The sequence below is a fragment of the Phaseolus vulgaris genome, chromosome 4, assembly GCF_000499845.2.
Source record: "Phaseolus vulgaris cultivar G19833 chromosome 4, P. vulgaris v2.0, whole genome shotgun sequence".
NCBI lineage: Eukaryota > Viridiplantae > Streptophyta > Magnoliopsida > Fabales > Fabaceae > Phaseolus > Phaseolus vulgaris.
In genome coordinates, this window is record NC_023756.2 from 15,970,318 (window position 1) to 16,042,190 (window position 71,873).

The 71,873-nt window shown below is 36.7% G+C and overlaps 5 protein-coding genes across 5 annotated transcripts; 2 read left to right on the top strand and 3 right to left on the bottom strand.

Annotated features, from left to right (window-relative positions):
* Positions 1-29,272: 29,272 nt before the first annotated feature.
* On the bottom strand, positions 29,273-35,489 carry LOC137838358 (replication protein A 70 kDa DNA-binding subunit C-like). Its single transcript, XM_068647602.1, has 10 exons — positions 35,239-35,489; positions 31,765-31,860; positions 31,587-31,692; positions 31,484-31,488; positions 31,195-31,327; positions 30,963-31,117; positions 30,591-30,711; positions 30,439-30,504; positions 29,715-29,732; positions 29,273-29,359 (listed from the first exon to the last, which is right to left on the bottom strand). The coding sequence occupies exons 1-10, from the start codon at positions 35,487-35,489 to the stop codon at positions 29,273-29,275; spliced, it is 1,038 nt and encodes a 345-aa protein (XP_068503703.1).
* Positions 35,490-41,420: 5,931 nt separating this feature from the next.
* Positions 41,421-42,959, bottom strand: LOC137838359 (uncharacterized). Its single transcript, XM_068647603.1, has one exon. It carries the CDS (start codon positions 42,957-42,959, stop codon positions 41,421-41,423), a length of 1,539 nt encoding a protein of 512 aa, XP_068503704.1.
* A 5,262-nt stretch (positions 42,960-48,221) lies between these two features.
* LOC137838360 (uncharacterized) lies at positions 48,222-53,648 on the top strand. Its single transcript, XM_068647604.1, has 5 exons — positions 48,222-48,512; positions 48,650-49,043; positions 49,260-49,358; positions 49,488-52,015; positions 53,211-53,648. Exons 1-5 carry the CDS (start codon positions 48,222-48,224, stop codon positions 53,646-53,648), a joined length of 3,750 nt encoding a protein of 1,249 aa, XP_068503705.1.
* Positions 53,649-58,722: 5,074 nt separating this feature from the next.
* Positions 58,723-62,824, top strand: LOC137837362 (transcription factor VIP1-like). Its single transcript, XM_068646342.1, has 4 exons — positions 58,723-59,574; positions 60,245-60,377; positions 61,758-61,842; positions 62,108-62,824. Exons 1-4 carry the CDS (start codon positions 59,042-59,044, stop codon positions 62,353-62,355), a joined length of 999 nt encoding a protein of 332 aa, XP_068502443.1. The 5' UTR covers positions 58,723-59,041; the 3' UTR covers positions 62,356-62,824.
* A 4,675-nt stretch (positions 62,825-67,499) lies between these two features.
* Positions 67,500-70,297, bottom strand: LOC137836443 (polygalacturonase-like). Its single transcript, XM_068645158.1, has 4 exons — positions 70,160-70,297; positions 69,544-69,855; positions 68,292-68,810; positions 67,500-68,152 (listed from the first exon to the last, which is right to left on the bottom strand). Exons 1-4 carry the CDS (start codon positions 70,286-70,288, stop codon positions 67,916-67,918), a joined length of 1,197 nt encoding a protein of 398 aa, XP_068501259.1. The 5' UTR covers positions 70,289-70,297; the 3' UTR covers positions 67,500-67,915.
* Between the last annotated feature and the right edge of the window lie 1,576 nt (positions 70,298-71,873).

Genomic DNA, 71,873 nt, shown 5'->3' on the forward strand with positions numbered 1-71,873 from the left:
AAAAAGGTGATTGTTGTTACTCAAATACTGACTTTCATTACTTGATTTCTAGGCAGAGTTAACTCCAAGCGATTTCTATTCCAACAAGCGTTTTCTCACGGAAAGACTCTCAGTGAAAGGGTATAAAATGACAAATGTAATTGGTTTGTGACTATTTTTGTGACATTTTTGCATGGTACCTTTCTTTAACCAGAGATATTCTCTTCGCGTAACATTATCACGATCCAAGATTGAGCACCATTGCCATGAGAATGACAATGAGGATTCTATTTCTAAAATTGAGGTTGAAAATATTGTTGGTGTTGGATCAAGCGCAGTGTTAGAGGTGCTATGTTATGAGAAATGCATTGTTTACTTATACCTATAATTGGTGTTGTAATCTTTAACCAATTAGTGATGTTCACAAAATGGGACCCCCCCAATGCGATCTACTACCTTATCAAAAGAAGGCACTTTATTGGATGATCTAGATGGAGAAGGAACAATGCATGATGAGACAGCAACTACCCTCCATCCATGTTGGGAGGCATATCGCCTGATTGACAAGTATGCATGCGGTTATTTAATATCATGGTTTTAAATTGTTTGCATTGTGGGTACCAAATTATGGCAAATGCATTAGATGTGGCCAAAGTTGTGGTTGCAATTGAGGTTCTCAGGCCTCTCGATAATGGATAATGAACGTTGTATTCGGTCTATCATTCTTTTCCTTGATGATATTGGTACAAATTGATTTACTTCTTCTAAGTTCAATTTTATTCATTTCTAATTCTTCTATTTTACTAAATATTTTGGCTTAAGAGAATGTAAGACTTACGACCATTCCTAACATATCTCAGTCTAGATTGAGAATTTTAATATTAAACATGAATATATATAAATGAACCTAATATTTCGATCCAAATAACTGTTTCTTATATATATTTATACCTCCATAACTGTTTTTTGATATATATAACTGTTTTATATATATATAAAAAAAAGTTAATTTTAATTTTAGTTATTTTGTAATTTTGTAAATATTTAAACAATGATCATAATGAAGTTTTTGAACGTAAAACAATTTTGAATATAGTTTTTTGAAATATATCTTTATTTCTTCATTTTTAACTCTCAGTTTCTTTTCAATTTGAATTTATATTTGGAATTTATATTAGATAAAAAAATTCATTCTTCAAGATAAGAGTAAGAAGAAGAGCACACATCCCACGTTAGTATCTGGTTTTTTTTTCTTGGTGGTTTAATTGTTAATGTTACTCATTTTTATTTTTTGTACGCTGCTTTTCATTTTCGTACACCGAAGGCGAAATACTGTACAGGTACAAAGTTATCTTGACACCATTGTTGATGTGGGCATCGACAGGGAGAATGAATGCGTTATGAATATGACATTCTTGTGGAGAGATGAAAGGGGTTAGAAAATAAATATTTTCTTAAGGTTTGTTATGAAGTTTCTCATCTTATTCTTCTTCTTTTTTCCTTTTCATTATTATATTTCTCTTTTTTAGTTTTATGTTAGTAACAACAAATCAAAATTAATGATTCACAAGAATGATGACGTAATTTCTTTAAGATACAAAGTTAACTTGACATCATTGTTGTTGTGGGTATGATGAAGATAAATACGTTCTGAACATTTTTGCGGAGAAGAGGAAAGGGATTGAAAAATAAATATTTTTTTTAAGGTTTGTTACATAGTTTCTTATCTTATTATTCTTTTTTTTTCTTTTCATTATTATATTTCTCTTTTTTAGTTTTATGTTAGTAACAACAAATCAAAATTAGTGATTCACCATAATGATGACTTAATTGCTTTAAGGTACAGAGTTATCTTGACATCATTGTTGATGTGGGCATCTACGGAAAGGATGAATCCGTTTTGAATACAACATTCTTGAGGAAAGGAATTAGAAAATAAATATTTTCTTAAGGTTTGTTACGGAGTTTCTCATCTTATTCTTCTTCTTTTTTTCTTTTCATTATTATATTTCTCTTTTTTAGTTTTATGTTAGTAACAACAAATCAAAATTCGTTATATATTTTTTACTGCAACTTAATTATTAAAATAGTAGGTTGAAACTCATAAATGATGTGAGAAAATGTTTCTATCTTATTTTTACTTAGTGATATTTGATATTTAAAAGATATGAATACACATAATAATATACAATATAATAATAATAAAAAAATGCGGATGCGTCTGTGTTTGCGCTAGTAATAATAATAATAACAATAATAATAATAATAATAACAATAATACTAATAATAATAATAAGAAGAAGAAGAATAAGAATAAGAATAATAACTTTCAATTTCACCTCTCTCTGCCACATAAACACTTTCTCTGCCACATAAACACTTTCTCTGCCACATAAACACTTTCTCTGCCACATAAACACTTTCTCTGCCACGTCACTCTCTCTGTCACGTAAGCAACACCTGACGCTGTTAGGTGGGACTTAACGAAAATGACAAATTTGGATACTGATCCGGTCGGCCATCGGTAGTCGATGACGTCAACAGAAGACAACCACGTGGACCACTCGCAGGGTGACACGTGGACCAGGTGACAGATAGATCAGGGTGAACGTGATCGGTTGTCAGTAACCAAGTGACCACCGACAGATCAGGCGGCAGAGAGGTCAGGGGACAGATCACCCAGAACGGTGATCGGTGGTCAGTAACCAAGTGGCCACCAACAGACCAGTTCCCAGATGAACGCCTGGGGGCAGAACGCGAGAAGCAATAGAGCACTGATCAGTCATCGGGTGTATGGTCATCGGGGTCTCGTGTTATACGCAGTTAAACTGGGACTGAGGTTCCCAGCGAGAGCGTTACGCACGGACCTCGCATGAGCACATCTCAGGGAATCGCGCACGAGAGTGGCCTGAGGGAGCTAGCAAACCGGTCAGTGATTGGTTATTCCCTCAACCCATTACGTGCGTGACACTGTGAAAGGTAAGCCGTTTACGCAGAGAGCAACGCTTGGTGAGTGTGCCTAGACCAGCCATACCAGGCGTTCTCCTAAGAGTATGCGTTTTACCCAGATGGAAGAAATATGCTAAGTTACTCCGCAAGGGAATAACTTAGCACACAAAGAGAAGCGCTAGAGCCCTTCAAGTAGTGACACGTGTATGGTTAGATGTGAGTCGCATGCCTCCACGTGTCATCATCTGAGAAGGGCACGGTCAGATAAAGGTGCACTCCGTACCGCCAAAGGTACAGACAAGCGCAGAGACGCGCAGACATGCACAGACACTCACACTCTACTGATTCTGGAGGTACGTTGTCTCAGAAAAGCATAACAGGGTTCTGACACATGCCAGAGGGGCATAACAGAATTCTGTTAGGCCCAGATACAGAGAGAGACATAAAAGAGAATCAGGGTGAGATTCAGAGGAGAGAGAAAAAGAACAGAGAGCAAGAGTTTTCACACACACTACTAGTTTTTCTCATTTGGTGGTTCTGTGATCTAACTTGATCGTCGGAGTGCAAACGACCGCTAGAGGCGCCGTCTGTGTGTTTTGCAGGTCGCGTTTGGAGATCCTAGAGAAGGTTCTGAGGGTGATTTTGCAGATAACACAGTCGCGTAGATGGGGCAGAGAGAGCTGCGAAGCGATTCCTCCACGCTCGAGTTGTCGGCAGGATCATTTGGCGCCCACCGTGGGGTACGAGTGAATCGTGGTCCCATATACACCACAGTTTTTAAAGCTTACAAAAGTTTTGCCAAGTTCTTTGCTGGGAAAGATGCCAAGAAACAGACAACCATCACCTGCGCCATCTGCTGATGAAGGAGCTGTGACAATGGCGCAGGTCCTGGAGATGGTGCGCACGCTGCAGGATAATGTCGCAGCGTCGAGAGCTGAACAAGAAAAGATGCAGACGGAGTTGGCTGCGTCGCAGAGCAGAAACGATGAGCTGAATCGTGTCAATGAAGAGCTGAGAAGGACGTTGCAGGCACAGAGGGAGCACGTGGTTGAAGAAAGGGTGTCGAGGCCACCATCGCCTCAGAGATCGTTCCCCATGCCATTCTCCCCTGAAGTCATGGGAACCATGGTGCCTCCCAACCTGGTGGGAGTGAAGGCGTCGTTCACAGGGGTAGAAGATCCGGAGGCGCATCTGACGGTGTTCCACACTCAGATGATGTTGTCTGGGGGCTCAGACGCTGTGTACTGCAAAATGTTCATGAGCACGCTAAGCGGAATCGCCATGGAATGGTTCGTGAGCCTACCAGAAGGACATATCACGTCCTTCCCTCAGTTTTCAAAGCTTTTCACTGAGCAGTACATCGTCAACAAAGCACCCGCAGTGGTGTCATACGATTTGTTCGATGTACGACAGTACCAAGGCGAGTCGCTGAAGGAGTGGTTGAGATGTTGGAGAACGGAGCTTATCGGCTAGAAACTCTGGAGGGAGGAGCAATCCCCAGAACGTGGAATGCCACCCACTTAAAATTTTACTTCAGTTAAGTTGTAAAGTAGTTGCGTTCTCGCGCTAAAGATACATGATCTGTATATAGTGGAAACAGTTGAACAGACAAGGGAGCACTCTTTTCCCTAAGGAGGGTTTTTGACGAGGCCACCCAATGAAAAGATTTCCAGCATATCAAATGCGCGCAAGTATTAAAGTTAAAATCCTCCTTGCCCCAAGCGCAAGTGCAGGTGATCGGTTAGGCCTTACTCGCCCTAGGCGCGAGTACTGGCACTGATCTAAGCCTTCCTCACCCCAGGTGTGAGTGCAGGTGACCAGGGTTTTGAAAAGCCAGGGGTGCTAGTAAGACCAAGAGAGGGAAAGGAAAGATTTTGACAAATGTCCTTACCCACTTGGCATACACCAATATTGGCCCAGTAAGGCTCTTAGTTTGAAACCCTTCTCACCCCAGGAGTGAGGCAGGGAATGAATGACCCGTTCCGCCAAAGGGTGATGACCTTGGGGAAGGTAAGAGGGGTTAGCGAGAAACACTTTTCTTTCCCCAAAACAAGGCATCACCTCGAGCGATCGATGTCAAAGTCCTCTATGCACTCGGCGCTAGAGCGACAGAGAAGCTAAGTGAAGACCGAAGAACGATGACTAATGAGTCGTCAGTGATTGGCTAGTGGTACAAAGCAGCGCACAAGAGCTGTTAAAGACAAAGCTTAGGAAGTTGTTAGTCGCGATCAAAGTAGAGGCCAAGATCAAAGAGTACAAGATCACGCTAAACCTAAGCTAGCTAACAGTTAGTCGTGTGCATAAAGAAAGGTGAAGCTCAAGAAAGTACAAGAGAAGAAGCTTAAGCTGAAACGAGTATGTATTCACACCAAGTTTTATACAAATTCCAAGTACAAAAAGTTGTGCAGAAGTATAAATTTACAAAAAAGAGAAGAGCTCAAGGAGGAGGGGTGAGCTTTCCATCTACCACTTCGTGATAAATGCTGAATTGCGAGAGGTCCAAATCTGGGAGAACGCATCGGATCTGCTCGAGCGCCAGCTCGAATCCGTCAGTAAGGGCGTCAACACCCACATTCATAAGATCGGCTTTCTCAGCCTCTAGTTTTTGCTTTGAGGCCTCCGCAGCATTTTTCTCGGTGGTAAGGGCAGCAAGGGAAGAGGCAGCTTCTTCCAATTGGCCCTTGGCTTCAGACAGTTTGCCCACCACCTCCTCAAGTTTCTTCTCCCCAGTAGCGGCCGCTTCCTTGGTGGACTCGAGCTCCCCCACTAGTTGTGAGTTCAGTTGGCGTAGGGAGGAGGTCTCGGCCCTTAGTTGCGCCACCTCGCAGTCCAGGGAGTTGACAGCTTGCCCCATCAAGATCTCAGTCTTGATGGTCTCTTGGACTTGCGCGAAGTGCTCACCCCTGGATTTTTCCACCATACCCCTCAGCAGGGCTACGGACTCTTGGGCAGCTTCGAAGTCACTCTGCAGTGACCACTTGTCGTGCTCAAGCTCCTTTACCCTCTTCTCCAGGGCTATTTGCTTGCGGTGCTGGGTGGAAAACTCCAAGGAAAGCACAATCTGCTTCGCCAGGTGCATGTCCACCTCGTCCCCATTCCACTCAACAAGCTCCCGGCTGTGAAGGAGCTGTCGGACCAAGGCTATGACTCGGCTGAAGTTTTCGTTGCTGGCTCCAGAGCCGCTTGGTCGTGAGCTGCCCCCACCTTCGGCGGTGGCAGCGGAGGTTGGCGGTGGCGGTGGTGATGCAAGGGGCCCTGGGAGACCCCCCGAGGGAGCAGAATCACCCCCAACAGGTGAGGTAGTTTGGCCAAGAGCTTGGCCTGCTGGGGGAGGTGATGGAAGTGGAGTTGGAGAGGGTAGTCGTGGGGTTGGAGAGGGCAATTGTTGAGCAGAGGGAGGCGAGGCTGAACCTTCCTCTATCTCCACCACCTCGACTTCTCCAGGTTGAAGAGATGAAGCCCCCCCAACCGCTGGAAGCTTCCTCTTGCGGTGTATGAGAGGAGAGCCAGAGCTCTCCTCTTCGGTTGAGGGAGCAGGGGCAGCAGCAGCAGCAACATATGAAGGAAAGGCCTTCACCAGCTTCCTTCTTTTCCTCCCTGGCTCGGGGCCTTCAGCTGGCGCGACCGAGAGAGGAGGGGCTGCAATAGGATCAGTGGTGGAAGAGTAGGAGCCAGTCCCTTTGGCCCCCCGGAGTTTGGCGAGCTCCAGCAAAGCTTTTCTCCTATCCTTCCCTGACATCGTATCTACATCGAAGGGAAAAAGAAGAGTTAGATGACCCAGTTATGCAAGTAAGTTAAAATGTTATGCAAGTATGCATGAGAGTGTGCAAACATTCTAAGGGGTGCAAGAAGAAGAGCTACCTATATATTTTTTCAGAGCCACCACATCAAAGTCATGTTTGATGAGGAGTGCAGAGCTGTACTTGGCCCCCAGGAACAACCCACATAGCTCGCGCTCGTAGGGGGCCATGGTTTCGAGATCCCGGGGTTTCTTGAACTCGACCACGGGAACCCAGTAGAGGGGGTACCCCTCGAGCAATGTTGGACTTTGTGGGGTGGCAGATATCATGTAGAACCTGCCTTTCCAATCTTTGAAGGATTGCTGATACAGGCCCAAGAGCACCCGTCCAGCAACCCCATTCAGACTCACCCAGGACCTGTCCCCAAGGTTCTTCGCCTCGAAAAAGTAAAGGAACACGTCCACGGAGGCGTTATGCCCGAAGTAATTGCAGAGGATTTCAAATGCCCGGATGAAAGCCCAGGCATTTGGATGGAGTTGGCAGGGTGCGACGTTCAACTCCATCATCAACTCCTTCTCGAAAAAGGTGAAGGGCAGGCGTAGCTTCAACCTTTTGAAGATGGCAGAGTAGATGAAGACGAAGGGCACCCCATTGGTGGCCCTATCGTCCGCGCAGATGGGCATCCCTCGAGGAGGAATGCAGACGTGGATGTTGAAGTCGTTCTCCCGATCGATGGCGCAAGAGGGCTCATCCGGGTCGCTGCTCAGGAGGGACTTTAGGTGCTCTTGCGGCAGCAAGGTAGAGGTTTCAGCGAGCAACGCCAGGGGAGCCCAGTTATAGACCCTGGCGTTGTCGTGGTAGGAGGTTGCAACGGGTGGTGGTGGAGCTGGCGCACTTGCGGAAGGCTGTGCACCAGAAGACGAGGCAATAATGTGAGCGGTTTGTTTCAAGCGAGCCATCGCGAGATAGCTGCAATGGAGAAAAAACGAAAAGTCAGAATGAATGGAAGAAGGGGGAATGATGAATGGTTCGGTGAAAACAGAGAAGGGGAAGGAGAAAGAAATGCCAGGTGAAAAGAGGAAGGAGGAGAAGCAGAAATCAGAGCAAGAACGCGAACAACCCTAGCGCGGGTCGAGAGAGGGAAAACAGAGAAGATGGATGCATGATGAAGAGAAAGATGAATGCAATCGGTAAAAATAACCTAAGTGGACTGAGGAAGAAGAAAAACCATACCTTTGAATGATCGCAAGAGTCTTGAAGGTAAAAGGCTGGAAGAAGGATGGAAGCGCGAAGAGAGAGTTCGCAGAAAGTCTAAGAGTTGATTGAAGAAGATGAAGAAACAGTGAAGGCGCGCGCCTATTTCAAAAAGGGAAGCGCTAACGACACTCCACGCTGACCGTTGATGCGTCCACACGTCGCAAGATTAAGAGAGGAAGTTGTAACGTTAAAGGGGCCGCACGTGAGGTGGCACGAGATGTGGCCCACATGCCACGTGGACCGAGGGCACGACCACTCAGTCTCTTCGCTGAGAACGAGTTCACAGCTCGAGACTAGGGGGCTTGTGATCCGGTCAGTCATCGGTAGTCGATGACGTCAACAGAAGACAACCACGTGGACCACTTGCAGGGTGACACGTGGACCAGGTGACAGATAGATCAGGGTGAACGTGATCGGTTGTCAGTAACCAAGTGACCACCGACAGATCAGGCGGCAGAGAGGTCAGGGGACAGATCACCCAGAACGGTGATCGGTGGTCAGTAACCAAGTGGCCACCAACAGACCAGTTCCCAGATGAACGCCTGGGGGCAGAACACGAGAAGCAATAGAGCACTGATCAGTCATCGGGTGTATGGTCATCGGGGTCTCGTGTTATACGCAGTTAAACTGGGACTGAGGTTCCCAGCGAGAGCGTTACGCACGGACCTCGCATGAGCACATCTCAGGGAATCGCGCACGAGAGTGGCCTGAGGGAGCTAGCAAACCGGTCAGTGATTGGTTATTCCCTCAACCCATTACGTGCGTGACACTGTGAAAGGTAAGCCGTTTACGCAGAGAGCAACGCTTGGTGAGTGTGCCTAGACCAGCCATACCAGGCGTTCTCCTGAGAGTATGCGTTTTACCCAGATGGAAGAAATATGCTAAGTTACTCCGCAAGGGAATAACTTAGCACACAAAGAGAAGCGCTAGAGCCCTTCAAGTAGTGACACGTGTATGGTTAGATGTGAGTCGCATGCCTCCACGTGTCATCATCTGAGAAGGGCGCGGTCAGATAAAGGTGCACTCCGTACCGCCAAAGGTACAGACAAGCGCAGCCAAGCGCAAAGACGCGCAGACATTCACAGACACTCACACTCTACTGATTCTGGAGGTACGTTGTCTCAGAAAAGCATAACAGGGTTCTGACACATGCCAGAGGGGCATAACAGAATTCTGTTAGGCCCAGATACAGAGAGAGGCATAAAAGAGAATCAGGGTGAGATTCAGAGGAGAGAGAAAAAGAACAGAGAGCAAGAGTTTTCACACACACTACTAGTTTTTCTCATTTGGTGGTTCTGTGATCTAACTTGATCGTCGGAGTGCAAACGTCTGTGTGTTTTGCAGGTCGCGTTTGGAGATCCTAGAGAAGGTTCTGAGGGTGATTTTTGCAGATAACACAGTCGCGTAGACGGGGCAGAGAGAGCTGCGAAGCGATTCCTCCACGCTCGAGTTGTTGGCAGGATCAGATACATTTTGATAAACATAGGGACCAAATTGATTATTTTAAAAACCACGGTACAAAACTGAATATTGATCCCAAATGTAGGGATGAATAAGGTAATTAAATCAAGAAAAATTAAGTATTATCCATGAACTTCATGTCGTAAGTTCATCTGCAAAAATATTTCACAATAATTACTGCAATTAAAAGTACAATTCATTATATTATACCAAGTACACTTATAGTAAAAGTAATAAAAAAATGTGTGTTTTTCCAAAAACATATTGTAGGCAAAAATCATATTGAATTTTGAAGTCACCTTTTGTCATATAACTTTTGTCATATAAATTAAAGTCTAATATAATACAACAAAAATATGATAAAATATCGATACAATGAAATAGTATTCATAGAAATAACTACAATTTTTAAAAACGATACAACAAAATTAAACATACATGCATCAACACGTTTCTAGAAAAAAACAGCAAAATTGTGACATGAGTTATGAGTAGTTTCACCTACGACAAAAAGTTCAAAATGAATGATAAGGTAAGCTACACCAATGACCAATGACCAATTACCATATAAGAACTTATAAAATATTTTACATCAAAGTTAAACTTTGGAAAATGTATTCAATAACTTTAAGTTTTCAATGTATTCAAAAGGTATCTATATCTTCAATATTACTACGTAATTGTTTTACACGTGATATTAATTCAACAATAATGTTAATTATATTTGTCATATAAAGATATATAAAAAAAAGGTAATTAGGTTCGAGTACCTGTTGTTTTAATATTTTTGGTGCGCAATTTATACAATATATTTTTTCTTTTTCTTCTCGCATATTTTCCATTATCAGCATTGAGAACTAAAACAAAAGTAATTACAAAGAAAAACACCAATAAAATATAGTTAAAGTTATGTTTACTATTGTTGGACTCAAAATGTTGTGTTTGGATTTTGATTTTCTGGAAAATAAAATCCATGAAAAACAATAAGTCATTTTATACACCGACATTAGAGTTGTTAAAAAAGTATAACATACCATCTGTTTTCTTACATATTATTACCCAAAATTGTATTGACAATTCATTCATAATTGACTATTAACTAGTTTTATGAACTTAATTTATATATATATATATATAATTAGATATCATTAAAATTAAGTTGATATAATTATCTCGGTTAAGTGTATTCCATTTGCATTAACATGTTTTTGAAATAACAATACATGAATAAATTGTTACATGTGAACTTAAATATGTACTATAATTAAAAATAAAGAGCATTAATTCAATGGAAAAACAAAAGAAGAATATAACAATGATTCAACTAATTGGTAGTATAAAACGTTTTTCATTGTTTTGTTTAACAAATAATATTTAGGAATAGACCTAAACTGATTTGTATCTTAAAAAAAAAATTACAATATATATGACTCTTAAAAATCTAAATATAAATTGTAGTTGTTGTACTTGATACATTAGAATTTGTTTGAAAACGGGTAACAATTTTATTTCTTCTATTAATATTTGGCTTGAGTTCCTCCATAACTTTTGCAAGCTCAATGAGTGAACTTCACAAAGTATTGTAGTCAGAACAAATATTTTCAATCACACAAATTTTTTTGATACATGGTGAGGAACATTACTTCCTTATATGTTATTACTTTGATATAATGCAGTTAATAAAAATTAAAATATTAAAAGAAAACAAAGAGTTGTACTTCTTCTTGAGATTACTAATTGTGCACACTATATATGTTTGAAAAAAATGCTACTTCTTTAATATTTGGCTGCCTGTTTTTTATATTGATAATGATTACCATTTTATTCCTTATACAATTTTGTTTTTGAAAAAAAAAAATAACTTTGAAGCTATTTGAAGTTAAAAAAAAATTCAATAAAATATTTAATCACTAAAATTAATACAAAAATCTAAGTATGATATTTTTTAATGGAAATTTATAAAACAAAACTACACTTTCAAGTTCTTTTCATTTACAAATATGCAGGACAATTTAAAGAGGTGTAATATTTTTATGTAATGATATTTAATACTTCAAAGTGTTAAACCAAATAATTTACCTTTTAACAGGATACCACTTGTACTCTTATACCTGATATTGCCTACTAATCAAACAAACTTAGTAACCTAATTAAAAAAAAACTTAAATAATAACAACCATAAAAACAATTAGCAAATTAGGTAGTATCAATGTTCAATCATGAAAGCTCATGCAATGAATGTATAGGAGTTGTTGTGAGAAAAGGGGAACTTAACTTTTAAATTGTGCAAACAAAGTTCCTTTTCCAATCCAAAAGAACAATGTTCTACTTTAAGCATTGTCATTAATGAATTGTTGGTTGACTTTTGAAAGAGCAAACATGCAGGAAAATATACTTGTCAGATTGTATATAGTCATACATTTGAACCAACATGTATCTATAAACAACACCTTAAACCACTGAAGAACGAAGCACTCTGCAAAAAGATGAAACATAAAGTACGACAATTTAAAAAAAGATAACGTGATTTGAGAACCCTAATAAGAAAAAAATGGAAACTTTGTGTAAGTTTCTTTTGCGCAATTGCAAAACAGTTGTTTAACAAAAAAACAAGGAATCCTTGCATTGGAAATATCTGAAATAATAGACAGATCGCAAGAACATGTAATATTTGTATACCACCAAAAAAAGTTAACATTTTGCTTACATTGTCCATTTTCAGAAATGTTAATTCTGTAGTTCCTAATTTTACGAAAATAGAAATGAAACAAAGAAAAACATAAATGAATACAATGGCAAATAAAATGAGCATAACTATATTTTTTTTCATGAAATGCTTAAAACTTAAATTTGTGAACTGAAAACATTAAAAAATGCAAACTTCAATTAATATTTGTGGTCAAAATGAACAAAGATTCAAACTTTACTTACTTTTCTGATTTCATGGATACCTCTGCAGTGCGTATGATTACCAAGATCCGTATTGACAAGTCAAAGTAGAAGAGAAAGAGTTTTTATATGGTAGAGCATAAGAATAAAGAAATAAGTAAAAATGAAAAAAAAAACCACTTGTGATGAACACAAAAGCCAAAACAGAGTAAAGAATCTAGTAGAATGGAGAAAAAGAAGTTGGCCGAAACAAAGAATAGAAGCATAGGCATTTGCAAGAAAGAATATGAGTTGGCTTAAATATGAATGTCGAAGAAGATGATAAATGAACAATGAATTAACCACTAAGATTAGGACTCCTAACTTTATTTGCTTTTTCATAAACTTCCTCACTCATAACAAAGTTACCATGTTAATGATTTACTATGATAATGATCTTATTAAGTTATTATGCTTATTTTACGTTCAATAAATTTGAAATTTTTAACTTCGTAATTTATACTCAGTGTGAAGGTAATGATGACACGTTGAAAGTACTGGAAGTATTATAATATTATTATATCCAAGTTTGTTTTCTGGAAAAAATAAAAACAAATGTCTTTTCTTGAGCTACTTTAAAACTTCTTATAATCTTTTTTTATGTTAGTCCACATTTTAAATTTAGCTTTATTTTTTTTATTGCAGTTTAAAAATTATAATTGTGGATAAATATAAAAATTCTAAAATTGAGGAATTGAAATTAAATATAGTAGATAAAGAATTCAACATAAAATTACACAATTTTACAATGTTAGTGGCCCACAAATTATAAGTAAATATGAATGAATAATTTTTCGATAACATGTACATTACAATAGATTACAATAATTTGAACTAATTTAAATTAAATAAACAATTATCTAATACTATGTTTCCATAAGATATATACATGAGAAATGAATTATTATACACAAACTTTCTGCTTTAAGTTCATATGCAAAAATATGTAACAATAATTCATTATGTTCTTACAGCAAGGACCAAGAACACTTGAAATGGGTTAATCAAGACTAATCCTTCAATCTTGGGCTGAATACTATCTTGGGCCGGGTACTTCTCTCCTTGATGAAAACTCTTGGCTTCTCCTCTTGGCTGGTGCTCTCGGCTGGTGCTCTCGGCTGGTGCTCTCGGCTTCTCCTCACAACAGGTGGGGGGTACCTGCAAGTTGCTCCGATGCCAAAGTCAGAAAAGGTTTAACGTTCATCAGATAAAATCACTCTTACCTTTTTCTTGTGCTGACCTCCTATTTATAGGGTTTCGTTGATGGGCCCTCTACAGTACTTTTGGACTTTCTTCTCACACCTTTTTATTACTTTTACACCACCTTTTGCAAGTTCCTTATTTAAATTGGGCTTTATTATGATTTTTATTATCCTTTCAGGTTTCGGTTCAAACCTCTCGGTTTCAACCTTTTTCCCTTGTTTACTCAATGTTGTTCTCGGCCTAAACCTCTCGGTTTTAGCCTACCAGTACACTAGCCCCCGAGACAAAAATATTTTTATTTCAAGTTTAAAGAAATATTTGTGTCTTAATATAATATAATAATGTTTGGCGTTTGATTTGATTTGATATGGAACGCTTTGATTTCTGCGCTTTATTTTGCTCAATTTTCATGACTTGACAGGAACTTGCTATTTTGACCGTTAGATGACATATGTTTGAATGGTGCCACATTGTTTATATCGTTTGAAATTCTAGGGTTTTGCCTGGGCTATAAATAGGTTTGCCATTGGGTTTTTTATGATTGTGTGAGCTTTGCTGCTGTTTAGAAGGAAGCATATTGTCAATCTTCGTTCAATTCTTGCGAAGGTAATGTCTCTTTCAAGTTCTTCTGCTTCTGATGAATTTTCAAGCGCGGGTGGTGAATCAACTGGCCGAGTGGTTCAAGAAGAAGTTCCTCCTGAGTCAAAATCTTCTTCTGCTACTCCATCTTGTATGAATGATTCAAGTGGAGCTCCTGCTGTTGATGTTCCTCAAGAATTTGGATTTATCGTACCCCAGAAAAACCTTCGTCCTGGTTATCAATGGGTCAATCCTAAAGTCCGAGAGTATTTCTCGAAGTATCGTTCTGCTAACGAACTTCGGAGTTTTCTTTCCCGTTCTCAAATTTATTATTCTGATATTGAAAATGATATCATTTCATTTCGGCGTGTTGGTGATGTTGATAATGTGTGTCATGGCCGAGAAGGTGATAGCTATGAATTTTTTTATTTTTATGCTTGTTTTTTCAGAGATCTTCATATTCGATTGCCTTTGAACAATTTTCAAATGGGCGTTCTTAATTTTCTTAATGTTGCTCCTACTCAGCTTCATCCTAATGGTTGGGCTGCGATGCAAGCATTCAGTATTTTGTGTAAATTATTGTCACTTTCTCCTAGTCCTTCTGCGTTTCTATACTATTATAGTTCTCGGCCTGGTAAATGGCCAGGGTGGCTATCCCTTATTAGCAAGTCCAATGTGTGTTTTCTTAAGCCTTTTACGTCGTCGTATAAGGATTTTAAAGGAAGTTTTTTCAAAATTCTGATAGAGCCACTAGGAAGAGAATATTTCTTTAATGGAAATTCTCCAAAATTTCCTCTGTATTGGACGAAAGATCCTGTGAAGTTTAACTCAATATCCTTTCATTCGATGGTTGTGGCCGATCGTCATGTTATTGAAGTTTTTAGTCGTTTCTCGTATCAAGTTCCCACTCGTGCTTTGCTTCAGTTGTATACTTCATCACATCCTCGAGAAGATCTTACTGGTACGTGGTTATTCCGCATTTTCTTGCTTTTTAGGATAAGTTTTTTAACTTGGCTAAATTTTTTATTGATTTTCAGCTCTGATGGCAAGTACTAATCCGAAAGCTCGATCTTACTTTTCGAAACTGCTTAACAAAGTGGGTGATGTTACTCCCCGACGCGAGAATGTGGTAAATCCTGTTGTGGAAGTAGAAAACGTGGAGCCAGTTGCTAATGTTGACGTGGTGGAACCGACAAGTAATGTTGATGTTGCTGGTCCTTCGAAGAAATCAAAGAAACGGGATAGGAGCAGCAAGAAGTCACATTCATCTTCTCGGCGCCATCGCCATAGTGGAAATGTTTCATGTGAACCTCTTCCCGAAACGATTTTTGTGCTACGAATAAATATGAAAAATTCGTTCAAACATCTTTTAGTGAATCAACTTACAATATGCTGAAAAATATGGATGCTGCTTCATTAGCGGATTCTGTTATTGAATTATCAAGTAGAAATCTTTTGATTGGAAAAATGATGAAAGAGAAGAATGGAAACTGCGTGTCGTTGTCCGAATTTGAGAAGCTGAAGAATGATCTTGCTGAGTATAAGGATAGAATGAACTCTTTATCATTAGAGTTAGAGAAGGTGGTAGAACAGAAAGAACAACAAGAAATCGAAAATGAAGGTCTTGGAAAAGAAATTTCTGATTTGAAGAATGAAAACCTGAAATGTATTACGGAGAATGCTCAATTGTGCAAGGAGAATCAACTTTTGACCGAGAAGGTATCGGCGCTATCTTCTGCTAATGAATCTGACAAGAACACCATTAAACTTATGGATGAGGAGATTAATCAGCTAAAGACCAATGTTTTTGAAGCCGAAAGTTTTATATTTGAACAACACAAACTTGGCTTTGAGAAGGCTCTTCAACAAGCAAAATACTTTTATAAAATTCCTATTGATGAAGGTAATTTTGATGTTAAGAAGGACTTTTATAATGGTGAGCTAGTTCCTGCTAATGAGATTCCAGATAATGATGCTGAAGATATTAATATTGAAAATTAGGTATAGGGTTTTAAGGTTTAGTTTGTCGGATACTTCTCGGTTACTTGTGGAGAAGTATAATTGTTTTGGAATGCTAAGCTTTGTTGGATATTTGCATTTGTGATGTAATTCCTTTTTTTGGGAACTTTTGTTAATATAAATGTTTAAGCTTTTGTGGTTATCATCGTAATTTTATCCTGTTATGTTCTGATAATTCTGTTATAATCGTTGAGGCTTGCTAATTTTCAGTTTTTTTGTTGAAAGCGTTAGAAATGTTAGAATTATTTGAGTTTACCTCTCGGTTTCTATTATTAGTTTAAAGACGACATTTTGTTGGAGCATGAAGATATTAACTGTTATGACTTGGACCTTTCGGTGTTTTTTTTTTTATTTGTCAAAAAATTGTGAAGTATAAAATTATTAATCAAAAACCTTTAATTTATTAAGGTTGATTCGTAATTGATATATTATTGACTGGAATTTGCAACTGTCGGTTTAGTAATGTAAGTTGTACGAGTGACTTTCGGTTTTTTGGAATTGTGTTTTAGCTCTGATCTTTCGGTTTTCGTTTGAGATAAAATGTTTAAGATTGACAAATTTTAAAGGAAGATTCTGATAGCAGGGATTTTCAAAAAACGAAAGCTAATTCTGATCTTTCGGTTTTCGTGTGTTTTGAAGATTTTCAAGAATGAGCATTATATTTGTTTGTTCGGGAGGGATTTCACCTGAAATGAAAGCATCCAAGCCCGAAAAAGCTATGTAAATCGATTCTCGGGTGGGATTTCACCTGGAATGAAAGCATCCAAACCCAAAAAAAAACTATGTAAATCTATTCTCGGGTGGGATTTCACCTGAAGTGAAAGCATCCAAGGCCGAGAGACGAAAAATGTATATGTACATAATGGAAGATAACAAAACGGATTGTTTCTTGAGAATTCCTCTTCATTATATGATAAGTAATTTACATCTATTCTAACTGAAATAAAATTTTAGATGACTTGCATTCCAGGTTCTCGGTATCATTTTCTCTTCCAAAGTTTCTAACCTATAAGCTCCATTTTGTAAGTTTTCTAGCACTCTAAAAGGTCCTTCCCAATTGGATGCCAATTTTCCATGTCGTGGATCCTTTCGAGCATTAGTTCGCATTCTCCACACCAGATCCCTTTCTTTAAAAGCCCTAAATCTGACTTTTGCATTAAATCTCTTCATTGCTCTTCGTTTGACTGCCGTCTCTTTTATTTTTGCTTTTTCTCTAAGTTCTTCAATAAGATCAAGATCGGTTCTCAAACACTCATTGTTGATATTCCAGTCTTCCATTTGTCTTCTTAATGTGGGTTCATTAACTTCTACTGGTAACATTGCGTCTGTTCCATAAGTGAGATTGAACGGTGTTTCTCCAGTTGATGTTTGCGGTGTGCAACGATATGCCCATAAAATCTCCGGTAATTTCTCTGCCCATAATCCTTTAGCAGTCCCCAACCTCTTTTTTAATTGTCCAAGAATAACCTTGTTTGCGGCTTCAGCTTGTCCATTCGTTTGTGGATGTTCGACCGAAGTGGTTGTGGGCTTGATTCCCAAATCTGCATAAAATTCCATAAGTTTTTTGTCAATGAATTGTCGGCCATTGTCACTTACAATAGTATGTGGGATTCCGAATCGACATATTATATTTTTCCATATAAACGTTTGGACTTGCTGTGCCGTTATCTTTGTCAATGCTTCTGCTTCTATCCATTTTGTAAAGTAGTCTACAGCTACTATCATGAATTTTGTTTGGCCTCGTCCAAGTGGGAATGGGCCAAGTATATCAATTCCCCATTTTGCAAATGGCCATGGAGATATGATTTCTTGCAACTCCTGCGCTGGGATATGATTTAAGCTCCCAAACTCTTGGCATTTTCTACATGTTTTGACATAAACTTCACAGTCCTCTCGGATTGTTGGCCAATAATAACCAGCTCTACAAACCTTTGTTGCCATTGTTCGAGCTCCACAATGCAGTCCACAAATTCCTTCATGAAGTTCTTTGACCACATATTCTGCTTGTTCTTTGGTCAAACATTTTAACAAGGGCGTAGAGTATCCCCTTTTATATAGCTCATCACCGATTAGAATGAAATTAGCGACTTTCTTTGCTATTTTGACATCCGGCTGAACACCTTGCTCCTGGGTCTTTATGATTTCGATGTATGTGTTTATCCAGTCATCTTTGGCTGTTACAATATTGAAGCATTCGTCGAGACTAACTGTCGGATGACTGAGGGTTTGTTGTATGATGGAATTGTGTTGCACTTGTCTTTGTTGGCTTGCTAACTTAGACAATGAATCTGCTTTCATATTTAATTCTCTTGGAATGTATTTCATCTCGGCCTTGTTAAAACATTGCATAATATTTAAGACTTTATGATAATATTTCATTAACAAAGGGTCTTTTACCTGATACTCCCCGTGCACTTGTCCCACCGACAGCTGTGAATCCGTTTTGCAAAGGACATTTTCCACTCCCATGTCTCTGGCTAATAACAATCCTGCAACAAGAGCTTCATATTCGGCCTGATTGTTGGATGTTTTGAACTCGAATTTGAGCGCCATTTCGACTTGGAAGTTATCGGGTCCTTCAAGTACTATTCCTGCTCCGCTTCCTCTTTTGCTTGACGCGCCATCTACATACAAAGTCCACTGGTCCTGTTGTGCTGATGTTGGCATCTGAATGATAAAATCTGCAAGAGATTGGGCTTTGATTGGTCCTCTTGGTTCGTATTTGATTCCATATTCTGAAAGCTCCATTGACCATGTCACCATTCGACCTGCAAGCTCTGGTTTTTTTAAAATTTTAGATATTGGAAAATCTGTTCTCACTATTACCTGATGATTCTGAAAGTATGGTCGAAGGCGTCTTGCAGCATACACTAATGTTAGGGCAACTCTCTCAACTTTGGGATATCTGGTTTCGGCATTTTGTAGGGTTCTACTCACAAAATATATCGGTTTCTGCTCTGGGTTTTCTTGGATTAAAGCGGCTCCTATTGCTTCATTTGAAGTAGCTAAGTAGACTATGATGGGTTGATTGGGTACAGGTTTTACTAAAATTGGAGGTTCAGCCACCATGCTCTTTATTTGAGATAAAGCTTGCTCACATTGTTCACTCCACACAAAATTTTCAGATTTTTTCAACAAGTTTATAATCGGTTTAGTTTTCTCAGCCAATATTGGCAGAAATCTTGATAGTGAATTCAACTTCCCTACTAGCCTTTGCACTTCTTTTAGGTTTTTTGGTCTTCCCATCTGCATGATTGCCTCACATTTGTCAGGATTAGCTTCAATTCCTCTGTTTGTCAACATAAATCCCAAAAATTTTCCTCCTCTGACGCCGAAAACGCATTTTTCTGGATTAAGTCGAATATTGTATTTCCTTATTTGAGCAAACACTTCTTCAAGGTCTTCCAGGTGTTTCTGTATCTCATTTGATTTAACAACCATGTCATCAACATACACTTCTAGGTTCTTTCCAATCTGTTCTTTAAACACTTTGTCCATCAATCTTTGGTATGTTGCCCCAGCATTCTTCAAGCCGAAAGGCATGACTTTATAACAATAATTTGCAACATCAGTGGTGAAAGCTGTTTTCGAGATATCAGGTGCATACATCTGTATTTGATTATACCCCGAATAAGCATCAAGGAAACTCATCATCTCTTGGCCAGATGCCCCATCAACTAGTCGGTCTATGTTAGGTAATGGATATGTGTCTTTCGGACAAGCTTTGTTCAAATCGGTGTAATCTGTACACATTCTCCATTGTCCACTTGGTTTTTTGACGAGTACCACATTAGACAACCACGTGGTATACTTAGCTTCTCGGATAAAACCAGCTTGTATTAACTTTTGAGTTTCTTCAATTGCTGCTTGTCGTCGTTCTTCTCCTAACTTTCTTCGTTTTTGAGATACTGGCTTTGCTTCCCGGCAAACAGATAATTTGTGACACATTACCTCTGGATCAATTCCAGGGATATCAGACGGCCGCCAGGCAAATAAATCCTTATTACTACGCAACAGTGTGATAAGTTTGCTAAGCAATTCATCAGGCATACTTCCACTTACATAAGTGCATTGTCTGTCATCTTGGCCTAACAGTACTGCTGTCGTTTCTTCTTTCGGTTCCAGCCTTTCCTCATTCAATCTGGGATCCAAGTCCACCATGGCTACTATTTTTTCAGCCTCTTTATCCACCTTCAAATTCATTTTTAAACCTGCTGCATAACATTCTCGAGCATCTCTTTGATTGACATAAACTGTAGCTATCTCTCCTTTTTCTGTTGGGAATTTCATGGCCAAATGTGGTGTTGACACGATTGCTCCTAACTTATTTAAGGAAGATCGTCCTAGCAACACATTGTATGAGGTGGATGCATCCACCACCAGATATCGGATTTTAATTTTTCTAACTTTGCTACCTCTTCCAAATGTTGTCACCAAATCAACATATCCCTTTGTGTTAACTCTTTCGCCTGAAAAGCCAATGATTTGCTCTCGAAAAGGCACTATGTCTTCTTCTCTCAAATGTAACCTTTTGAACGTATCCCAGAACAAGATATCGACCGAACTCCCTTGATCAACCAGGGTCTTCATGACAGCATATTCGGCTATTTCAACCGTGATTACCATAGGATCATCATGATCTGGATCAATTTCTTGGAAGTCTTCGTCTGTGAAAAGCATTGGTGGTAAAGTTCTTCTTTTGAAAACATGATTAACAGACCTGATATTTCTCCAATGTTGCTTTCGTGCAGATGAGGATTCCTTCCCAGAAAAACCTCCTGAGATCGTATTTATAAACCCCCTAACCGGTCTTCCCAAACTTCGCTCTCTGCTTTGTCTTACTGATTGAGTGTTTTGATAGATTCTATCTCTTCTTTCGTTTGGCCTTCCAACCCTTCTTTCGTCTCTTTTTTCCACTTGTTTTTCTCTCCTTTCCAACCTTTCAACCCTTCTTTCACCCAGCTCTCGCCCCCTCGTATCTCTCTCTGGACTCAACCATACTCTTAGATTTCCCCTTTGAACAAAACGTTTTAACTGTCCGGCATGAATCAACTCTTCTATTTTATCTTTCAACCCAATACATTCTTCTGTATGATGACCATGATTTTTATGATATTCACAATGTTTGGTGCGGTCTGCCCTTTCTGGTGTTCTTGCTTTTCTTGGTGATGGTATTATTTCGGCTGCCATGGCTTCCTGTAAAATTCTTGCTCTGTTCGTATTTAGAGGTGTGTATTGCTGGAACTTTTGAGCTCTGAATTCTTCTCGGGCTCTTCTTGCAACAGGCGGGTGTTCTCTTTGTCACCCTCTTCTCGCCTCCATCAACCCTTACTTGGTTTCGAAACTCCCTTAATTCTTCCATTTGCATAAATTTTGATGCCTGTTGCCTTAGTTCATCCAGATTGATCGCAGGTTTCTTGCAAAGACTATCGGCAAATGGTCCTGGTTTTAATGCCGTTATCATATGATGCATGGTGACCTCTGGACTAAGATTTCGGATTCCCAAAGCAACCTTTCCAAAATGTTCCATGAACATTCTTAAAGACTCTCCTTTCTCTTGTCTTATGTTCACTAAGGCGATTGACGTTAAATGATGGGGACGACTAGTTGCAAATTGAGCACCGAACTTTTCTATCAACGTATCAAAACAATCTATACTCAAAGGTGGGAGGCGTGTAAACCAGCTCAATGCTGCCCCTTTCAGAGTTGTAGGAAATACTCTGCACATAACAACATCATTCCATGTATACAAGCTGATTTGAGTAGTGTATATTGCAATATGCTCATCAGGATCTGTACTTCCATCATATTTGTCAATGGTTAAGTTCTTCCAATTGTCAGGCAACGGAGTATCGACTATAACATCATAAAACGGATGTTTTCTGGAAGATGTTCCTGCACAAACCCCAGAGTTTTCAAGCCATCTTCTTCTGGTTTGAGAATTTTCATTATATATCCTCTCGTTCACTTGTATCCCCGGTTGGACAGTTTCGAAGGATGAATTCAAAACCGTTTCCTCTTGTAACTTTCTCCTCATGTGTGCGTTTTCGGCTCTTAACATACTCAATTCTTCTTCATTATTCTTTTTTAACATCTCGAATTCTTTTTGTAATTGGACCAACATTGCCATTGGCATGTTAACATTGTCTTCCCGATCTCCACCTTGTTCTCCTCCTTGACTCATCTTGTCTTTAACCCTTCTCAATTGACCCTCGGCCCCACGGTGGGCGCCAAAATGTTCTTACAGCAAGGACCAAGAACACTTGAAATGGGTTAATCAAGACTAATCCTTCAATCTTGGGCTGAATACTATCTTGGGTCGGGTACTTCTCTCCTTGATGAAAACTCTTGGCTTCTCCTCTCGGCTGGTGCTCTCGGCTGGTGCTTTCGGCTTCTCCTCTCGGCTGGTGCTCTCGGCTTCTCCTCTCGGCTGGTGCTCTCGGCTTCTCCTCTCGGCTGGTGCTCTCGGCTTCTCCTCACAACAGGTGGGGGGTACCTGCAAGTCGCTCCGATGCCAAAGTCAGAAAAGGTTTAACGTTCATCAGATAAAATCACTCTTACCTTTTTCTTGTGCTGACCTCCTATTTATAGGGTTTCGTTGATGGGCCCTCTACAGTACTTTTGGACTTTCTTCTCACACCTTTTTATTACTTTTACACCCCCTTGTGCAAGTTCCTTATTTAAATTGGGCTTTATTATGATTTTTATTATCCTTTCAGGTTTCGGTTTAAACCTCTCGGTTTCAACCTTTTTCCCTTGTTTACTCAATGTTGTTCTCGGCCTAAACCTCTCGGTTTTAGCCTACCAGTACACTTTCTCGGCCTAAACCTCTCGGTTTTAGCCTACCAGTACACATTACATTATACCAAGTACAATTATTGTAAAACTAATAAAAAAATGTGTGTTTCTTCCAGAAACATATTGTAGGCGAAGTCATATTTGAATTATGAAGTCACCTTTTGTCATATAAATTAAAGTCAAATATAATACAACAAATATTAATACAATGAAATAGTACTCATACAAATAACTACAAATTTTAAAAATCATACAACAAAAATAAACATATATGCATTAGAACGTTTCAAGAAAAAAAAACATAACAACTTAATACATCAATGACTAATTAATAATAAAGAATATATACACAATACAATGAATATAAACATTCCATAATATTAGAACAAATATATAAAATACAAAAAATGATGAAAGAGTTTTATGATTGTAATATACTGACAATTGTTACAGCGTTGAGCATATTTTAAAATGCCAACACATTATAAATATGCTAGATAATGAATGAAAAATTAAAAAAAGTATATATATATATATATATATATTGCAAATAATGGCTACAACAAATACAAAGAAATAAAATGAGATAATTAAACATAATCGCAATAAAATAAAAATCAACATAAAGAGAAATAAATTGTTATGGTTTCCAACAAAGTGGAAAATTGATCTTTAACGACAAACAAAACAACTAATACTTGCAAAATAAACCAACAAAAAAAAGAGTATTTTTGTTCAAAGCAATCAAAACGATTATCCTAAAAGGTTAAGAAATTTAATTATCCACTTTGTCTTTTGTAGTGACTCTTCATCAGTAGTAGAACCCTGATATGAGAAGAGGGCTTCTTGCTATGACATTCAAATATAATTTTGTCATCTTCACGAAAAGAATGAAGACGACAAAAATTTTTCTAGTCACTACCAAGTGTAACGCTTTTGGAAGGAAACCTAGATTTGAAAACCTTGCATTCCACATCTTTTAGCGATCCATGTAGAGTAACCTTCTTCAACCTCCCTTTGCGAGAGAAGGCAGATCCTTCAACAAAAAACAAATAATTAGTTAATAAAAGAAATATAATATAAAAACAACAATTTAAAAAGAAAGGGTGGTAAATTGACCAGATAACCTCCATTGACCAGTCAAAGAGACAACTTTACGTTAAAATGTTCAAAGGGACCATTGTTCAACGGTTCCCTCCCTTGAACATCATTCAAAAATTATTAACACCACTTTGACATACCTCTCCCATATAAACAGTTATATGGAAGGAGTTATGACCAATGTAAGGGAACAATATAGGGTGGTGGCCTTTAAACCCATAAAAATCACTCAAACTGGACCATCCATTGACAATTTGGGGAGAAAGTATATCTTCGTTATAATATACTACATGAATGTTCCCTACACTATTGTTGAGGGTCCATTCCTTACCCAGATCTTTTTCAAACTTGATGGTGAATGCACGATCAATGTGTCCATTCTATCCATTTTAAAACAATAAAAATAATCAAACAACTGAATAAACTGTGAAAAAATGGGAATCTCAGAAAATAAAAATAAAAATACATACCTCGCCATGAATGTTAATTGTTGTAAAGAGACCTCGTGTATCAGGTTTAACAATTTCTTCAGGGGTGGGAGCCATGAGAGTGAGAAAAAGAAAGTTGAGGAAGAAGGAAGTTGATCAAACATGTCTTTTCAGTCACGAACCTACAAAAAGCTTCTTCTGAAACAACATGTCCCTTCAATTCCACTATTAAATAATAATAAAAACAAATACATAATTAAAATACAATAATGATACTAAAAAAAATAACAAATGATAAATTAAAAACGAATTATTCCTACACCACTATATTGATGATGTTTCGATTTTCCATTACTTATACAACAAGATATGTTCAGTTCAAGTTATTAAAAAATAATTAATAAAAAATACAATTAATTTTTTTAACAAAATAATAATAATATTAATGCCACATATGATTAATTAGTATTATATTATAATAAATTTAAAAGTGAACATATAAATGTATTATAATTTGTGCAATATAATATATATATATATATATATTATAATGAAATATATTAATAAGGAATAAAAATGAATATCTAAAAACTTAAATAATATTAAATTTAAAATATAATACTTTTAAGTTCTGTAATTATTACTTCCTGCCGTAAGTAATTTAGGAAGAGGAAATGAATACATTGAGAAGAGTGTAAGGGGATATATAAGGGACAGTTTATCAGTTTATGCAAAAATAAAAATTCAAGTGGTGCCTTAATTGCCTGCCTTGACAAGTATTTTATGCACGCATTACTAATTAAAGAAAAGCGACCTAAATATACTTATGTCAATGCAATCCTATATATGTGTTTCAATCCTTAGAGCTTCAGTGTTGCTATCAATATATTTTTTATAAAATATATTTTTCATAAAGACAAAGATAAGATGAGATAAAGAAAATAAAATGTTTATGACATAATAAGGTATAAGGTATAAAATCTGAATTGAGGAAAAAACAATAACTAAAAATAACATGTGTTCAAATTTTGCTTTAGTTGGCATGCATACCTATACCTGTAATAATTGGTAAAGGAAAACAATATTTAAATAACCTTAAAAAAAAATAACAGAAATTATGAGTTATAGAATATTATATTATTCTATATAAATTGATGAATCAACGAATAATTAAAAGGTGATTCACATACCATTAACATTATGAGCTTTCATGAAACAAACCATGTTACGAAATACATATAAGAAAATGATAAAAAAATGTCTATTATGAGTTTCTCTCTCCAAATTACAATCTAATTAGGTAGGATACTAATCATGAGATTCTATAATTATTAAATTAATTGCATATAATTGGGTACAATATAGTCAAATATTGCATACAATAATTGCATATAATTTGATAATTATTATTTCCTTAATACTCCCCTCAAGTTGGTAGGTGAAGATCAAGAACCCCAACTTGTGTCGTAGCGTCAAAAATCGTTTCTTGCCCAATACCTTCGTAAAAATATCTGCGAGCTGATACTGTGTCGGTACATAGGAATGACTGATTATCCCAGCTTGTAATTTTTCTCGCACAATGTGGCAGTCGATCTCAATGTGTTTTGTGCGTTCATGAAATACTGGGTTTGCTGCTATATGTAATGTCGCTTGATTGTCACAGAAAAGTTGAGCTGGCAAGTTACATGACACCTTTAAATCCTGCAACAGATATCGCAACCAAACTATCTCCAAACAAGTATTGGCCATTGCGCGGTATTCTGCTTCCGCTGATGATCTTGATACGTTTGTCTGTTTTTTTGACTTCCATGAGATAATAGAGGAACCAAGAAAAATGCAATATCCAGATACTGATCTCCGAGTTGTCTGACATCTCCAGTCTGAGTCGCAATAAGCTGTCAATGTCAGATTGTTTTCGGATGGCAATAGCAATCCTTGTCCTGGTGATCCTTTGATGTACTTTAGGACTCGAATTGCGGCATCCCAATGAGGTTTCCGTGGATCCTGTATATATTGACTTAGGGTCCGAACCAAAAATGCTATGTCATGCCGAGTAACCGTGAGGTATATCAGTCGTCCCACGAGTCGCCTGTATTTGACTGGATCCTTTAATAACTCTTCATCGTGTGGTGTGAGTTTTAGGTATTGTTCCATTGGAAATTTGTCTGGACGAGCACCTGTGAGTCCCGTATCCTGCAAAATATCAAGCGCATATTTTCTTTGGGACATGTAAATACCAGCTTTGGAACGGGAAAATTCAATCCCTAGAAAATATTTTAGGTCTCCAAGATCTTTAATGCGAAATTGTTGTAATAAACAATCTTTAACACGCTGAATTTCTGTCAAATCATTTCCTGTCAAAAGAATATCATCCACATAAATCAAAAGGGTAGTAAATGATGAGTTATTCTGTCTTGTGAATAGAGAGTAATCTGTCTTGGACTGTTGAAATCCTACAGATTTAATCACATGAGAAAATGTTGAAAACCATGTTCGAGATGCTTGTTTGAGACCATAAAGGGATTTGTTGAGTCGACATACAATGTTCTCCCCTGTCGATGATGCCCGGGTGGCAAGTCCATGTAAATAATTTCATGCAATGTGCCATGTAAGAAGGAATTTTGCACATCTAGCTGGTGAGTAAACAAATTTCTGGCTGCTGCAATGGTGAGGAGACACCTCAAAGTTGTTAATTTTGCTGTTGGTGAAAATGTTTCAGAATAGTCGACACCTTCAATCTGAGTGTACCCCTTTGCGACAAGGCGCGCCTTATATCTGTCGACGCTACCATCTGAGTTGTACTTTATTTTATAGACCCATTTGCATCCGATGGGTTTCTGCCCAGCGGGTAACGGTGTCAAGGTCCACGTTTGATTTAGCTGCAAGGCGGAAAGCTCTTCGTCCATTGCTTTTTGCCAATTTGGATCAAGGATAGCTTGAGCATAAGTGTGAGGTTCTTTGGTGGTTGTGATGTTAACAAGATATGCACTATGTGTAGAAGAAAATCGTGAATTAGAAAGAAAATGATGCATAGGATACCTGGTTTCATTTGGTCGGTCTTGGGCAGTGGTCGAATGATTGGCTTGAGATCCCGTTACGTAGTCTTGAAGCCAGGAAGGTTGGGTTGATGTGCGACTGGATCGTCGAACAGGAAGGTCGGTTGGAGAAGGTTTGGTAATGGGTGCTAAACTTCTTGGCATGAGAGAAGAAGGTTGGTCTACTGGAGGTTCAGGTGTATTATGACGAGTAGGAGAAGAAGGTTGGTTTGATGGAGGTTCAAGTGCATTGTGACGAGTAGGAGAAGAGAGTTGGTTTGATGGAGGTTCAGGTGTATTGTGACGAGAAGGAGAAGAAGGTTGGTTTGATGGAGGTTCAAGTTCATTGTGATGAGTAAGAGAAGAAGGTTGATCGAGTGAATGTTGGACAGGAGTGGGTAAGTCAATGTCAATAGTGGGCAAAATACCTTGTAATGGAGGTGAGGATTGTGTCTGTGACTGTTGGCAGAATGGGAAAACACTTTCATGGAAGATGACATCCCGACTTGTAAAAAAAGTGCCTGCATCTATATCAAATAATTTGTATGCTTTTTGAATGTGAGGATAACCAATGAAGATGCATTGTCGGGCGCGCGGATCAAATTATTGCTTAGGTGAAACAACAGTTGTGTAACAGAGGCAACCAAAAGTTTTTAGGTGAGAAAGTGAAGGTGGTTGATTATATAGTAGCTCAAAAGGTGATTTATTTTTTAGTAAAGGTGATGGCATATATGTGGCGGTTAAAACGCATTCTCCCCAAAATTCTAATGGTAAATTGGACTGAAATAGGAGGGCTCGTGCTGTGTTTAAAACATGTCTATGTTTGCGTTCTACTACTCCATTTTGTTGAGGAGTGTAAACGCAAGTGCGTTGACATTCAATACCTTTTTTGAGAAAAAAATCATACATTGAAATAAATTCCAGTCCATTGTCAACGCGGATGGTTTTAATAGATGCCTGAAATTGATTTTGTGCAAATGTAATGAATGACTTTAAGAGATGTTGGGTTTTTTGTGATTCATAAGAAATAGCCAAGTACATCTAGTATAGTCATCGACTATAGTGAGAAAAAAACGTTTTCCAAAATGAGTTGGGGTTTTATGAGGACCCTAAATGTCACAATGCAATAGATTAAATGGAGAATGAGATTTTATTGTGCTTAAAGGAAAGGGTAGTCTTGTCTGTTTAGCTTTGGGATAAATACTACCATGATTATGAATGGGAATGAGATTTTTACTGATAGGGATAGGTAGTAAGGAAGATACAAGTTGTAGACACGCCAGAGAAGGATGTCCAAGGCGCTTGTGCCATAAATCAGGATCGGTCGATATTTGAGATGCGTGAGCTTGGTTTGGAAGAGGGGACAAGTAGTATAAGCCTGCGTGTTGTTTACCCAAGCCAATCATCCTCCCCGTAGCCAAGTCCTGTAAAACGCAACCATGTGGAGTAAAAACAACACAACAATTTAGTGAATTGGTTATTTTACTAATGGACATGAGATTTAAATTAAAAGAAGGAACACAATGAACATATTTTTGTCATTGAATTTAATTGTGCCTGTAGATGAGATGGGCGCAGTTGAGCCTGTGGGTAGATTAACATTTGAAATAAATGATGATGAAGTGTGTGTGAAAAATTGTGAATCAGATGCAATGTGATGGGTTGCTCCGCTATCCAAAATCCATGGTTTCGTTAAAGCAGAATTAGAAGAGGAGTTATGGGCAAGCAGACCTGCAGAGCTAACAAACGTGTCACTTTTACCGTTATTGTTGAGCGAGTAAATAGCCCTTGCCAATTACTGAATTTGCTCGGCACTGAAGCGTTGTACGAGGTTTCTATCGGACTCGTTAATGGTGTCTGACAGGGCACCAAGATCAGTGCTCTGATACCATATAAGAAAATGATAAAAAATGGTAAGAAGAAGAAATGTTTCTTATTCTCTTATGTGTATATTACATAACTGCATGTATAGTAAATAAATAGGGAGTTTCTCTCTCCAAATTATAATCTAATTAGGTAGGATACTAATCATGAGATTCTATAATTATTAAATTAATTGCATATAATTGGGTACAATATCGTCAAATATTGCATACAATAATTGCATATAATTTGATAATTATTATTTCCTTAATAATACAGTTACAAAAAGTAAACCATTATATGAATCTAAATGAACAAATTGAAAAACAACAAAATATTACAACGTTAAAATTAACTATAACGTAATTACGTACCTCAAACATAATGTCAAGCTATAAAACCAACAATATTACATAAAGAGATTTAAAAAAGTAATTGTACCAATACATCATAATATGTTATACATAGAAATTAAAGAAAGTCTACAATGCAATGGAGAGAAAAAAAAATTGTAGAAGAAGTATCACCAATACATGAAAATAGACCATTCAAGTAACAAACCATTAAAAAAATAATATAAAATTATACTACTCCCTTCTCGATCTTGATAATTTTTCTTAATATCTTCAGTGGGATATCATCATCGAGTGTTAACAGACTATCACTCCATAAGTCAATAGTTTTAGATTGCAACTGAACAACTTCATTGAAAAATTTCTTAAATAAATCCTACAATAATAAGTAGACATATTAGTAAGATTAAATTATTAAATTATTTAAAATAATAGTTTAAATGAAAATTACCTGAGAAAGTGGTACAAAGGAATCATCCTATTCAACATCTTTAACACTGCATAGTCTTTTCTTCTGAGAATAAAGTTCATTCACAACATGAGAATTAAATTAAATTAAATTAAAACACTATACATAAGGAATTTCAGAGTAAAATGTAAGTCAGACTACACTAAAATTAGAAAACATACCACACTTTCAACACGACCATCAAAAAACCTTTGGATAATACTATTATCAATACACACTTTTTTTTACGCAGAATGATTGGTTAAACCTAAGAGATTGATCTTTAACACAACCAACTTTAAACAACACAACTTTGTCTATCAAAAGATCAAATTCTTTGTGTAGTACACCAGAGTCAGCGTTCTAAAAATTAAAAAAACAAATATCAATTTATATACTAACCTTTTCTTATATGCATGAATAGACATATTCACGGTTGGAAAATTTACCTTGTCATAACTTTCAAATAATTCCGCGCAAGATTTATTAATCAGTGTAGTGGCATCCCTGTCAAATAGAACAAAAGTAGTGGAATTTGTATCATCATTTACTCGCACCTTTAGCTTATACCTGAAATATAAAATACAAAAAAGGTTTACAAATGTATCTATAATTTAATGTATAATTTAATTTAATGAATATAATAATAATTAATATTTAATATTATAATACAATAAGTAATAAATAATTCAAATGATTGTTGTTACTTGAGGTGTCAGCCTAGCTGAGATGTCAAGTTGCAGAGTGATGCCTAACATGAAAGCTTTATATAAAAAAACAATAATTAATGAAAAATAATTTGTGGCAAACACAAAGATTACCTCTGTTGGACTTTGATAACATGTTTGTTACACTTCTCACAAAAAAACATTTTGGAATTCGGGTAAACAACTTTACTGCATAAACAAGCCGTGTACCACCAATCATCATCAGCTACAATATGTTTTATAGTAGCTAAGACAACATATGTGCTTTCCTGTAAAAAAAAATTACTTTTCAACTTAAACTATGCATAATCCATTTTAATAAACTGTTAAAGGACAATACTAATACCTCCCTGCAATCTTTCAGGCCTTGAATAATGTTTATATGAATCAAGTTGATGAATTCATCCTCAGCATTCTGTTTTCTAGAATCACACAATTGACTCAGTCCTTGAGTAGGAGAATCTGTATTTTCAATCATCCTACACATGTTAAAATTGTGGTTAGAAAGGGTCATAACTTTTAAGTATTGAATACCAAAATATGTATTAAACTAACCTATTTTTAAGTTCGGTTGCGTCTTTAGAATGTATGTTATATATTATTTTCGTACAGTCCAAGCAATTTTGTAGACAAACCTTGTCTACATCGAAATATAATGCATTGTGTTACAAAAATAATCTAAATACAATAAATAAAAATTAAAGTTTCATCACTTCACATACCCTGGAAAATCTTTACTTTAGCAAACTGCACACTGATGATAACATTTTGCAACTCTCCACGTGACAGAAATGCATTCAGCTCATCAACATAGTTACCAAATAAAGTACACTCCATGCGGAAGCTGTTGTAAATTAAAATTAAAATTGTAAGAACACACATTTTGGATTTGTTATAGTTCAAAATATTAGCTTACCCATAAGCTTCAATAGAAATGACATTTAACTTAGTTGATGACCCTGTTCTATTGAGCTCTCTTTTAGTGCCCACGTCGTTAGTATTCCAATAACATCTGTAAAAACATAATTATGTAAACACATATGCAAAGAAATTTTTTCAACTAAAACCATAATAAGGATACTTAGCCACTAAGTATTCAGTATCAAAACCATGGCTCTTAACACAGACATTGGGGTGTACTGAGGTATTGCACATGAAACCAGATCATTACCTACATAGGTTACCTTAGTTCCAAACTGGAAATTAATTTTTTACTGGTGACGGGTTGTTTTATAAGATCTTGAATTAGTAGACACATTAAAGAAATTGAAGGAATAAACTTTATCCTAAAAAATATCGTTTTGAAATTTTATAAATTAGTGTTCTTCTAACGAAAACATGAATTTTATAAATTAGTGTTCTTCTAACGAAAACATGAATTTTATCACCCTATCATGTAAGTTGATTTTTAGGAGTTTTCATTTAGGTGACACTTTACTTTTAAGATTGAGATTTTAGGAATTTAAGAGTGAAAACCTTAGGAAAATCCCCACTGGACATTAACTTAACCAAGTGGTTAAGTAGATGTGAAAGTTCATTTCACAAAGGCAAAAGGAAAAGACAATTATAAGGTGTGAAATGATGTTAGAAGGTGCAGAATTAAAGAACAAGGAAAAGAAACCAAAATAGAATTGCCGAATGGAAACAAAAAAAAAAACAAGAACATGATACAAAAAGTAAAAATGGAATGACAATGGAAAAATAGATGAAGGAAGGAGAAAACTTATGTGATGGATTTGAGAAATGGAACATGCCACTTGGAGTGTGATTGGCCTCCAAGATAAGTGAAGATAGCCGCCACTTGAGAGCTCTCCATACTCACAAGATAAGACCTAAATGCTAAGAAGAATTCAAACCTCACTAACACCTCACACAATTTGTGCAGAGTAACTCTTCTTATATTAATTTCAACTTTTAAAATACACTAGGTAGGCCTCCTATTTATAGTGAAGGAGCCTTGGAGAACAAGCTAAAGGGGTAGGATGGGAAAAGGGAAAAAATGGGCAGCCTTAGGGTTTAACTAAGTCAAGCCTGCATCCTAAGCTTGTCCTTCTAGAAACTAGGTCAAAATGCCTTCCAAAAGGGCTAGGAACAAACTAAAATGCTACCCACACCCCCTATTATGCTAAAGACACCTTATTCTAGTCTATCTTTGCTATCATTGTATTTACAAGTTGAATGAAACTATGGTGTGATTAATTTTACTTAAAATTGTTGTTGCTACACTCTAATGCATATTGATTCTACTGCATGATTCTGTTGCACACAACAATTTTGACTGGCTTATGTAGAAAACTGGTTTTGTGTGCCTTGTTATCCTGCTGCTATACTTGCTTTGTATGTGTACAAATTCTGTTTTGCAGGACCTTTCAAGTTTAAAAACTACAACACAAACAAACCAGGGATTTGTCTTCATCAAATAGGGGGAATTGTTGAACAAGATGTTTTCTCCAAATCCATGTGGAAAGCTTCAAGACCTTGTTGTTGGGTGTATGTGTTGTCTAGTGGTTTTTAACTTGTTAATTCACTCCTTGAGATGATCCAAGTTGATTTGAATCTTTATCTTTTTGAAAATATGGGTTTTCTAAAAGGCTATGAAATTTCAACCTGTTGAAATGTCGAATCAACCTGTTGTTTGACACTTAGTGGTTTTTAAAATGATTTGGAAAAGTTTTGCTTTATTTTGTCTTTGTTGTCAAACATAATCAATCAGTTGTTTCGATAAATCAACTAATGGTTTTTATGAAAACCTTAACAGAAAAATTATTTCAACTGATTGATTTGGAAAACAACTGGTTGTTATCCTAACAAAATTTTGTTAAGTTGTTTAAAATGATTTTAAATGATTCCAACTACTTTTGATTTTTGATCTAACAATTTTGACCACTTGATTGAGGTTATAGAAAGGTTTTTTAACATTATTTTGAACTAACTAAGAAAGAGAGATTATCAAAAACGTTTTTTCAAGATTTCAAAAGCTTTGGATCATCTTAAGTGTGTGGAATAGGATTGAGTTTTGTACTTCTGAACCTTAAGCTTTGTTATACCCAGGTGTATTCTATTCCCTTCTTCTTTGAACACTGTATTTCTATATTTGTGTGTAAGGCAGTTTCAGAAAAGTGTTTCTGAAAACTGTGGTGTTGCCAAAGAGTGTTGTTTGTTCTTGAGAGGTTCAAGATCAATATTCTTGGTGTGGTCTTGGCCAAGGAGTTGTGTGTGTTCTTGAGGGGTTTAAGATCATCACTCTTGGTGTGTGTTTTGTAATCTAGGGTTGATTACATATTGAATTCTTAGTGGTTAGTTGAGGACTGGATGTAGCTCTTGCTTAAGGGTGAACCAGTGTAAACCTCGTGTGATTCTCTCTATCTCTTCTTTTATAAACTATTTTTAACTCTGTTTTATATTCTGCTGTATAAACAACTGATTGTTTTGAGAAAACAACTAGTTGATTTTCTATAAAGAACCTTAAAACATAAATTTTATTTAGCTAAACAGAAAATTAAATGGTTGATTTTTCAGAACTTTTCACTCTAGTTCCAAACTTTGCTAAAATCTTGTGAAAACAATTCGCCCCCCTTCCTCTTTTGGCCACTAATTATAACAGTGTCATCCTTGAAGGACCGAGAAATCTCCTACCTAAGCAAGCGCTTAAGTTCAAGTTTAAGGCTAGATAGCCTAAGAAGACAAATTTTTTATTTGAGCCTCAACTAAGAAAGTCTATGGGTCGACCTTGACCTTATCAATGAGTTCTGAGACAAGAGCAAGATTCGAGAGGAGGCATGCAAGCTTCGAGCGACAATAAGATACAATTTGAAGGTTAAACCAAGAAGCTTCCAAAAGATTCTTTGGTCCAATAGAAGGGAAATTTGGACCGACCATTTTGATCAAAGAAAAACTCCATACCCTCCGGTTCTATAAAGACTTTGAAAAAAATTTCCTTTCAAGTTTTTGCAAGAGGTTGTGTAGGGGCAAAAAGAATATTCCCCGGCTGACTAATAAGTGATAACCAACTTACAGGGTCAGTTAGGTGGGAGGTATGGTAATGAAGAAACGTTTCGGGGGAGGGACGTAAACAAAACATATCATAAACAAGCCGAAAGTCCTGAAGAGAAGCCCAAGAGTTGGGATGAAGTTGAGAGGGAGCCACATTAAGTGCCTAGAGGACACCCATGGTAAATTCGTTAAAGGGAAAAGCAATATGAAAATCGAAAAAAAGCAAGAATACACAAAGAAGAATAGGGGTTTTGAAGGAGATCGATCGATACAAGTGGTATCAGCCGGATGACAGGAGTCTATAGAAAGAATGCCATCAGCGACATCGGGTTTCAGAAGGCATACTCTGTCCACGAAAGAAGTGATGGATGAAGAGTCTCTAAACTGGGAAAAATACCTAGCGACCTTATGATCAACCCAGTCGAATCCCGAACAGTGGGACGACTCCCCAGCAGGGGTTGATCGGTCGATAGTAGTGGTCCAATCGTTAGTCCTAACTTGGTTTACACTAGAGGACACAACCTCTTTATGTTGAGTCATGGGGGGCAAAGCTTGAATTGCCTCGATTGACAAAGGCTCGATCAAGGATGAATCGGACGATGAAGAAGAAAGAGACGAAGTGGATGTAGAAGAGCTTGAGGAAGACATGGCTAACCTCTCAGAATGAAGGGAAAACACCTCGCCAGGTTGTAGGGTTCGGAAATCGGAGCAAAGTAAGTAATGGACGAGTGGTGGGGAACCACTATTTATAGGCGCTTAGGGGAGGAACAGTGAAACGTCTCTTTGATCTCAACCATTAGATCTTGTTTGATCCAAGGATCCTCATTGCGTCGTACGATTTGACGCCTAAAAAGTCCTAAGTAATCATGACGCATGTCCTGTCAAGGTTTAGGCACCGTCAATGTCACATCCTGCATCGATAAGTGTAACAGTCACATCTAGACTCTTCAGGTTGAACCTCTCGAGCATGGGGAGCAAGTGTACCAGTCGAAACCTGGTTCATGCCGAACGACATGTTGAAATATGTTAAAGATCAGAAGAAGATTAACAAGCCTAAAAAGTGATCAAGCATTAGGTAATGTGTTCTTAATTATGATCCAAACACTAATCCGACCCAATAATAATATGTCCATGATAATCATATAAATAGTTATAAGCCATTAGGTAATGTGTCATTTTCGCGCATTAATTGCACCAAACACCGAATACTGAATACTTACTTGATCTTCGGAGCACCTTTTGCAGGTATCATCCTGACCGAGAGCATCCAAATGACAACATCCAAATGAGAGAGGAGCTTGATAGAGTTGAAGGAGTGAGAGTTATCCTAGTTAAAGTGAAGTTGTTGAGCTGAGTAGTGAAGGAAGATAGCTGACGGATCCGGAAGAAGGAGGTAATAGTTCTCTCAGTCTCATTCACGAGAATCACTCTTATTCTTCCGAGTTGGCTTCTCAATTTCTAAATCTTACTACAATTGTTCTCTTAATATCATATCATAATATCATATCATAAGACAACTAAAGTAAAGATTAGCACAAAAATCAAATAATAAATTATCTTTTTAGAAAAAATAAAATAAAAAACCAAAAATTTAAAATTTAAAATAAAGAAAAAAAAAATAACTAATTTCTTTTTAAAAAAATAAATAAATAAAAGAAAACAAAAAAAATAAAATAAAGAAAAAATAAAATAAATTTAAAGAAAACGAAAAATAAACAATTTAAAATAAAGAAAAATAAACGTATAAGAAATATATAAAAAAGCAAAAACTTATTTAAAATAAAAACTAAAAACAAAGTAAGAGAAAATAATAAAAATAATTTTTTTAACAAAAATAAAAAAAAGATATAATACCTTATTCGTCCATACATTTAAAGTCAATATTCAATATATTATAGTGATTTTTAAAAATATCAATTTGATATTTATATATTTTAAAATGTATACAAATTTGTCATTTCTGTTAAGTCGCAAGTCAAGTACTGCTTAAGATTGAAAAATGTGACGTATCAAGATCATGTCCCAACATGACAGTTGAACCATTGAAATTGGGATTGAAACTTTTGACCACCACTTTTCTCCACCTTCCACCACCACCCTTTCTCCTTTTCTTCCTCCCCTCCACCTTCCACCTTCCAACGACAGAAACATTGGGCAATGAAACCCTTTAACCGGTTCTGGCCCATCCTTATACTTGGCGTCCGAGAGATCCTAGAGGACTTGGACTTGGAAATTGAGGGATTGGAATGTTTCGTTGCCTTGCGTTGAATTTAGAGGGAAAATGTTCAGAATTGGCGATGGTTATGGTGAAGCCTTAGCCTAGGAGTTTCTTGGCCCAAGTTAGTGTGATGAAGAGTTGTTTTTGCGTCGATATTTTATAGATGCAGATGACTGAATCTCTGGTGGAAGGATTCAGTTTTGGACAGAGATAGGTCTGGTTTGAAGGCCTTGAACAATATGAATCGGACACTCTGGTGCCTTGAACAAATCTTTTGCCCCAGATTTGGTCCGGGTCGATCCCGAGCTCGTCGAGAAGGGGCTCCTTGTCGTCGAAGTTGGCGGAACCGCCGCCGCCCATGGAGGGACCGGTGTATATTGGTCCCGAGGAGGTAGACGTCGTGGCGGAGCCTATGTCGAAGGACATGAAAGGAATGCCGGGGTTCGGCTAGAACGGCGGCGTGAGCATGCGTCGCTGCTGGATATTTGACGAGGACGAAAATTTTGCTACCATGTTGTAGACTGAGAGGGTCTCGGCGGCCTTGGAAAGCTCGACGACGAGTCCTTTGATAGTGGTGTGGATCGGGGTAGATTGAGAAACTGGGAGGAGGAGGAGGTGGGAGAGGCCGTGGGAAAGGAGCACCTCTTTCTGTGATATAAACAACATTTTTGACGTTAACCAAAAAAATCAATTTGAATACATTTAATGATCAAATTAATTTTTTTAAAAACACTGTACTAAATTAAATATTTAAAAAATAATTAAAATATTTAAAAATTATAAAAATACAAAATAAAAATAAAAACTTACTTAAAATAAAATATATATAAATACTAAGAATAAAAAAAAACTTAAGCAAAAATAAAAAAGTAACTTATAATTATAAAGAAGTAACTAAAATAAATTAAAAATAACTACGTACACTAAAAATAAAAACTAAAATATAATAAAACAAAAAAAATAAAAATAAAAACAAAAACTAAATAAAATAAATACACAAAACAAAAGATTTTAAGAAGCCTTGTCTTCTTTCTTTGGTTAGAAATTAATTTTATATTGATAATTAAAGTTTTTAAGAAGCCTTCTCTTGTTCCTTAAACTTCGAGGACATATAATATTATTGTTTAATCATTTATAATATCTTACATGTTAATGTTTCAAAAGTATATAGAGAACGCAACATGTAATCTCATAAGTTTGCTAAAATTTGTTATTTAATAGATGGATAAATTTCTTACAAAATAGATAAATAAAGTTTACTTATTAAAATAAACAGAAAACAACCTAACTTTAAAATAGACAGAAAACAACATAATTTTTTGTTCTGGCCGGTTGACCTGGGTCGTCTTTATGTGTGGCTTGTCTTAACGAGTTAGGGCACCTTCGTTTTGCTTCGTCTGTCAGTACCTGAAAAAAGAAGAACAAAGGGGCGCCCTCGCGGCCGTTTGCACTCTGAAGATCAAGTCAGCTAGCGAGAAACACCAAATACTAGAAACTGTATGATTATCTCAATGACTGAAACTGTATGGCTAAAACTGTGCTACCCTAATTGTCTTGTGCTCTCAGCGAATGTGCAGTCAAGAACAATTAGGGTTTTGCTCTGTATGTCTCTCTGGAAAAACTAGGTTAAAACTCGTATAACTGTGAACTGAAAAACATACCTCGCTAGGGCTTACTTGCGCCCTATATATAAGTGAAAACTAGGGTTCCTTGGAGAAGGTCCTTGCGCCGCTATCTTTAGGATCTTAGCGTATCTGGCCCATGGACTTCCCTTATCTTGGAGTGCAATGTATAACCTCATGGCCCCTTGGGCTCTAACTTGAGTGCTGCATTTATCGCGCCATCATTCCGTTCGAATCCCCTAATTGGACACGTGTTATGCATGCAGCCTTCCCTGGATACCTTCAATGAGCACGTGGGCATTACCACGCGCCCCTTTGACTTGATCACCTATTCTGTACACAGGGACCCACAGCGTCGCTGCCCAACTTAGGGTTATCCCTCGTGTGGGCCCTCTCTTTGTGAAATGCTTACGTCATGCGGGTTGATTTTTTAGGCGATGGGCGATGATCTTGGTGGTGACACATCTCGGCGATAACCGACTTACTCAGTGGTAGAGCACGCCGCCCTTACATACGTCGACTGTGTTGACTTCTTGACTACCTACCTCTCTCTTGTCCATGTCATCATACCCGATGACCTGGTCGGTACAGGATGTTTAAGGAATGAGAAACAAACGAAATCTAAGAAATTCACGCCGAGCGTAAAGGCGATATCGAAGTAACGTGCGCGGCATGACAAAGAACACAAGCATGCAAGATAATTTAAACAGCATTCAACATAAAGAAAAGTACAGAACCAACGTTAGGGTTACAGACAAAGTTTGTAACATTTGCAAAATGAAATTGTAATCCTGTACACGTCCTAAATGTCCATACAGAAAGCAAGAGCACGTCACTCAATTTGCTTAAGCAAAGAGGTCTTGTATCCTGTTCTTGCCTGAACTCACTCAAGGGTGAGGAGGACTTTATCTGGCCTGAACTCGCTTGGCGGCGAGAAGGACTTTATTTAGTGCCTCAGCTTGCCCAGGGGCTACCTTTTCCCTAGATGCACTGAGGACTTTCAACCTTATCTTGCCTGAACTCACTCGAGGGTGAGGAAGACTTTCTCTGGTGCCTCAACATTGCCCAGGGGCTACCTTTTCCCTGGATGCACTGAGGACTTTTAACCTTATCTTGCCTGAACTCACTCGAGGGTGAGGAGGACTTTCTCTGGTGCCTCAACATTGCCCAGGGGCTACCTTTTCCCTGGATGCACTGAGGACTTTTAACCTTATCTTGCCTGAACTCACTCGAGGGTGAGGAGGACTTTCTCTGGTGCCTCAACATTGCCCAGGGGCTACCTTTTCCCTGGATGCACTGAGGACTTTTAACCTTATCTGGTACCGGGGCTAGCTATTCATACTTGAGGAGGGGGCGTCCCGAAGGAATCCCTTAACCCCTGCTCAAGGACTAGGCGCCCGGATTTTAACTATTATTTGGTACCGGGGCTAGCTATTCATACTTGAGGAGGGGGCGTCCCGAAGGAATCCCTTAACCCCTGCTCAAGGACTAGGCGCCTGGGTTTTAACTGTTATCTGGTACCGGGGCTAGCTATTCATACTTGAGGAGGGGGCGTCCCGAAGGAATCCCTTAACCCCTGCTCAAGGACTAGGCGCCCGGATTTTAACTGTTATCTGGTACCGGGGCTAGCTATTCATACTTGAGGAGGGGGCGTCCCGAAGGAATCCCTTAACCCCTGCTCAAGGACTAGGCGCCCGGATTTTAACTCATACTAGACATACCTGTCATCTTGCTCTGAACTCTCGCCTATACTCGTTCTTGGCGAGTAGGACTTCTTAATCTGTTCTCGCCTAAATTCGTTCTTGGCGAGTAGGACTTAAAACTTAACTTTCACCCCCGATTGCCAGGTGGCGATGAGGACTTAAAAACTTTATGCTCGTGCCTGCGATCGCCAGGTGGCGATGAGGACTTAAAAGCTTTATACTAGTGCCTCCGATCGCCGGGTGGCGATGAGGACTTAAAACTTATCTTCGTTTGCCTCCGATCGCCATGTGGCGACGAGGTCTTAAAAATTTATACTTTAAAACTTTGGACTGAATGCATGCGATCTGAATCTGCCCTAAATTATACAAGGACGACAAAGTCTTCTCTTCGAAAACTTAAAATGACAAACATGCAAACTCAATAACTGGGAAACTTTGATAAGTTGTTTAAAATGATAATCATGCAAGCTCAATAACTGGGAAAACTTTGATAAACTCGAACTTTCTTTATTGGGTGGCCTCATTAAAAAACCCTTCTCAGGGAAAAAGAGCGCCACCTTAAAAAACTGTTTTCACTTGACTGTTCGAGTTAACTGCTACTTACAATGTTTCAACTGTAATAAAACTTGAGGTGGGTAGCGTTTCAAGTGCGAGGAATCGCCCCTCCCTCCAGTGTTTCCAAACGATAGGCGCCGTTCCCGAGTGCTTCGGTTATTCTAAACGGTCCCGTCCATTTGGGTGACAATTTGTTCTGCCTCTCGTACAGGTGGGCCTTCCTCATTACCAAGTCGCCATCTCTGAACTGTCTTGGCCTTGCCCTAGAATTGTACTTGCGCTCGACTCTTCTCTTTATCGCCTCAGCCTTTACCCTTGCCTCCTCCCTGACCTCATCCAACAAGTCTAAGTTCATCCTCCTTTCTGCATTCGAGTCTTCTGCCACGAAGTTTTGGAATCTCGGCGAGCTTTCCTGGATTTCAACTGGGATCATAGCATCGCACCCGTACACCAAGCTGAACGGGGTTTCGTGGGTTCCTGACTATTCAGTGGTGTGATATGCCCATATTATACGGGGAACTTCCTCAGCCCAAGACCCTTTGGCCTTCTCCAATCTCCTCTTCAAACCTCTTAGTAAAACCCGATTAGCCGACTCCACCTGCCCATTCGTTTGCGGGTGTTCCACAGAAGCGAACACATGTTGAGTTCCAATGTCCTCGCATAGCTTCTTCAGCAGGTGACTCGCGAACTGAGTCCCATTATCCGACACCAAACGCTTGGGCACACCGAAGCGACACACAATATTCTTCCATACGAAGTTCTGTATCTTGTGCGCTGTGATCTGGGCTACTGGTTCTGCTTCAATCCACTTCGTGAAGTATTCGACTGCCACAACCAAATACTTCATCTGCCTAATCACCAATGGGAAAGGTCCCAGGATATCGATTCCCCAGGTGTGGAAAGGCCAGGGACTGTAGATTGATTTTAACTCTTCCGGAGGCGCCTTATGCCAATCGGCGTGCTCCTGGCACTGCTTGCAACGTTGGGCATATATCTTGTAGTCTTCTCTCATTGTCGGCCAATAATAACCCGCGCGGATGGTTCTTGTTGCCAAGGCTCGACCTCCGATGTGACTCCCGCAAATCCCTTCATGAAGCTCGGTCATAATTCTCGTGCACCTCTCTCCATGCACACATACTAAAAGGGGGTGTGTGAACCCAAACCTGTACAACTCACCATCGATGAGGGTGAACTTGCTGGAGTTCCTTTTTACCTTCCTAGCTTCCGCCGAGTCCATTGGGAGTAAGCCATCTGCGATGTATCGCTGATATGGCGTGATCCATGTGTCCGGCTCGTGGATGGCACAAACTTGCGTCATTTTTATCTCCCCCACTGGATGCGCTCTAACCCTTGGCATTCTCAAGGTCTCCTGAGAAAGGGATTTATGACTTCTTGCCATCCCTTCCTTTGACTTGCAGATTTGGAGAACTTGGTGGTATGCCACGAACGCTCGAGGTGTCTTCAGGGTCTCCTGTATGACGGTCCTCTGCCTGCCCCCCTTGCCCGAACTGGCGAGCTTTGCTAGCAAGTCGGCCCGGGCGTTCTGCTCCCTTGGCACATGCACTACTTCAAACGAAACAAAAGACTTCCTCAACTCCTGCACATACTCCAAATAAGCTGCCATCTGCGGATCTTTAGCCTGGAACTCGCCGGTCACTTGGCCTGTGATTAGCAATGAATCGCTTTTGGCCAACAGCACCCTTGCTCCCATCTCCTTTGCCAACAAAACGCCAGCGATCAGAGCCTCGTATTCCGCCTGGTTGTTGCTGGCTTTAAAGGCGAATTTTAGGGATTGTTCTATCAACACGTCGTTGGGTCCTTCCAGAATTATCCCGGCCCCACTGCCTAACTGGTTAGAGGATCCGTCCACTGAGAGTACCCAACGAAAACCATCCCCGGCGCTTTGCACTGTTTCAGAAGATAATTCGACCACGAAGTTAGCGAAGATTTGACCCTTGATTGGTCCCCGGGGCTCATACTTGATGTCGAACTCCGACAACTCTACCGCCCATTTTACCATTCTTCCAGCCACATCTGGTTTCTTCAGGACCTTCTGGATAGGTAAGTCGGTCATCACCAACACTGTAAAACTCTGGAAGTAGTGGCGCAACCTCCTCGCCGAAAACACTACTGCCAATGCTGTTTTCTCCAAAGCCTGATATCTCACCTCTGGGCCCCGCAATACCTTGCTGACAAAATAAACGGGTTTCTGAATTTGATCTTGATCCTGGACGAGGACCGCACTCAGCGCCTTCTCGGTTACGGCGAAGTATAGTCTGAGGGGCGCTCCTACTTGGGGTTTGCACAGGACCGGCGGGCTTGACAGGTATTCTTTGAGTTTTACGAAAGCCTCTTCGCACTCTTTCGTCCAGACAAATCTATTGTTCCTTTTCAAGCACTGGAAATATGAGTGACCCCTCTCCCCACTGGCAGACACGAATCGCGACAGGGCGGCCATCCGACCCGTGAGCTACTGCACTTCTTTCACCGTAGCAGGACTCCTCATTGCCAAAATGGCCGCACACTTGTCAGGGTTTGCCTCGATTCCTCTTTCGGTCAAGAGAAAACCTAAGAATTTTCACGCTTCCACACCGAAAATGCACTTCTCGGGGTTCAGCTTTAGCTTGTATTTGGCTATCGTAACGAACAGCTCCTCTAAGTCGGCTATATGTTGGTTTTTTTCCAAGGATGTTACGACCATATCGTCAACGTAAGCTTGCACGTTTCTCCCAAGCATAGGCGCGAGCACTTTATCCATCAATCTCTGGTACGTGGCTCCCGCGTTCTTCAGCCCAAAAGGCATCACTTTGTAGCAATAGCACGACTGTTCTGTCATGAAGGCAGTTTTCTCCTCGTCCATGGGGTGCATCTTAATTTGATTGTACCCCGAGAACGCGTCTAAGAAACTCAACAACTTACACCCTGCTGCGCTGTCCACTAGGGTGTCTATACTCGGCAAAGGATAGGAATCCTTTGGACAGGCTTTATTTAGATCTGTGAAGTCGACACACATTCGCCATTTCCCGTTGCTCTTTTTTACCAATACAACATTGGCGAGCCATTCCGGATATTGTATCTCCTTGATATGGCCTGCCTCAAGGAGTTTCTGCGTCTCGTCTCTGATCGCCTGTCTCCTTTCTTCATTGAATTTTCTTCTTCTTTGTCGGACTGGTCTGACTTGGGGGTCCATTGCTAGGCGATGACATAAAAAATCAGGGTCGATTCCTGGCATATCCGAGGCAGACCATGCGAACGCGTCCAGATGCATGCCTATCACCTTGGCGATCTGTTCCTGTGTCCCGTCGTCTAGATTTTTCCCCAAATTGAAAGTTTTACCGCCGATCTTCCTCTCGAGCCAATCTACAACCGGGCGAGGTCTCCTCTCGCTAGCGAGTAATGCTCTCACAATGCTTGACTCCCTAGCGGCCTCCGGGCAGCTCGCCTCTTCTTCTACCCCGGCGTTGTTTTCAGGCTTCAACTCGACATCTCCCATGTTCACATCGTCGTTGGTGGCTGCCCCCGATGTTATGTTTATACCCACGTCGCCTACGGCGGTTTGCGTGCTTCTCTCCCTTCCTCTACTCGACTCTTAGGTTGAGTCCTTCGTGGCTCGTAAACGCGTTTCCTGTTGAAGTGTTTCCTTTCTGTGACGGCTTGGTGAACTCGAACAGGTTGCGTGCGTATCTATGCCTTGGGGCGCGCCGGCATAGTGGTTGTACATTTTTCATACGTTTCACCTTCTGAGGCAATATGTTCCACCGCTTGTCGCCTTATTTCAGCGAAAGTTTTGGGGCGACTGCGGTTAAGCGTCTTGCTGAAAGATCCGGGGCGCACTCCCTTCTTGAACGCGTACACAATCATGGGTTCCTCCTTGGTACCTACTTTTATCACCTGTGCCCCGAAGCGGCTTATGTATTCCTTTAGGGTTTCGCCTTGAAACTGCTTGACGTCGAAAAGGTCGTACGAGACTGGGGCGGGAGTTCTGTTGGCTAGGTACTGTTCTCTAAATAGTTTCGAAAGTTGGGCGAAGGACGTGACGTGGCCCTCTGGGAGGCTGATGAACCAGTCCATGGCCATCCCTGTCAGGGTGCTCATGAAAAGCTTGCACTTAGCAGCGTCCGATCCACCTACCAGTAACATCTGTGTGTGGAACGCCGTGAGGTGCGCTTCGGGGTCCTCCGTTCCTGTGAACGTCGCTTTGGGTCCTGTGAACGTGTTGGGAATTGCTGTCTCCAAGATTGCTTGTGAAAACGGTGTTGTGAATTCCCTGGGTGGGGATGTAGCCTCCGGTTCGTCTCTGCCCCGCCATCTATGACGTAACTCCTCGTTGGTGCGGTGGAGTTCCTCGCTTCTTACTTGAGAAGCTGTGAGGTCCGCCTGCATGCGTTCCTGTTCTACTTTCGAGGCGGCCACTGCGTCTTGTAGCCCGTGCACCATCCCCATGAGCTGCTGTAGGGTCATCTCTTCACTCCTACCGCGTGCTGGTCGGGTGGCCATGGCTCTCCAGGGATCCTCTCAACTTATCTGAGTGCTGAAAATCTCGAACTGAAAGCTTGTGTGGTGGAACCGATGTTTATATCGGCCCCACGGTGGGCGCCAGATGTTCTGGCCGGTTGACCTGGGTCGTCTTTATGTGTGGCTTGTCTTAACGAGTTAGGGCACCTTCGTTTTGCTTCGTCTGTCAGTACCTGAAAAAAGAAGAACAAAGGGGCGCCCTCGCGGCCGTTTGCACTCCGACGATCAAGTCAGCTAGCGAGAAACACCAAATACTAGAAACTGTATGATTATCTCAATGACTGAAACTGTATAGCTAAAACTGTGCTACCCTAATTGTCTTGTGCTCTCAGTGAATGTGCCGTCAAGAACAATTAGGGTTTTGCTCTGTATGTCTCTCTGGAAAAACTAGGTTAAAACTCGTATAACTGTGAACTGAAAAACATACCTCGCTAGGGCTTATTTGCGCCCTATATATAAGTGAAAACTAGGGTTCCTTGGAGAAGGTCCTTGCGCCGCTATCTTTAGGATCTTAGCGTATCTGGCCCATGGACTTCCCTTATCTTGGAGTGCAATGTATAACCTCATGGCCCCTTGGGCTCTAACTTGAGTGCTGCATTTATCGCGCCATCATTCCGTTCGAATCCCCTAATTGGACACGTGTTATGCATGCAGCCTTCCCTAGATACCTTCAATGAGCACGTGGGCATTACCACGCGCCCCTTTGACTTGATCACTTATTCTGTACACAGGGACCCACAGCGTCGCTGCCCAACTTAGGGTTACCCCTCGTGTGGGCCCTCTCTTTGTGAAATGCTTACGTCATGCGGGTTGATTTTTTAGGCGATGGGCGATGATCTTGGTGGTGACACATCTCGGCGATAACCGACTTACTTAGTGGTAGAGCACGCCGCCCTTACATACGTCGACTGTGTTGACTTCTTGACTACCTACCTCTCTCTTGTCCATGTCATCATACCCGATGACCTGGTCGGTACATTTTTAAATAAAAAAATTACACAAACACATAAAAAATTTCTTACACATTTTAATTATAAAAACAAAATCAAATATAAAAAAAATGTAAGGAATTATTATAGTTAAATATTCATAATTACATAATTTTATTATATAAAAGTCATAATTCAAAAAAATATATTAAGTATTTATGATTTAAACCTTGGATTTTCAATTGACTTTGTCATTTTGAATACAAACCACACCTTGTCAAATAAAATATTGTAATTCTTTAGTTATGTGAATCCACTCTTTAACACGAGTTATTTTTTTAAGTGTTTACGTGAAATTGTCTGTATATACTTCTAAAAGAATGAAAAGTAAATAATAATATTTTTCTTATGGGTGATAATCTAGTGCTTCTAACACCCAAAGATGGTGATAGAATGGAGGATATCATTAAGCTTAATAATGAATGGTTCGTCTCCCTTTTTGATGATATTGAACCCAGGTCCGAATCTCATGTAGCAGAGCATAAAATAGCCTGGGTAAGGTGTTATGGAATCCCATTAACCTTGTGGAATAAACAGTTCTTCACGAAGGTGGTTGGAGAAGTAGCATCCCTGGTTAAAATTGATGAGTCTACTCGACTGTGGGAGAACTTGGAGTATGCCCGTTTGCAGATTAGGTTACGCAAAGCGGATATGGTGAAGGAGTTCAGGATTAACGGGCAAGTATGTAATATTGTCATCACAGAGGAGATACCCAGCAAAGAAAGAGGAGAATGTTCATTTCACGATGATCACTATGCCTCATCCGATAGTATCTCGTCATCGGATACCATAGTGGAGGAAACCTACCATTCTGGAAGGTCGTCCGATGAAGGGGATGATCGCGGAGGCGTCGGTCTGCGGCGGGACGAGGTTCCCGAGGTGGTGGGGCTAACCCAAACCTCGTTACCAACAAATTGGAAATTTGTAGAGAATAAGGTTGTGAGCGATACGGGGTGTCAGTCTAAAGGTGGTTTTTCTTTCCTTAATATGGCAAAACGTGTGCAAGGAGGGTCTGAAGGAAAAGCAACTTTAGCTGCTGTTAACCAAGTCAACGAAGCATGTAAGGTGTTTCAGGATTCACTGGCTAACCTAATGGAAGGGGCCTATGGGTGCAATTTCTTAGCTACTGGGCTTAAGCAAGGTGAGGCCCAATCAGCCATGAGAGGTACAGTTAGCAAAGAAGGGAATGAAAGGGGCCCAACGTCAGGAAGCAAAGGGGGAAAAACGATTATTCGCTGTGGTAAGGAAGGTTCCGGTACTATGTCTGCATCAATTTCTCATCGTACAAGGGAAGATAGGGATCACCGTGTCGTGTTGCAAACGCAGGAGAGCGATTCTGATGTAAACCCATGCCATGCAATTCACTGTAGTAATGAGAGAGAGAGCTCATCTACGGGGAGCTCGGATCCCCAATCAAGCGGAAGCGTTAAGTGGTGCAAGACGATCAACGACGAAGAATCAATTGCTGAACATGACGCTTTCTCCAATGGAGTAGTGGGCTGCAAGTCATCACCAGAATTCCGAAGACTAAGGTCTATGCGGGGGCACGACACGCAATCTGCTCAACCAAAGTGGAGGTCGAACGGGGGAGTAGGATCACTCCATGATGGGGTAGTGAGAGAGAGAGCTCATCTACGGGGAGCTCGGATCCCCAATCAAGCGGAAGCGTTAAGTGGTGCAAGACGATCAACGGCGAAGAATCAATTGCTGAACATGACGCTTTCTCCAATGGAGTAGTGGGCTGCAAGTCATCACCAGAATTCCGAAGACTTAGGTCTATGCGGGGGCACGACACGCAATCTGCTCAACCAAAGTGGAGGTCGAACAGGGGAGTAGGATCACTCCATCATGGGGTAAACTCTTCTTCTAAGCTTAGCCACTGTTCATTTGCGGAGTCGAGTACTGATATTCATCACTGCAATGACCGGTTCAAGCTGGAAGTCAAGGATGCTGAATCAGTTCGAATTTGGGAGTTGGGACGCAACCTCGGATTGGAGTGCTCAGGGGGCAAGGGGAATCTGGTTGGAGAACTGAATCGTCTAGAGGAAAGGGATAAAGATGATAAAGAGGTATCTCGGGTGGGTAGTGTGAAGGAGTTACCATGATTATAATCAACCTCAATATTAGAGGGTTGGGAGGGGGGACGAAAGCAAGGTATTTGAGTCACCTTGTGTTTAAGGAGGGTGCTGATTTTCTCTGTTTGCAGGAAACGAAAACTTCCTCTTTCTCAGATGCCAGATGCTTTCTCTTGTGGAGAAGTTGTGACATTGGTTGGGTCTACCATGAAGGGATTAACGGGGCAGGAAGTATGATAACAATGTGGAACAAGGAAGCATTCGATTACGAAAGCCACATTGCAAGTGCTAGCTTTATTGCTATAGTGGGCTATCACCTTGAAGCAAAACGACATTGTGTGGTGGTAAATGTTTATGCAGTGTGTAATATACAGGATAAAATCCTTTTGTGGGAAGCTTTAACGACGCTCAAGCAATCCCACCAGAACTTGGCTTGGTGTTTATGCGGTGATTTCAATGCCGTAAGGAGGCCTGAGGAGAGGAAAGGGATTAGAGGCCATTCAAGTCAAAAGAAGGAGATTGAAGGTTTTAACAAATTTATTGAAACCAATGGTTGGATGGAAATTCCTTGTGTAGGGAAAAAGTTTACTTGGTTTAAAGTGAACGGAACAACAAAGAGCAAACTAGATAGATTTCTGGTCTCTGAAGAGTGGCTTCAAATCTGGACGGCATCCAAAAAATATGTGCAACAGAGAGTTGTCTAAGATCACTGCGCTATAGTTTTAAAATCATGCGTTAAAGATTGGTGGCCTAAACCTTTCAGAACCCTCGATGTATGGCTAAAGGAACTGGGGTTCACGGCAATGATAAAGGATAAATGGGAATCGTATCAGGTGGAAGGTAATTGTATTTTCGTACTTAAAGAAATGTTGAAACTCTTAAAGGCAGATCTTAAAGTGTGGAACAGAAGTGTGTTTGGTTGTGTGGAATCTGATAAAAGACGTATTGAGATGGAAATTTAGAATTTAGATGGGGAGGACGACATTGATGCTTTAGAGGACGAGGGGAGGTTGAAAAGGATGGAATTGCTAAGTCAATTGGGGATGGTTAATAGAAAGTTAGACTCCATTTACAAGCAAAAAGCAAGAGTGAATTGGCTTAAACATGGGGACTTTAACTCTAAATTTTTCCATTCCGTGATTCGATGGAGAAGGCTAAAAAATGAGGTCAAAGGTGTTGAGGTTGACTTTCAGTGGTATGAGGAACTGGAAGTTGTAAGGAGGGAAGCAAAGTTACTCTTTGAGAAGAGATTCACGGCTACGCAGGACTTTGGTGTACACTTGGGTTCGGTGGAATTCAGGTCTTTGCCATTGGAGGTAAGCAGAAATATGGTTGTCAGTTTCACCGAGGAAGAAGTGAAGAATGTTGTATGGGAATGTGGAGGATCAAAAAGTCCGGGCCCGGATGGGTTCAATTTCAATTTCATTAAGAGTTGTTGGGAAGTGCTTAAGGCGGATGTTATGGCAGTTGTCCAACTTTTTCACACAACAGGATCTCTCCCGAAAGGCTGCAATGCTTCTTTCATAGCGCTCATTCCTAAAGTAAGAGACCCATCTTCGCTCGATCAATTCATACTCATTTCTCTTGTTGGAGTAATCTATAAGATTATCACAAAAGTTTTGTCAAGCCGCATGAAGAATATTATGCCGTTAATCATTGACGAATGTCAGTCAGCCTTTATTTGTGATAGAGGATTATTGGACAGTGTCGTTATGGCTAATGAGGTCCTTGAGGATATAAAGAGAAATAGGAAAAGTGGGGTGTGCCTCAAGGTGGATTTTGAAAAGGCATATGACTCAGTGAGATGGAGTTTTTTGTTTGATATGCTCCACAGACTAGGCTTCCATGACAAGTGGATTTCGTGGGTTAAAGGGTGCTTGGTCTCATCGTCAGTATCTGTGTTGGTTAATGGGAGTCCTACGGAGGAATTCAAACCTTACAGGGGGTTGAGACAGGGTGACCCAATGACTCCTTTTCTTTTCTTAGTGGTTGCTGGAGGTTTAGCAGGGTTGGTTAGACAAGCGCTGAGAACGAATGTCCTTAGGGGTCTGAAGGTGGGAAGAAATAACGTTGAGTGTTGTTTGTTACAGTTCGCAGATGACACACTTTTTATGTGTGAGGATTCCTTTGATAGCATTTTTGCAATTAAGGCTATCCTTCGCTGCTATGAGATTGTATCGGGCCTGAAAGTCAACTTCCATAAGTCTAAGTTGACTGGTATTAAAGTGGACAGCTTTGCTATGAGCACGTACGCTAAAACCCTGAATTGCAATACGATGAAGCTCCCTTTCCAATATTTGGGGGTTGAGGTGGGTGGAAATCCGAGGAAGAAACAATTATGGGATCCGGTAGTTAAAAAGGTCGAAGCCAAACTTAGCTCTTGGAAAGGGAGATTCCTATCAATGGCAGGACGAATTTTTCTGTTAAAATCGATGTTCATTGCCATACCTTTGTTCTATCTCTCGATTTTCAAAGCTCCCGTAGCAGTGTACAATAAAATCAGTAGCATTCAGAGGAAGTTCTTATGGGCTTGGGGAAAACAGAGCAAATCGATATCATGGGTTAACTGGGATAATGTGTGTAAGCCTTTAAAGTTAGGAGGCTTGGGGGTGAAGGATGTGAAGAACTTTAATGTGGCTCTCCTGGCGAAATGGAGATGGAGGATCATGAGTAGTGAAGGAGGCAAATGGAAAGAGATTATCTCATCTAAATACGACACAGTAGCAGAAAATATACAGCTTAGGTCGAAATACCAATCATGGTGGTGGAAGGATCTCACTAAAATTTGTGGTGAAGGTGTAGAAGACGGTTGGTTCCAAAAGGCCATTGGGTGGAAAGTAGGAAACGAAGCCATAGTGAGATTGTGGGAGGATCTGTGGCTTGGGAATGAATGTCTTAGATCGGGGTATCCTAGACTATTCTCCTTGTCACTTGACCAAGGTAAAAGGGTGGGGGAGGTAGGAGAATGGGAAGAGAATAGTTGGTGGTGGAATTTGAATTGGAGGAGGGACAGGTTTCAATGGGAGACGGATCTGGAGGCAGACATGTTATCCAGACTAAGTACGGGTGCAATGCATAAGGACTCCTTTGACCAACTCCTATGGAAGGGGGACCAGAAGGGTACGTTCTCGGTAAAGTCAGCATATTCTATGTTGGCTAATCACCAATGCTCAGCCTCAAGGGAAGGTGTGTTTAGTCTCCTATGGCAAGCTAAAGCCATGCCCAAAGTACTCACTACAGCTTGGAGAATCCTCATTGATAGAATTCCTAATAAAGTTAATTTGCTAAGAAGAGGAGTTTCTGTGATCTCAACCCTTTGTGCTCTTTGTAATCTGTCAAAGGAATACTCTCAACACCATTTCCTAGAATGCGGTTATGCACAACAAGTGTGGTCCCGGTGTTATAGGTGGATTAGTATTTTAGGTGTCCAAAATAAGGATCTCATGAACCACTTTATGAATTTCCATCTAACACATCTCTCTAGTAAGCAGAATCAGGTATGGTTAGGTTTTTGGGCGGCTATCGTTAGCTGTATTTGGGAGCATAGGAACTTAGTGGTTTTCAGACAAGGGGTGCCTGACTCTGATGAGATTTTCCAGAACGCTCAAAACAACTGATTTTTCGTACGCTTTCTCTGACTGGCTATTGTATCTGAACCAGTGTCTTCTCTTGGTTCATTGAGTGGTTGGAGTTCGAGCTGGAATAGGTATGGTATAATAGGGAAGTGAGGTTGTTTCTTAACAGGTATAAGGTGGTCAACTTTCTGTCCCCGATAGCAGTCATGTTTGGGGAGTTTGTCCATGAAAGCGGACGTGGTTCTTCCTTGGGTCAGGCCCTGTGTTGTTTTTGAAGAAGCAAATGAATATTGGTGTTGAGCTGCTTTCTAGACAGACCATAGCTTGCTGTGACCAAAATTAACTTGTTGCTTTGGCAGAGTATGTCTTGCGGGTTTGGCAGGGGTGTGGTAGGAGTGTGATGTGGGTAAACCCTCTTGGCAAGCCTGATCATCTACAAATTAGGTCTATGTTCGATTTTATAGAGAGGGAGACTGCATCATGTAACCTAGAGGATGCGACCTGTTGTGTTAGATGCCTCTTTCTTTGTCATGGGTTTGGAAAAGCAAAGCACCCTTTACACCGCAGTAGCTACTTCGTTGGGGAGGGGATGTTTTCTTTGCACCTGTATGCTTGGCGTGTTCGTTAGATTTTTACTGGGACAGGCTTATATAGGACTTCCTTAAAGTAATTGCTTTGATTCTTTACTTCGGGTATACTTAACCAAGATGTTTCTCTTGTCGTGAGCCTAAGGTGGAAAGTTCATCTTTTGCATTGTATGCTATGTAACTATCCATGCTGGGGAGGTGTAAACCCTTTTTAGGGGGTGGACCACTGTTTCTTTATTGGTGGTGTTGTTGCCAAGGCACATATAGTGCATTTCGGGGTTGTCATGTATGTTGAGTGGGCGTGTTGGACAAGGCATAAAGTTATTGAGCAACAGCTACCAGAAGGCCTAAGCTAACGTTTAATTTGTAATCTTTGCAAGTACAGTGATGGTAAACTATAGGGCTGAAGGATTGGTTTCCCTCTGGTGTGCTGAATTGCTGGTGCTTCAAGTTTTTCAGTGGCTGGTGCTAGTGTGTTGTCTAGGCTTTGGTCTGGCACTCTCTCCTGGTGTGCTTGATGTTAGTTGCAGGTTTTGCCAATCCCGGGAAAGATTCGTTTTGGGCCCAACTTGTGTGCTGCTGAGCTCCTGTACTACCAACAACTGAGTAGCAGAAACAGGGGAATGGCTGGTGGAGACTGTTCAAAGTGCTATAAAAGACTGAATGTTGTAGCAATATACTCGTCCCCAATTTTTTCTGTTTTGTCAGGTGGTATAGATTGGCTGCAAGAATATACAGGACGCATCCAGAGTTCAACATGGGGCAAGCAGATGTTGAAGATTGTGAGGATGATGGAGGTCTTGTGGTTTGCGGGGAAGTCTGGTGGCATTGTTGCCACAATTTGTTTTTGTTTTATTAGTGTTATAGAGGTAGGGTGTCATCTGATGCAAGTTTTTGTAGCTTCATATAGCAAACAGTTTGATCTCTCATCCTTAGAGGGTGATCTTTCTGGTCTTGGTTTTCTTTAGTGTGGTGTGTAAAAGGGTTGGGATACCCCTTTGTATCCCCTTTAATTTTAATTCCATTCTTTGTTGATAAAAAAAATATTTTTTTTCTTATAAACTAAAACTAACTTAGTTAAGCATGGTTCAAGAGAGAGGAGGTAAGCATTCCATGAAGTATATGCATGGAACAAAGTGGATATTGATTAAACCAGTAGAACGCATGTGTTTACTGGTGAGTTTCAGTTGAATTAGATTGGTGCATGTTCAATCTCGTTTAACTCTGTTAGATGATTGAGAAAAGAGTAATCTTTAGAGAACCAGTAAAGAATTCAATGGTGGAAGAACTTGGGATCAACCGCTTTTTATTTGTTGTTTCAAATCTCTTTTGTATTTCCTGCATAATTATCTCAATCCCCTTTTTATTATTATTGTTATTACTAACTCTTATTATTGCAGATATATTCTAAACACCGATCTGTCAATTTCATTATTGGATTCATTGGAAGACGACTTGGAGTCATCTGACTACATTTATACTATCATCTCTCTAGTGTTAAACAAGTCTACACTAGAATTATATTAATTTGACAGCAAAACGATAGATATCAAATTTGGCGCCGTTGTCGGGGAATCCAATTTGATTTTGGTTATCGGGTTTTTCTTTTTATCTGCATTTTTTGTATGCATATTTAAATTTTGTTTTCTTCTTATTAGTTTTTATTTATTTAGTATACCCTAAAAAAAACTAAAAAACTAAAAAAAATCTAATATTCAACATTTTTTTCTTCTTTTTTTATAAACGAAAAATAAAAATAAAAAAAACAAAAAAAAAATATAATATTTGGGCCATTCCCAAAGGTAGATGCTTCCTCTAGATAATTTACTCTAAAAATATAAAATTAACAAAAATAATAGTTAAGGCCCAAATAAACCCAATTATAAGAATATTAATTAAAACAATGGATTTATTTATTATTATAGTCCAATAATCTATGATTGAGGCTATTGTGTGTGAATAAATATATGTTCATCAAGCGTGTCTGAGAAGATCTTTTTTTTTAGTTTTGTATTCTATTTTTGCACCTCACTGGTTTATTTTTGGGTTGTTTAATATGAATTTAAACATGATTTTTTGTTCTGTTAGTATAACTGTATTTTTTTCACCTTGAAATTATAAAATTTCCATTGGTATACAAAAAATTGGATGCAAATGTAGCAAAACTGAGTAGGAGGGAACATATAACCATTATTTATGTTAGTTATCGCAACAAATATTATTAACATTATGAGATATTTAAAAAATAAATAACATCTTCATAATTCGAACACATGTATTATTTTATTCAAAATTTAGTTCACAAATAATATTAAATTACACAAAAAATAAAAATGGTATGTTTTTTTCCTATTCCCAATGGAGTAGGAAGAAACATATAACTTTTATCCCCACACGAATAAAGATATATGAATAATATATAAGGTTGGAATTTAAAAAAATATATAAAAATGAAAAACAAAATTTGCCCATACAAAACAACATAAACTCATAAAAGATATTGAACCACTTTACATCTATCCATGAATTCAAACACTAACCAAATCCTAACCCAAAGTAAGGAAAAAAAAAAACTCTTAAAACAACAATGAGACACAAAATCTAACAAACAAAAGATTATTTATTTATCTCTATTAACACAATTAATAAAATAAATTTATTTACTTAAATAATATTTGAAAATTACAAAAATAAATAAATAATATCTATTTTAATTATTTTTCATGTAACAAATACACTATATGTAACATCCCAAAAATATATCTAACCATTACAATACAAATTCTACATGTTTATATACAAGTTTAGAGTTTTTCAAAACATTCCTAATACTTGATTAGGACTTATAAAAATGCAAATATTTGCAATTCATAACTCAAAACAAAACTCTAAAACCTTTCAGGTTCTCCTGCAACTGTATGTTCATCTGCTTGTGTACGTAGTACAATCATCGCAGTTCACAACGCAACAAGAAAAGTAAGGATAAGCTAGTGAAAATAAAATTTTATAATATACATAATTCAATCAAAAAAGCAAACCAAATTACATGGATCAAATTCTCAATTATTCAATCTTCTTCAAATCCCAACATAAAAAAACACATAGATCCCACATGGATCTACACATCCAGGATATTCAACAAATAGAATAACAACTGACGCCTTCTAGAAGACCCATATTAAGTAAGTCCTACCAAAGACTAACACCTGATCCAATACCCAAGACTTAGATTGTCAAGGAATCTAAGAGAAAGGATAAGGGTAAGTTCAATACAACCCAAGTCGTGCATCTCATATGTCACGATGTGCATGAACTCCCCCATCAACTTCTCACCACCTGATATCTTAATCTATGTGACTTAGATCATCAGTGAGGCTAGGGGATTTCTATTACCACATAGGCATCAATACTTAAGACATAAACATCACTCCATACATTATCCCAAATGTATGAATTCAATTCCATATAATTTTCATCATACAATATTATTCAAAACACAATCCACAACATTCAAAATCCTATTTAACATAAAAAAAAAAACACTCAAATACTAAATCATCAAAATTTAATATTTCTATAAGTTTAAACAATATATAAACAAACAACATAATATATAAACAAACAACATCCCTGCAATATAAATTGAATATTGGGACCACGTCCCCTCCACATCCAAATATTCTAGTTTAGGGTACTATTACAAAATTAAAGTTAGCTTCCCTTACCTGTAATTTCTTATCCCGAGTATATTCCTTCAGGCAGGGGAATCACTATGAAATATGTGGACCTGAAGCAAGTTATCCAAACATCACCAAAATTCAGCATATGATAAAACAAGTTGAGATGAACATTTTGTTTCAATTGTCCCTATCAAGATTGATGGCTAAATCATAAGGAAAAACTGAGAATTGAGGATTTTTAGAATAAAAATGAACTAACTCTGTTTAAAAATCTGATCGGATAAAAATGTACCCTGATTCCTCAACTACAACATGTCATAATCAAATTTTGGAATAGATGAAGTGTGAGAGATAAATTGAAGAAGGAAGAAAGAAAGAGAAGGAGAAAGAAAGGATAGGGGTATGTTACTTCTTTTTTTTACATGTGTTACACTATAGATACATATTTAACATAACTCTTAACATAATTTAAAGAAAAAACAAAGTTCAACTTATTACATTAAAACTATTTTTTTTTCTTATTTTACTAAACAAAATTCCCAATACTTCTTCTACTAAAATCATGTTTTACCCTAAGTTTTTTCTTATAATAAAACTCAAAGGAAATGTTTATGTAACAAGAAACATTGACCAATGCTTATGTAACTTGCTATTTAGTTTGAATAAAAAAAAATCTTCTTATTATGACAAGGACCAATAGACCCATTACCCTCCATTCCTTTACAATATTGAGAAGACAAAGTTTATTATAGATATCACCTCCACCCATTACCCTCCATCATTGAGTTCATGAACTAAGCATTTTAACCTTCTTATTCCCATGTTTTTTTGTACATATTCATATTTTCTATCATGGCATTTGTCCCTTCAAACATTCATTTCAAAGTTCTTATTTTCCCATATGTTTAGTGACCCAAAGTTCATGTGACTTGGTTCACTAGCGGTGGTGATGAGAGATTTCCTCACCCACCATTATTACCACCTTCGAAGCTTGCTGATGAAGTTTGAAGGACTTGTTTCACCAGTGGTGGTGTTATTTTTTTAAATGTGCAGAGTCCCTAAAATCATGAAAAATATCCAGTTGAAATTATATTTTTATATTGTTAAGGAAAATAAAACTGTTTATATATATATATATATACACCAACTTCCTGCTGCACGTCTCTTAAAATATTTGTTTTTTCTTAAACAAATATGAAATATATTTTTTCTTAGTAAGAGGTATTGATATTCATGATAGCAGTGAAGAGATTATTGATATGTTTTGGTTGAATGATAGAGGTCGAAGACTTCATTACCTCAACTTCATTTGCTACAGAGAAAACCAAATTTACAGTGTTAAAAAAATTGTTCCTATTAACATTTGCATTACTTCTTTTCTGTATCTCTCTACCTTTTTTTCAATCAATCAATGGGATGTTATATTATTTCTCCCTGATAGTGAAGCCATGACAAGATGTTTAAAAAAAGAATAAAAGAAAGTGAACAAATCATTTTAAAATGTTTAAAAGAACAAAATTCATCTGTTACTTTATTTTGATGTACTATTCTTTATTTATTTATTAATAATCTATTCATATTTTTATTTACTTAAATAATCCGTTATGTACAAAATCGATGTCTTACCTTAGTTTATCAATTTGTTTAAAGTTTTATTACTAGAATAAATTGTTCGTTCATTAATTATTTTCTTACAATAATCTGGTTTTCTACTTATGAATTTTTATTTTTAGTAATTTTCAGAATATAACTATTTTCTATAGTTTTGATATCCATGCGTAGAAATTGAAATCATTCTAAGAAAAAACAAACAAAAAAATCAATTGAATAATCAACCATATGTTTTTTTTTTTGTTTGTAAAATTTTAAAAATTTGATAAAGTAAGATAAGAAATGTAAATAACCAATTTCTCTTCTTCTCTAAATAGTATATGGTACTTTTAAGTAAATAAAAGTAGAATAGATTATTTAAATAACTAAAAATAAAAACAGTATATTAAAAAGAAAAGTCTCTGTTAAGCTTGTTTACTTTAAAAAATATTTTTTTATTTTTATTTCTAATTTTTACATTTAATATTAAAATTATATAAAAAAGGCCACTCTTGACTAGTTTAGAAAAGACGAGGAATTACTCCTCTTAACTCTTTTAACAAGCTAATTTCCATAAATTCATTATAGGTGTTTCTTAATTTTATTATGAAACTTTGAATACCACACAAAATTTGATAAACAGAGTAGTACTATTTTTTTTTATCATTAATAATAATGGATGACAAACCAGAAAAATAAGGTAAATAAATAATAAGGCTTTGTAATGAATAGATTCCACTAATAAAATGTTGTTTGAATTAAAGTCCAAATTGAAAATGGTGTCAACTCTAGTTACGCCACCAATGAACATTGCCGTCAGATATCTCTAATCCCAACACTAATGATGCTCTTGGAGACGCTGCCTTAACACAACTTTCTCAACTTTTGTTTACTAAAGTCAATTTTCTTGTCTGCTTCCACTTGTTCCTCAGCAAACTCACACACAACCACAACCCAACAACCACCTGAACAACCCTCTTCTTCTTTCTCTCTCTTCACCTTCACCAAGACCAACACCAAGAACAACAAAGAACAATTAAAGAAAAAAGAACAAGAAGAGAAAGAAAGATTGGATTTTTATTGAGACTTCGATGGACCCGAAGTTCATCGGAAAACCGCCGGCGACGCTGGACCTCGACCGCATGCCGGAGCGTGGGTCCCACCACCGCCGCTCCCACTCCGACACGTCGTTCCGCTTCGCCGCGAACTTCGACGACCTGCTCCTCTTCGACGCCTCCGACCTCGACATCTCCACGCTCCCCTCGCCGCTTCCTCTGCCTTCGCCGGGGGCCTCCGGCACGGTGCCGATACCGGTAGACTCCGACGAGTCCGGCGGAAGGCCGAGGCCGGCGGGGGCGCCCACCGGGGGACACCTGAGGAGTCTGTCGGTGGGCTCCGATTTCTTTGACGGGTACGGGTTCGGCGGCAGCGAGGAGAGGAGCGGCGGAGGGAAGGACGGCGGCGAGCGGAGGGTGGGGCACCACCGGCACAGCAACTCCATGGACGGGTCCTCGACGACGTCGTTTGAGGCGGACTCGGCGATGATGATAGATGGCGTGAAGAAAGCTATGGCTCCTGATAAACTCGCTGAACTCGCTCTTATTGATCCCAAGAGAGCTAAGAGGTTCTTTTCCTTTTTCATGTTTGTGTTCTTGGTGTTTTTGTAGTAATAAATTTAACTGCAATTTATTTGTTTTTTTAAGCCTTATTCTTGTCACAATCTTGATTTCATTTTTTCGTTAAGTATTTCCTTTAATTTATCGTTTTACGTAAGTTGTTTTTGCTGAAAATAATATGGTTACAAATTATATGAAGTTTTATTGTTTTTGCGGTGTTGCAAGAAGTGCCACTAAATCCTGCACTGATGATTAGTCTTATTTAAAAGATTGAAACTTGTGGATATATGAGGTCCTACTAGAGAGTCAGAGGCTTGTGGTGGTTATGAAAAATATGTTATTATTGTAAAGGGGTGTTTGGATATTGAGGGAACTGAGAAATAAATCTTGGTTGGATGCACTGATTTTGGTTCGGAATGTTTTATGTGTTTGTAGGATTTTTATTAATAGATGCACTGATCTTGTCGTGTTTTTTTATTGAGTTTTTATGCGTGCCTTTTGCTTTGTAATGCACAATTTTCTGCTGGATAATCAGGTGGTTAGGTTATAGGAATTTGAGGATTCTTCGTTTTTTTTACAATAGTAAGAAAATTTGTGTATGGATTGTGGAAATCTAATAGAAAATGATTAGTTTGATGCACACTGATGGTTTGGATTTGGAATGTTGTCCGTTTGCAGGATTCTTGCTAACAGGCAGTCTGCTGCTAGATCAAAGGAGAGGAAGATTCGTTACACCAGTGAATTGGAGAGGAAGGTGCAGACACTTCAGACTGAAGCAACCAACCTTTCTGCACAGCTTACCATGCTTCAGGTATGTCCTTTCTTTTTAGTGATGGTTTTTAAGCTCTTACTATTTGTGATGAATAAGGATGAATTTGGTAACTTGTTCTTGTCAGTGTTTGATGGAGCCCCCCAACACACTAACAAAAATGTAGGTTTACTTTATGCTGATTTTGAGTTGTGTGGTCACAAGCTCACAGCAGTTTATGGATCCCACACATTATCAAGGGCCCTTTCTTTAAATGCAAAATGTTTGCTAAAATTTTCTGTTATATGTATAAAATTGTCCTTGGTTTGGCAAAATTTAGATAAAATTACTCTCTATGTCATCCCTTGCATTTTGTTCTTATTACAGAAACATCCCTCATAGTTTCTAAAATTTACATGTGATTCCCTTACCCTACAGGAATGTCCCTGTTAACAATTATATCATGCTTATCTGAACTTTTATATCTTTTTTGTCACATGGAAAGAAATCATAGAGGATGCATGCGTTAATTTTCATTTACTTCCTACCTCAAGGGATGTATGTCTGTGACAGTTTGAGGAGATTTACTGTTGCACTTTGATCTTAATACATAAATACCTAAATACCTAAAATCAAAAGGACCAAATTACCAGAGAGCAAACTTCAACAGTGGATATATTGCTTGTTAGTATCTTCAAATGTATTCTGAAAGCAGTTGCATTTTTCTCTTATATTTAAGCAAAAAGTTCGTCTTTTATCAGGGGGACTAGTAAACCATATATAGGCTTGTGGCTGCTTGCTATATCACAAACCAATTATAGGCTTCATTTTTATTACAATAACATACACATGAAATGATTCTTAGTGCATACGTTCCAGTCATATGAGAAGTCATAACTGATTATTCAACACTGGGGCTATACTTGTTTAAATGTCTGATTTCGTGATAAATAAGGTAAGTTGAAAGTAAAGAAGAATTTGGTAATGAAACATATGCATAGCTGTTAGAAAAAGAATAAAAGAATTGTGATGAAAACATTTGTATTTCATTTAGAAGAATTTGGGTAAAAAATAAATTGAGGACTGCAAAACTGATAATTATGCTGTTCTGGTTCTGTTTGAAAGAGTTGTGGCAAATTTTTGTTGTAGAGAGTTATCCTGACAGCTACTGCGGAAATGCTATGAAATTTGGATGTAGTTTTAGAAATAGAATCACAGGGCATGTAGTTCAATCAAGTGTTCTCAACAATAGAGAACATATTGCGTATCAGAATATTGAAGAATATATTTACTTTAGACTGCTGTAGCTTTTTAGACTTATACATTTCTTCTGATAAAAATAACGAGGCAATGTCTGTTCTTAATTAAATTCAATTTTGTACACATGCCTACAAATGAAAGTAGAAATAAGCAGCAAACTTATGAATTTCTCATATGATGCAGAGAGACACCACAGATTTGACTTCAGAGAATAAGGAACTCAAACTGCGTCTAGAGGCTTTGGAGCAAGAAGCACAGCTTAGAGAAGGTATGCATCACTTCATATTTATTATATCTTAAAAAATGAAGATGTGCTGTTCCTGTCCATCAGTCATTTCATACCAAAATGGACAAATACACATGACTAGTTTGTTGTGTGAACATTGTCTCTTGAATTTTTATGGGTTTATGTCACCCCCTTTATCCAAGTCCAGGAAAAAATTTCCTTGAAATATGTCAAGTTGTAGATTTTATATTTGTTTATTCCAAATTTAACACATGAATGCCAACATGGCTACACTATGTAATTGCAGATCTGAATGAGGCATTGAAGGAAGAACTGCAGCGCCTTAGGGCACAGAGTACTCGTTTGGGTGCTATGGCAGCAGGCAACCCTTCTTCTTTTGGTGGGATATTCAACCAGTTGGCTTCCCAGTTAGCGATGCAACAGTTGAGTAATTCTGCACCCCAGCAACCACAACACCAGCCACAAGTTGGCATGCCTCCTCCTCCCTCTGGACAGAACCACCCTAACTTCATGGACTTCAATCAGCAGAAGTAGCTCACGGCAGCTCTAGCAGTAAATGATTGGTTACATGCAATATTCATCACAAGTAACATCTTGTGCACATACATACATGTATAACCGGTGAGACTTGTGAAGGGTATATTGTGCAGTTCAGTGTTGCTGTTTATCTTTAGTTCTAGGATAGAACCGTTATGTGTACTTTCTGCAGTTCTAGGATAGAAGCACAGCCTTTGAAATATGCGTTGTAGCTCTTGGTTGAATGAAGGTAACAAAATATGTAGAAAGACTGGTTGATAATATACTATAGATGGTGAATGAAGGCTATATATTAGAAGTTGAAGCAGAAAGCATCTTCTTGGTATGATGCCATGCTTTCTCAGATTGAGTTCAAAACTTTTTGTTTATGAACCATCTGGCATGATTGAATATCACCTTTGGGATAGAGTATTCTCGTAAAAAAATGTTTAGGGAAATAAAATATACAGTTCCAACTTCAAGTCAATCACTATATTTAAGACATTGTCTACTTTAAAGTTTGGTAGTTTTATTACCGTTTTGTGTTTTGTGTAAGGATTTGAAAAAAATTACAAAAAAAAAAATGAGTGTATTTGGATTGAGGTATGTTAGAGTAGATATGTGAGGAAAAATTTATTAGAATTTGTGAGTGATGTGATCTTTATGAAATTTTTTTTTAAAGATGTTAAATGTAAGTTTACAAATTTCTTCTTGTAATTAAAAAATTATAAATAACGAAATATGAATTTTTTTTTAATATATTTGAGTTAATTAAAATTTTGTTAGTTATTTTTGTTGAATTAATATTTGTAAGAAAAATTACGAGTTAGTAAACATCGGTACTAACATAAAAAGTTGTCATAAAATTAATATATAAAATCATATTTCTTTAAACATAATTTTAAAAAATTATTTTTTTATTTGTGGATTTTCTCTTTTGTAATCAAAACGTTATTTTCAGAATTATGTTGGAATAGACTTTCAAACAAAAAGTAGATTGTGCTAATTTGTGAGAAAAAAATGATTAAAAAGAAATTATGTTTGTATTAAAAATTAAATTTGAATTTTTCATATTTGTAAAAAAATTGTGGGTGAAAATTATGAATATATATATATATATATATATATATATATATATATATTTTGACATTTGAAATTGTGGAATTCAAATAAATAAATTTAATATTCATAATTCTAAAGATACTATATCATAATTTATATTAAATTTAAATAATATTATTAATTAAACAATAATCAGTTATAAAATAATAATATTAATTTTAAAATAATGTTACAATAATAACATAAAAAATTAACAAAATCAAAATAAGTTTCACAAAGGTAAATTTAACAAACAACTACATAATCGATTAAGAGATTGGGATAATCGATTATTCATTAATTTTTGGATACACAATTCACTATTTTTATAATTATTTTTTTACACATAATCGATTATCTATTTTTAGAAGCAAAATCGATTATTTTAGTAGTTTTTTTTTATATATAATCAATTATCAACTATTTTTAGACATATAATGGATTATGTGACTAGTTGCACTTCACAAATAATCAATTATATTTAACATTGTAATCACTTATGTATTCGTTTGTGTGTTATGGAGGTAAAAAATGAGAGCGTGAAAATTCAAAATCAAATTACACAAATAAATTGGGATTGAACATGAAAAGCAAGGGCAAAAACATAATGGTGCACTGTCTAACTTGGTTTTCTACAGTGATTTTTGTGTATTCTCAATTATTCAATCTTCTTCAAATCCCAACAATAAAACATTTATATAGATCTCACATGGATCTACACATCTAGGATATTCAACTAACAATGTCTTCTGGAAGACTCATATTAAATAAGTCCTACTTGAGACTAACACCTGATCCAAAGATTCAGTGAATCAAAGAGAAAAGATTAAGGTAAGTTCAATACAACCTAAGTCGTGCATCTCATATGTCACAGTGTGCATGAACTTCCCATCAGCTTCTCACCACCTGATATCTTAATCTATGTGACGTAAGATCATCCGTGAAACTTGGAGATCTCTGTTATCACATAGACATCAATACTTAATGCAGAACAAACATCAATCCATACATTATCCCAAATGTATGAATTCAATTCCATACCATTTTCATCATACAATGTCATTCAAAATGTGATCCACAACATTCAAAAATCTATTTATCATAAAAAAATAACATTTAAATACTAAATCATCAAAATCTAATATTTCTACAAATTTAAATAATATATGAACAAACAACACAATATATAAAAACACAACATCCCTGCAAGAGAATTTGAATATTGGGACCACGTTCCCTCCAAATCCAGATCTTCAAGCCTAGGGTGCTATTAAAAATTAAAGTTAGTTTCTCTTACCTTAATTGCTTGCTTTCCAAGCAATTTCTAGAATTTTATCCTCCCGATAAACTTCAAACTTTAAGGGCCTAATGCAAGTTATCCAAAGAAAATATAAATTCAGTATATAGTAGAATAAGTTGAGAGGATTACTCTTCTCAACTGACCCACCAAGATTGATGACTAAATCCTAAGAAAAAATAGGAAACAAAGGTATTTTAGAAAAAAAAATGAACTTACTCGGTTTAAAAATCCAATCGAGTAGAAATTTTTCTTAACTCCTCAACTTCAATGTGGTCTGATCGGATTCTAAAATAGATAAAAATTAAGAGGAGAAATTAAGAAAAAAAAAGAAAGAGAAGAGAATATGAAGTGAAAGAAAAGAAAGAAGAAAAAAAAAAACATGGTGGGAGGCTTCTGAGTGCTTTTTAATTAAGGTGTTACAGTAAATATGACAAAGATAACACACATAAAAAGATAGGTATATATAAATTATTTTTTTATCTTAATTCCTAATTCACGTAGAACTATTAGACTTATTAGAGAAATGTATTATAATTTTTTTTATCATGATTCCTAATTCGGACTATTAGATTTATTAGAGTAAGTCTTACGCCACCAAAACATGAGTTAGTTCTCAAATTGAACGATACTATTTCAGGAAAAAAAAGTACAGTGAGCCGAAATGTCAGGCTAAGGGGACCTAGGTGACAATAGAGAGTAGCATTTATTCTGTGTATCTCACAGGACTCAGATAATTGAATTCAGTTTTTAATCTTTTCAACCAGCACACCAACATATATAAAATATTATAATATTAGAATTAAAGCAAATTAAAAACAATATAAATTTTTATGACTTTTAACCATGGTTCCACTTTAATGCAACTTTAGTTGAATGGTTGGTTGTTTCTGTTTGAAGAAAAACAAATATCGATTTTTTTTTTTGTATTTAAAACTTTCTTCCAAGAATTGCGAAGAAATTTGTAATTAATTAAATAAATACATATTTATTTCATTAATTAGTTATAATTTATTATTTTTACCTTTTTATTTTATTTTAAATTGAAATTATTATTTATTTAAAATAGAATTGAACTTTAAATATAAAAATAGAAATAAAATTATAAAAAAGTAATTATTATAAAATAACATAATTAATCATATTATATAAATAATAAGTTATAAATATAAATAATAATAAAAATAAATTTATTTTTAATTATAAAGAAATTATAGAATAATTATATTAATAAAAAATGATAAAAATAATAATAATTTATAAATAAATAAAACAAATTAGTTTTTAACAATTTTTAAATATAAAAATAAATTTATAAACTTACATTTTTACCAATTAAAAAAAATATAATTTCAATCACACTCATCACATCACTCATAAACTTTCTTTACTTATACTTATTTTAACCCAAATCCTCTAACTTTCCCTTCAAATTATATAGAATCCACTATTTCATTTCTACTATTTTTGTTTTGACTAATTTTACTACTGATCTTATTTTATAAACGTTACTATATATTTTTTTCCTTTTGTAAAATACTAAGCCCTTTTATGATTAGGATGAGATAGAAAGAACAAGAAGAAAGAGAGGGAAGAGTAAAATTTTTTGGATGGAGAAAAGGTGAGAAAAAAATTAATATTTAATATTTATTTTAATAATATTATATATTTTTTTAATTTTTTTATAATATAAATACGTAAATATTATTAGAAAATTAAAATAATTAATTATGTTCAAACATAATTATTATGTTTTAATGTATAACATATATATGAAGATATAATCAATTATATTGAAACATAATTGATTATTTTCATGCAAATTTTGCTTTATACGAAGAAGGTTTAAATTCTCAAAATTTATGTTTTTGTAATGATTATATATTTTAATTTCTTAACTTTCTCTTATTTTAATTGCTTACACACGTTTTGTCCTTATTTTTTGTCCGCTTATCCAAGATCAATATGACAACATATCTACTATACTTTAACTCAAATATTCACTTTCTTGATAGAAGAAAATGTAATTAGCTAAAATCAAGAAAAAGAATTATCTTGATCAAGTATTTTTTTATATAGATTTATGTTTTTTTTGATTTTAAAATAATATTCCATCCATATCTAATTTAAATATAATTAATTCGATTAAATTTAAATTTTAAAAATATAATTTAAAAATTTAAATGATCTATTAAAACGAGTTTAAAGTTATTTAAATGAATATAATTATAAATTATATTTAATTTTTTTACACACAAATTATATTTCAACAAAAATCTTGAAAGGAGTATTTTTCTCTCTCCTAACATGTGTAAGGTCCATTTTGTTTCCTTTTTTTCCATTTTTTCTTATTTAGTTACCTTTGCACTACTGAGATTAGATGACTTACTTTCCTCTTTTAACTTATAAAAATATCAAAGCTAATGTAAAATTTATATTTGTTTCTCAATAAATGTATCACATTTGAAAATATCAGATAATATATATATATATATATATATATATATATTATATTGTTGAAGCCACTTACTCATTTTAAGTGATTTGAGGTTTTGGCTTATATATAGAAGTACTTCAAAAGAGATAGCTTATACAAGATTTTTTATAAAAGCATTTCTAATATAAAGTAATCCTTTTATTTAACAAAAACTGGAAACTTCAAATTTGAGTGGACATTTGCATAAAAATATTGGATGGTGGAGTCTAATTATGTCTAACTTTTATATATGCATGTTGTAAAAATTAAAATAAGATAATGATTTAAATAATAATAATACAATACTTTTATTTTATATTAATGTTATGTTGGGGCATATATATATATATATATATTACATTTTTTAATCATTATTAAAAGCATAACAACAAAAATAAATCAAAGTATGACATTTCTATTTATCAGAAGACCAATATGTATTTTCAAATAAAAAGAGGAAGAAATCCCTGACTTGAATCTAGATGTTATTTCTTTAGTAAAACAAAGTGCATCATTAAAATTTAGTCTCTTAAGGATTAAAATGGAGATTTCCCCCCAAAGGATTAGAACCAACAATTAACATATATATATACATATGTTAATAAACTTAGTTTGGAATAAAGGATTAGAATTTCTTTTACAGTTAACATTTATGAGAAATTATAGCTAGGAAGAGGATGACTTATAGGTTATTAGAATTTAAATTATGGTATTGGAAGTAACGAATTTAGCAGTGGTAGTGATTTTCCCTGGATTATGGGTTTGACATTAGACAGTTTAGCAGCAGCACTAGTTCCATTGAATGTTAGATCTATGTCAGTAAGCATCACATCTTCACATGGAACACCACTGCTACAAATCAAAACAACTCCTTCTTTTGTTCCTGAAGTCCCAATGATATTTTTGAATGAAACATTGCTTATTTTAATTTTTGATGGATTCTGCAATAATTGAAAAAAAAAAATTGTTAGTGGATTCTCTTAACAATGAATGATAGCCTTTTAAGTGAGTATTTTGTGTTATATATATATATCCATGTTTGTTAACTTGTAGTGAAGGGTGATTTTATTAGTAAAGTACCTGTTTGGTGCATTGATTCCAAGGACAATATTCCTGATCTATGATTATAGGGTTCTTGACATTAATCATTTTGATGTCCTCAAAATGCATACCAGTCACTGTAATAGTTGCTGGAGTATCAGGCCAAGTCTTGATCCTCACACCATTGTCTGTGTTGTTTAATATGCAGTTGCTAACAAAGAAATCCTCAACAGGTTTTTCATTTGGATATTTTCCTAAGCTTCCCACACTAATACCATGTCCAGGTCCACATGTCACATTCAAGACAGTGATTTGTTTGCTACCATCACCCAAAGAGATGCAATCATCACCAGTGGCAATGTTGGTGTTATCAATGTTCACAAGAGTTGATCTTCCAATGTGAATACCGTCAGTGTTGGGACTAGTTGCAGGTGCAACAATGTTGAAGTTTGTAAATGTAATATTGTTGCATCCCAAAACATTCACATGAAAATATTTGCTGTCCTTTGATGTTATGTCTCGAACAATCGTATTGTTGAGGAAACCAAAACCAAAGTTCTATGAAACAATAGAAAAAAAAAACTCATTTTAAGATTAAAGCATTTGGTAAAAACAATCATTATCATATGTTATTTATAATAATATTTTAAATTAAAAATAAAATAAATATGATTAAAATATTAATTTTTGGGGTTGTTGAGTGAATTTTTTTATTTGTACAGTGTAAATCTTTCACTACCTTTATTTATTCTAATCTTTTCTAAGAAAATTATTAAATAAAAATCAATTTTAATAAAAAAATAATAATTAATTATTATGTTGATTAAATTAAATATCATTTTAAATTTTTAAAAAATATTAATATCTAATTAACTACCTAAATTTTAATTATTAATTATTTAAATTCTAAAATTAAAATCTTGATAACTAATTAGATACCACCTTAAAAACTATTTATTAATAACATAAACTAATTTAGATATTAATAGTTTTTTAATCTCTAAAATAATATTTGGTTTAATTAATATAACAACTAAATATTTTTATTATCTAGATTAGTTTTTATTTTTAAAATTTTTAATAGTGATTCCTAATTAATTAAAAGTGTCACTTTTTAAAAAATATCTTCTAGTGAAGAAAGAAAGTATAATATTTAATAATGTGTCACTTTTAATTGAAATGCAAAAGAAAAAGAAAGATAGGAGGATTAAATAGTTTAAAAGAAAAAGAAAGATAGGAGGATTAAATAGTTTCAAATAATTGAAATATTGAAAATGTAAACATTATTTACCATGGAAAGCTTCTTGCAACTCTTATTTTTTGCACAATTATTCTGGGTCCAAGCATTTGCTCCTTGACCATCAAAAGTTCCAGCACCAGACAAGGTTAAGAAATTAATATATGTAAATTTAATCCATTGAGCATCTCCATTTAACTGGTTTGGGTCTTGTGGTGCTTTAATTGTTCCATCAACTTGAACCTCAATAGGAGCCATGCAAGGACCTTTAAATTCTATTTGTTTCAAGTTGTATATGCCTCTTGCAATCACAACTTTGCTTGGGGTTGTTGATGCACATGCATCACTCCAAGCATTTGTCAAAGCCTAAAGAAAAAATAACAAATTATAATTATAATTATTATTTGATCAATTATAAAGCTTATGTATATAGTGAAAGTAATTTTATTTGTGATAAATTTATTTTTTTAGCAATAATTCATATAATAATCTGACATGTAAATATGCACACAGCATAGCCATTCAGTCCGAAGTCATCACCGATAAAAACTATTTTTAAAAGAGTTAAAAATATGAAAACTAAAATTTGATATTAATCATATTTACTTGTTTAAATATATATATCCAATTTTATATAAAAGATTTACATTATGGAAACTCAAAATCTTACCTCAGTTATATCTCCATTAGGGACTGCTCCATATTTTGATATATCAAAGACTCCAAATTGGGCTGTAGCAGAAGAAGAAACCAGCAATAGAAATAAAGCATTTGTGATCATTTTCAATTGCAAATCCATTTCTTTGTTCTCTGCAATTCCCCCTCATGCTTCAGGAAATATATATAAATGATGAAATATTAGTTAGTATAACAATGCCAAAACTTTAGGAGGCCTGTAAATACTATATAAAGATTTTTATCTAAGAATAAACTTTGATTTCGTTGGAACAATATCTTTTTTAAGGAGATTACCAACTGGAGAATAATGTTCTACTAAATTAAACAACTGCTAACAATTATTATGTCCGTAAGCTTTTATATATATATATATAGATGAAATTTTGATATTTTAGTTTGTTGTTTTTTTTGGTTCTTCTTACAGTAATGTTTGGTGGACCAATAAACATATGGTTTATTCTGAATAATGATTTGTAAGTTTTTACAAGAAGTTCATTAATTCTTTTATCATCATCATCATCGGGCTTTAATTTCTTAATAATTAGAAATTAAATGATAACCCTTCGATGTAAGTAATTAACCAAAGATCATCTATATTCTTACCCTGTTAACACCATAAAATATCAATGGTTTCTTAACCCATTAACCGTATACATATTAGCTTACCAAAGATTTTATAATCTTAGTAATATCAAAATCAACCATTATATTGTTTACTTTTATATAGCTTTATATAACTTTGCAACTTATATATCACTGTATCATAGTAGTTTGAGGATATAAAAACCTAAGAATCCTTAAGAGATGGGTTATTGACTTAGTCTTTTGATGGAAATTTTAGACTATTTAAATATTTATATTATGAAAACTATTGGAATAAATCAAGATTATAAGAAGATATTGTTAACGTCTTTTAAAAATAATTTTTTAGCGTGAAGTCTATTAAAACGTCCACGTGAGCAAAAATTCATTGTCTACACCAACATGAATGTTTAGACATTAAAAATAATTTTAACTCTAATCTTTTTTACATAATTTTTTATTTATAAAAAAGTAATAATTATTTAAAATATATTATAATTAGTATATTATTTATATTTTAAAGTGAATTTATCAATTTGAGAGTATATATCACTTCCAAGCTTAAAAAAAATTCAAAAAATGTACTTTTTCTAAAAATCATTATAAATAATTTGTTTTCTCATTCCAAATTTTATTTTCTTTAAATTTAAAATTTGGGAATGTACTAAATGAAACAAATCTTTATATTCTGAAAAGGTTTTACCACAAAATCTTTTAGAAAAAATAAAATAAACTTATTTATAAATTAAAATTAATTTATGTACTAAAATAAAAATTATATAAAATAATTTATATAAATAAGTTTTGGTGGAATTGGGCATGACAACTTAATGATGATGTAGATAATGACTCTTCGTTGATGTGTACATTTTAATAGACCTAAGTACGTTTGACACGTGAAAAAAATGTTAACATCATGTTTATGAGAACATATTTCAATATATAGTTTTTACAACACAAAGATCCTAGTAGTCTAGAGTTTTGATTAGAAACTAAAAACAAGTTAGCTTGAAAGTCCAATGACTAAAAACATATTTAACCCTTTAATTTTTATATATAATTTTAATTAATTTAGTGATTATTCATAAAAAAATTTATGCTATATTTACATTAAAAATGTTACA

What these genes read in the sequence shown, in the direction of transcription:
- LOC137836443 (XM_068645158.1), bottom strand. Translation starts at nt 70,288, where the DNA reads ATGGATTTGCAATTGAAAATGATCACAAATGCTTTATTTCTATTGCTG. An exon ending in CTAATGGAGATATAACTGAG is followed by an intron (nt 69,856 to 70,159) that starts GTAAGATTTTGA and finishes TTTTTTCTTTAG; the next exon opens with GCTTTGACAAATGCTTGGAG. An exon ending in GTTGCAAGAAGCTTTCCATG is followed by an intron (nt 68,811 to 69,543) that starts GTAAATAATGTT and finishes ATTGTTTCATAG; the next exon opens with AACTTTGGTTTTGGTTTCCT.
- LOC137838359 (XM_068647603.1), bottom strand. Translation starts at nt 42,959, where the DNA reads ATGGTAAAATGGGCGGTAGAGTTGTCGGAGTTCGACATCAAGTATGAG.
- LOC137837362 (XM_068646342.1), top strand. Translation starts at nt 59,042, where the DNA reads ATGGACCCGAAGTTCATCGGAAAACCGCCGGCGACGCTGGACCTCGAC. An exon ending in CACAGCTTACCATGCTTCAG is followed by an intron (nt 60,378 to 61,757) that starts GTATGTCCTTTC and finishes CATATGATGCAG; the next exon opens with AGAGACACCACAGATTTGAC. An exon ending in AGAAGCACAGCTTAGAGAAG is followed by an intron (nt 61,843 to 62,107) that starts GTATGCATCACT and finishes ATGTAATTGCAG; the next exon opens with ATCTGAATGAGGCATTGAAG.
- LOC137838360 (XM_068647604.1), top strand. Translation starts at nt 48,222, where the DNA reads ATGCGGGGGCACGACACGCAATCTGCTCAACCAAAGTGGAGGTCGAAC. An exon ending in TCAAAAGAAGGAGATTGAAG is followed by an intron (nt 49,044 to 49,259) that starts GTTTTAACAAAT and finishes CATGCGTTAAAG; the next exon opens with ATTGGTGGCCTAAACCTTTC. An exon ending in GGAATCGTATCAGGTGGAAG is followed by an intron (nt 49,359 to 49,487) that starts GTAATTGTATTT and finishes TTTAGAATTTAG; the next exon opens with ATGGGGAGGACGACATTGAT.
- LOC137838358 (XM_068647602.1), bottom strand. Translation starts at nt 35,489, where the DNA reads ATGTCTTCCTCAAGCTCTTCTACATCCACTTCGTCTCTTTCTTCTTCA. An exon ending in GTTGATCATAAGGTCGCTAG is followed by an intron (nt 31,861 to 35,238) that starts GTATTTTTCCCA and finishes ATGTTTTTACAG; the next exon opens with ATGTTATTGGAATACTAACG. An exon ending in GTTATCAAAGTCCAACAGAG is followed by an intron (nt 30,712 to 30,962) that starts GTAATCTTTGTG and finishes TTTATATTTCAG; the next exon opens with GTATAAGCTAAAGGTGCGAG.